We start from the raw sequence: 70,357 nt of genomic DNA on the forward strand, positions 1-70,357 counted from the left end.
AACAAAAATACCCAGGGCTCTGTTGCACAGTCCCTTTGGCAACCTTCCCATCTACCTCAGCCTGCTCCTGAGGAGACCACAGGTAGGAGGCAGGGAGTTGTTTGCCCTGGCTCTCCTGGGAGTGGTGCTTTCTGACCTTTTTCCATGTGCAAATACCTAAGGCAGAGGTTCCGAGCCCTGCCTGGGGAGGTGGGGCCCCGAGCCAGCAGGCTGTCTGCTCTTGGATACTTCTCACGAACTGAGTAGTTGATGGATCCCCAAGTTTCTCTCGGTCAGCAGCAGAAAACTGCTGTCTGGGAGGACAGAGGGCTTTTTGCAGCAGAGCAGTGTCACAAGCCTGCCTCACCCCTCAGCTACCTCTCACATCAGCCCGAGTGCATGGGTGGCCCATTCACCTGATCATATACCATCCCTCTCCCATCCCCCTCCCCCTCTGCTTGCCAGCTTTTTTCTCTTTCCAAATACCTCCATTACTGGTGGCTTTTGTATAATTCCTGACCCTACACCTCTTGTTTGCTGTTTTTCTCTTTGCTTCTGCATTTTTTTTCATCATCCCCTTCTCCATCCCTCTTGCTCACCCTCCTCCATTTTCCTTCAAGTCAGAGGGACGTGGGGGACCAGCTGGACCCGTCTGATGCCAGCAGGTCTCAGATGTAGGTTGCCATGGCAAAGAGCCAGCTCCCACGCTGATCAAGTGGGGAAAAAAAGCCAACGTGACGTACCAACCAACCGCTCCATCCCCCAGCCGTGTGACAAGGACACGAGCGGCCCCGCTGCCTGCCTCATGCCAGCTTTGCAGCTGGCTGGGAGCATGAGCTCCACTGCAGGGTCTGGGCAAGGGCAGTGAAAGAATATTAATCCCAGTGTCGAGTATCTCGCAGGCGGCAGAGGAAACCTGCCAAGCCGGGGGAGTGAGGAAGTGTGATCGCCCCCATTTCACAGACAAGGAGTTCACACATCGGGCTGAGCCAAACAAAAGATGCGGCTGTCTGTCGGAAGCAGTGAGATGCTCGCAGTTCAGCTGATTCCCACCGTCCTGTCAGCTCCCAGGCCTTTATTATTATCGTTACTGTCACGAGTATTATTACTTCCCGTGGGGAGGAAAGAAAAGGAAATAGCACCCATGTCCTTGTCACCACGTTAATGCCAGCCAATCTTTTCAGCGGGTACCAGGTTTCAGTCTTTCCTGCTGGGCCACATCCTACAGACTACTCCATAGCTGCTTCTCACAGCGTTACCTGATCCTACCGGGCCAGCAGCATTTCTGTGGCTAAGGCTCAGAACAGCGGGCTGGTTCCCAGCGTGGGGCAGCACCCTATGGCCCAGTGCAGTGGGGATGGTTGCGCTGGGACACCAGTGCTGATCGCAGCCTGCCTGCAGAATCGCCTTCCTGCTAGGTTTGGAGAGAGTCACCCACCCTGGCATTAGGAAAAGCTTTTTGCTCTTTAAACTGGCTCGGGCATTTAAGTCATTAAGGCAGTACGGGCTTATTCTAAGCAGTTAGAGGATTAGTGGGAGTTACAGGATACTCTCTGGTCTAATACTCTCCCTTTTTTGCTTTGGCTTTTCTGTAGCATGTGAAGCAAAAAGGATGCCACCCTCATGAGAAAGAAAGTCACTGCCACAGTGAGGGCTGCAGGCATGGCCATCGCCATGGCCACACACGGGATGATGAGAAGGGAGGAGGTCACTGCCACTCCCATGGCCTTACATACACTCATGAGAAAGGTGCAGGCCCTTCCAAGCACAAGTGGTGTCATGGCCAATGGCATGGGAGAGGTTGCAGAAAGAGCAGCCACCATCCACAAGCTCCCCATGGCACGAGGGGGTGTGCATGGCTACCACGCAGCTCCGTGCAACTCCATGGTGCCTAATGACAGCAGGATCCTGCAGGGAGGGGATCTGACCTCCTCCTGTTCTCTGTGCTTTCAACAAATGGTTTACTTACTTAGTGCTGCTGAAATCCAGAGGATAAACCCACACGCTTCAAAACGCTGCCATACACCTGCCACATACGTCCAGGGACGACTCTGGGAGCTTCCCCAGCTCCGGCCTGGTGAGCCGAGGGACCTGCCACCCGACGGGCTGTGAACCTGCAGCTCCCCTCTGCAGCCCCACCAGTCCATCCGGGGCCGGGCGAGGCAGTTCGGTCTATCCCCAGAGGCCCCTGCCTCCCGCCCGGCCGTGCCCCTAGGCTCCTGCCCCGCACCCCGCCGGCTCAATGCCGCCCCGGGCGGCCCCGAAGGCGGAGGCAGCAGCCGGGCGGCCCGGGCTCGGTGCCCACTCGCTCCCCTCGCAGCCCCCGCCCCGCGGCCATTGGCCGTCCGCGCCGGGCCCGCCTCCGCGGCCGCGCAGGCGCCGCTCGGAACCGCGCCGGGGCGCTGCCGCCGCCGCGCCGGGAGCGTTCAGCACCGCGGGCTGCGGACAGCGCCCCGCCGCCGGCCATGGAGGCCGCGCCGGGCTCGCCGCGCCGGGAGCAGCGGCCCGAGGGGACGCGCCGCGGCCGCGGCCCCGCCTCGCCCAGGTAGGAGCGCGGGACGCTGGGGGGTGCCGGGGGTAAGGTGGGGGGTGCGCTTGCCTCCCGTCGAGGGCGGGGCGGCCGGCAGCGCTGCCGTGCCCGGTGCGGAGGGGCAGTCGGCGCGGCCGGGCTGTGCCCGGTGCGGAGGGCCCGAGCCGGCGCTGCCGAGCCGGTGCCCCGGCGGGTGGGAGGTCCCGCCCTCCCGTCCTGCCTCCACCCCCGGCTCTGTCGGTGCGGAGGTGCCGGTGCCGCCGGGATTTTTTCCCGGGGCTGGAGGGTGCGGAGCTGGGCACAGCCCTCCCGAGGTGTGTCCCGTCCTCCTGTCCTCCCGTCGCTGCCTGCCGAACCGCCAGCCCCAGTTCTGGGGCTGGGAGATGGGTGCTGTCCGGCCGGTGCCCTGGGCTCTCCTGCTGTTGTTCCACATGCTATGTGGAGCCAACCGTGTCGGGGAGCAACTGCCTGGCCCGGCCGCCCTGTCGGTTTCTGTCCCGCAGCACGGTGAGCTCTCCCTTCCCCTTCTGCAGCAACGGGTGAGCTATTGTTGGTAAAGCTCAGCGTGTCTCAGACAGCGTCCCCATTGCGCTAGGCTTTGGGCAAGCAGGGTTTTCACTCCAGAGATCTCATCCATAAAACCCTGCAGCCCTCATCTTCTCCATCCCCCCCCTGCACCATATGCTCCTTTACCTGGTGTCTTAAACCAGGCTGGCAGCCACATTGTCGTTTTCCGGAAACGTCAACAAGCCCACGATCATGGGCAAGGAGCCATCCCCAAATTTGCAAGCACACTGCCATTTGTCAGACTGGAGGCAACCGCTCTTCTGATCTCTTCAGATTCTGCCTGGTCAGAGCACGCCTGAGGTCTAGAGGATGGAAATTCCCTCTGGAAGCCAGAGAGTTCCACTCCTGTTTGATAGCAGATGTGGGTGCAGAGACACCCCCAGCTGCCTGGGGGAGCAAGGGGGCAGTGCCTTCAGACAGCTCTGCAGATCTCAGCCAGAGGCCCGTGTGCTTTTGGGTCTGGGGCTCGCTTGGGTGCCTGTTACACAATCCAGCACTGCTTTAAATCCTCTGCTTTCCGTGGAGTCACAGCTATTGGGAAGCCCTGGTAGCTCTGCTTTCCTGAGTAACCCCTGCTCATGCAAACAGGGCTTTTGAAACAAATGCCAAGCCTCTCACAGTTAGGTTACAGAGACAAGTTAAGCCATTCGAAACAAGTGTATTTTGAATTTCACTCATGCTGCTCCCACGGGAACTCAAATTTATGGCAATAAAGCACAAGAAGATCGCACTCTCACTCCTGAGCGTGCACAGACATAAATGCTTCCTTGTGCTCTTCACACAGCCACTAAAGGGTTAGCTCTGTAGTCCCCAGCCTCCGCTCCTAGCCACCGCTCCTCATCACCAAGGCTCCATCCGTCATCAGAGAAAGAGAGGTGTTTGACATCCACCCCCCCTCCCTTCACTGCTCCATTTCTTAGCAAACATGATGTTACCAGTGCATCTTAGACTGACAGTGCAGGGAGAGTAAGATGCACCGGGGCTGCCCTGGCACTGATGGCTGGGTGGGGATGTGGAGCCCGCTGTGTCTGGCTGCATCCCATCACTCCCAGCTGCGCCCCCATCAGCAGTAGCTGCCCAGGGTTAAGGCTGCTCAGATCAGTCAATGGAAAGGATTATAGAACTAAACTTTTCCTGGCAGACTACGTGGGAAGAAGAGTTTTGCAGTCTCATTAATTTTTCATGATGATTTAACATACTCGTGAGCCTCATTAGCAACAAGCCGGGTAGGTCTTCTCAAGGATACGCACTATCCTGCTGCTGGAGTGAAAGAAGCAAAATGAGTAGCAGCTGCACACATTTGTCAGTGCACAAGAACCTGACCCAGCCTCAGGAGGTGTTGGTCGCTCCCTGTCAGCTGCACAGGGGAGCTAGAGAATGAGGTGAGAGCAAAATGCAAGGAACCCTTCCCTAATCTCTGGAACAAGGCACTCATATCTCCTGAGAAAACCCAAACGAAGAAGTTCTTTTTTTTCCCCAAGAGCTCTACCGCTGTTTTTTGCTGGTGGTATGTTCAAAGAGAAACCCTCTATTTAAATTCCATTATAAAACCCCCTTCTTAAAAGGTTATTTGCAGCTCAAAGGAAAACCCATTAATCTGGATGGACGCTGACCTTTACCACATGGTTTTAATTCAGAATTTATTTTTTTTTCCATGTGGGAAAACCCATACAGCTGATACACAAGCAAAGCTGTGCTAGAGAAAGTAAATAAAAACTAGCTTGCTTTTATTCCTCCTTGAGATTCTTCTGTCAACAGGAGAAGTTGTAGTTTGACTCAGGCACCAGACAGCTCCATTCACATGGTAGGTGTTTCCTACCTTTCATATGCAAAGTGCTGCTTTCCTGATCCTTTCCTTAGTATGCAAAGGGTGAGATAATCTTCCTATTAAAAAAGAGAGATGCTTACAGAAACGGTGGTGGGGACAAGGGTGGAATTGGGCAGATGTCCTGGGTTCGGCTAGGATAGAGTTAATTTTTCTTTCTTGTAGCTGATGTAGCTACATGATGTGGGAGTTAGGATGTTGATAACACACTGATAATAGAGAATAAAGAAGCCATTCCTTCAAAACACTCTGTATTTTTGGCCCATTTCTCCTCCCTCAGAGATGCACGTGGTCTCTGGCTTCATGGCTCAGAAGGAAGCAGGACCAGAGACATGCCAAAGAAATGGAGTGCCTGAGGAAAGGGAAAGAGACCACGTGCTGTCATTTCCGGGCCCCACAAACCTTCCTCCACTGGAGCTCAGCATCATGTGCTGGCAGAGCAAAGCCGTCCTGAGGGGGAGGGCATTGGGGGCAGGCAGCCAACACAGCATACTTCCAGCACACCATCTTGTCAGGGCTTTCTGCACAGGCTGGTAGGGAGGTGGGCAGCTAAACCACATCCTGCTGCGGGGCAGTGCCTGATCTCCATAGCAAGGTGCTGGGCTCTGGGGGCAGGGAGATAGCCCACTCATAGCATTCAGCCCTTGGCTCCTGCCACAGACTCTGCAGTGCCTCCAGCTGCTCCACATCCCAGCATAGCTGGAATGGCAGAAAGCTGTCTCCTTCGAAATCTTGACCTTATCTTGCCTGTTGCCTTGTGGGGAAAAGCTTCTGTCCTTCCACTGGTTATCCCACGTGAAGAAGGCTGCCTATACCCTGGTACCCCTCTCTGAAAAGCACTGCTGCACTCCAAATGACTTGGGCCGTTTCATAAATTGGATTATTATACTGTCTAGACATCTCAAGGGAAGCAACGGGGAAGCAAATAGAATAAGACACTCATTGCCTTGGGAGCAATGTTACCTCTAGGCTGTCCCTTGCCCACACCTCCTTGTCCTCTTTTCCCAGCATCTCTTTGGTTGCACCCAGCTGAGCTTGAAGAAGACAATGGAGGCTGTCAGGCTGCCTCAGTAGGCTTCTCCATGGCTGAGAGATCATTTCTGCCCACTCAATCCCAAAGATGTCAAATATCTGACATGGCCCAGATTGGAAATGAATGTTAAAGAAAGTTTCTCCTCCCCTGGTGTTAGTCCTCGTTCACGGCAGAGTGACAAGCAGAGGCCAGTGTGGTGCTCTGCCCATCTCTTCTCCTGCCTGGCAGTAAACAGACATCAGAAACTCCTCCACAGCCACTTTTGCAGCACAGTTCAGGGTCCTGGAGGCCCAGAAAGGTACCAGTGACATGGTTGGAGGCAAACAAGGACCAGTCTGCATCTCTGGTGCAGACGTCAGCAGATCAAACGTTGAGCCCGCCAGCGCGATGGCTAATTGGGAGTGTAGCAAGTGAAGGCTTGAATTCTGCAGAGCTGCCAGCAGTGATTATCCGAAGTGATCATTATTTGCGAGTCCCAGGTTTCCCTGGAGATTTTGGAGAACCAAGGTCACATTGTCATGGAGCTGGAGAGAGACGAGCATAAAGCAACGCGTATCCGGAGGGTGATTGACAGAACTGTAATTGTTTAGTCTGAAAAGGAGATAATGAAGAAGAGTCAGGAGTGAACTAGCCAGAGTTATTCTAAAATATGAAGTCACTGAGCAGGCGAGGGATTGGGTTAAGAGCAACATGCAGGGAAGAATGAAACTTGACAGTATTTTGAAGCAAAAATGGTAAACAAGGAGAATGGGTTTTCATGTGAAATATTAGAGTCAAATACATTAAGGTATGTGCATAAAAACTGGAGGCAATCTGTGCTGTGCAAGAGTCTGTCATCTGCTTTGCCCACCATGAGGTTTTGTAGCTGAGGGGGTTTTGGAGGAGGAATTTGTCATTACGTGCTTCCTCCATCTCCCTGACCATCTTCAAAGCGTATTTTGTGAAAGCCTTTTTGTTCTGCCCAGTGTTACACATTCACCATCAGATGGAACAGATCATCAGACTAACGTAGTTACAAAAAGCCTCTGGTCCAAATCTCCTATGCAGATCCAGCAGTTTAAATGAAAAAGAATGTTGGCTTTGCTTTCTAAAAAACAGGAACAGAAATACTGTACAGGTGTGGGAATACCAAGAGCATAAGTTGCTGGTGAATCATCGTGCACTGTAAGGAACTATCATCTATATAAAGTGTACAAAAATTAGGAAAAACGACAGGATCAAGGTAGAGGGGAAACAGCAACTTAGAGGCATCAAAAAGGGAGTGAGAAAAGGTCTAGACCGTGCCAAAGCATAACACGACCACAGCCCCAGCTGTCTGCTGAAAACTCCCTGACCCAGGACTACTAGTACAAAACAGCAAGCCTGCACTCCTGTCCCTGGACACCTGGGAAGAGTGGGACAAATTACACCTCAAGCTTGAGAGAGCAGACTGAGGGACTCTCCGGGTCAGCTCTCCCAAACAAACTCTGCCCCAGCAGCTCACCAGCGCCTCTGCGGATGTGGTGGTTGGCCTTTCCCAGTCAGGTTGGTTCTATAATTAGTATGGATAGGTAATAACTAATTAAATGTATCATTTCAGATCCTGACTACCACAGAGAGTACTCTTTCTTCTGCCTGTGTGCAGTGCCCCTGCCCTGTGCTGCACTAAAGCTGACCCTGAAGCCCTCCCGGTGCAGGGATGACCCTGACGAGGGTGTAACAAGTGCAGCCAAGACCTCAGATGACATCTCATGAACAGCTTTGCTGGCATTTGATTTATAATCTCATGCATTGCATTACTGCACACTAAGGACTGATTCATAGTCTTTTGTTGTTTACAAGTAGTTTACAAGCTGTAACACGAATCACTTACTTGAAACGCTGGGTAATCCCACCACTAATCCATCCTGGCAGGGCAGCAAGAACATCGTGCAATGTGGCAGATAGTATTTCTTCTGATAAATTCTGTGGGTGAATGGGATATCACTGTCACAATCTGCTCAGCAGCTCCTGCCTTGGCCAGCAGCGCTCCCCCTTGTTATGCTGAACTAGCTCGAGTCTTGCGAGTACTTTGGGTTGTAGAGCAGAGGCAACCAAGCTCTGGAACTGTTGGGAGCAACCTGTCACACTTGTCTCTGAGAGGTGTGCACGCATCTGTCTGCTAGTTTTCTGGCAGCTGCTTCAGTGCAAACTGACTTCACTCAGCCCTTCTGTATATAGATTGTCATGGGAAACATTAATGGTCTCGCAGATGCTGTCTGACATTGATCTCTGGGTGCACAGCCTCTTCCAAGGATACCAAGAAGCTCACTTACACAGACACTGGTATTTGCATACTATTTTAATATAATTTTGCCATTTCTTCTCTCCTCCCTTGGCCTCTACCAAAAGCTATCCAGCAAAGAAATTTGACAGCCCAAAGTAAAGCCTCACATGAAGCCCATCCCCCTGCCCCTGAGTGGCCTGACCTTCAGCAAACCTGCAGGGATTGCTTCTGAAGTCAGTGTCATTTTAATGAGGACCCATGAGCATGTCACCTGGGTCTGTAGCTGTGCCGCAGCTGTCTTCTGGCTTAAAAACTAAAACTAGCATTGGATGGCGCCTAATCCAGTGAGATTTCTTCCTTACCAGCCCCTGTGCATGTAAAGCTGAGTGCTGTGGGTCTCTGTGCCAGCACCAGTGTAACTGCTGCCACGAGCATTGCTCTGCTGTAATGGTTTCAGGAAATAAGCCCATTCTGTACAATCATGAAATAGTTTCTTCAGCACTGATAAACTCAATTGATGTTGGAAAGTACAAAGCACAAGCTGCCAAGGCCACTGTGTCCTTCTTTCTGGAAAAAGTACCAATTTTCAATCAATACTGAGATAATAGTGTTCTTCAAATCCTTTTTGTCGTTGATATCATTGTGACATTTAACTTTGGGTACAATACTGGGGACTTGGAATTGCTAGGATTCTGTCTTCCATGGCTGCCTGAAAAATAAATGAGAAGGACTCTGAAGTTTTTTAAAAATATCCCCTTCTCAAACATTTTGCTTTCATTTTTCCCCACATCCCATCAGGTACCTCAGGCTAAAGTTCACATCACTGTAGTCGTGCTCCAGCACTCATAATTCTTTGATGACTGAGACAGCTGATGATTCTAGCTGGCCTGAATCATTCATCCTGCCTAATCCTCGATGCCAGACACTAAGGCAAGGCATGTAGGTTGGCTGTAGACACCATGGCACATGCCCTGAACAAGGACCAGAGACTACTGGTGCTTCCATATTGTGCTTCCTTCTTGAGCTCCAGACCACAGGGTGCTGGGAGGTGGAACTCCCTGACACCTTGGCCAGCTGCCTCTTAAGACAGCAGTTCCTAAGGCATTTTGGGGATTAGCATGACCTCAGTCTGCTGTGTGTGAAAGGGGATTTGGTGTCAGACTAACCAGTCTGTCACGGTATTATTCAAACTTTCTGCAGGCTAGCAAAAGCTCTCAGGCTCTGTAAGTCAAGAACTATAGGAATTAAATTATTCTTTTTAATTCCATGCAGAGAAAAAAGCATATCCTGCAGAGACTTCATTACTTGGGGACTGGAGTCTGCAAATGTTTTGCTTCAGTAAATTGAGCAGTCAGAGAAAAGTCAAGCTCCAAAAGATCTTGAGAGATCCTAGTCCACCCCCTTCCTATATACCCAGACTGATAATACCTGTTACTGACATCCCTGGGAGATGTATGTGTAAAATGTTCCTGAAGAGCCCGGACTGCAGGACATGTGGGCCATTAGGGCATGTGCCAGGTGGGAGGCCGAAGCCCCTGCTACACCCTCACTTCCATCACGTTCACCGTTCAATTTTTCTGGTGCCAGGGATGATTCACTCTCCTACTCTCCCAACGTGGAACAGTGCCAGTCCTTCTGCAGAGGAATAAAACACATTCATCTTCCCAAGAAGCACAGATAATTGAGTGCCTTCCTCACATGCAGGCTCCTTTGGTTTCTGTTTCCCTAGATCTCTGCAGTCACTCTGGGGTTCTGAGTCAGGACCCCACTGTCACCAGCCAGTGTGATCTGCCCCCTCCACAGTGACATATCAGCAAACACAAAGACGTGATGGATTTTCCCTCAGCCAGTATCCCTGAATGAGTCATGGATGTCTTAAGAAAAAGCATAATCCAGCCCTGACCCTGGCTCTTGGTACAGCAAACAGCAGATGGGGTTCTCCATCCCATGTTATGTGGGAGGCCTATGAGCATCTCCAGTTTGCAGGATGCAATCCCCTGCATAGCCTTTCTCCTGCTCTGCTGTCTAACAGAGAAGGGGTTTACTATACCCTTATTTTCCCTCACAGATCAAAACAAAACACAGGACCTTGCCAGACCTGTCTTGCCATGCCAGAGACGGGGACCACCGAGCCCAGCTACAGTGGCACTTCCTGGGAAAGAATCTGCCCGGTCCATCACTGCCCCATCCCTGCATCCCCCAGGCTGAGCGAGGACCACCTGCCCTCCTCCAGCCACAGGCTTGGGCCAGTCTCCACCCAGTTCAACGGCCAGGTGCCATCCAGCTCCCAGGACTCGCAGCAGCATCACCTATATTACCCCTGCAACCAGCAGGAGCCCCAAGGCAGCTATGGCCTGCCAGCACTCCCAGGGCATGGCGAGAGGCACATGTTGTGTTCCCACCTTTCCAGCAGTGATCCGGCACCAGCTTCCCACCATGAGGCCTCAGAAACCCCCTGGAAACAGTGGTCCCCGGGGCAACGACGGCCGGTACAGCATCATGTAGTTACAGTCAGGTAAGAGGCACGTGGAGGGTGGCTCAGGGGCTTTCAAAAGCCACCCCTGACCGTTGTGATGGAAAGCGAGTGGGGATGCACAAAACAGGGTTTCGGTCTTCAGTTTGGGAGAGCAGCTGGCCCAAAACACACGGAGGGATCCAGTCTGTTCTCTCCACCACTGTGGTAAGTGTAGAGAGCTGCTGTTCCCACACCAGGGAGAGGCAGGGTTTGCTTCTCAAGGTGACTCACTGGATAAAGCGAAGGTCACCCAGTGACCTTCTAGATCGTAGATCCTTCTAGATCCTTCCTTCTAGATCACTCAGGTCTGTTTAAGCCCACCTTTCCTTTTGCACTGCAAGACATGCAGCTGGGTAATCATTTGTCTGGGCAGAGCTTCTCCGTGGTAAGAGCAGAGTTCATTTCTTTTTCTGCCTCCACCAAAGCTGCAGCCTGTGCTGGAGAGCACAGGCAGCAGAAGGAAAGCACTGGCTACAGGTGAGCAGTGAGAAATACAACAGCGGGAAGATTGTTTTGTTTTCCAAGTTGGGCAGCAAATAGGGTGTAAATTATGTTCATGAGGTTCAACAAGGCCAAGGTTCTGCACCTGGGTTGGGGAAATCCTCATCATCAATACAGATGATGACTGCCCTGCAGAGAAGGACTTGGGGGTTCTGGTGGCTGAGAAGCTCAACATGAGCTGGCAATGCGCACTCACAGCCCAGAAGGCCAATCTCTGGGCTGCATCAAAAGGAGCATGGCCAGCAGGTCGAGGGAGGGGATTCTCCCCCTCTACTCCGCTCTCATGAGACCCCACCTGGAGCATAGTGCCCAGTTCTGGAGTCCCCAACATGAGAAGGACATGGACCTGTTGGAGCACGTGCAAAGGAGGGCCACTAAAGACTGGACCACTTCTCCTATGAAGACAGGTGGAGAGAGTTGGGGTTGTGCAGCCTGGAGAAGAGAGGGCTCGGGGGAGATCTGCAGCCTTCCAGTCCCTGAAGGGGCCTACAAGAAAGCTGGGGAGGGACTATTTAGAATGGCCTGGAGTGATAGGATGAAGTGCAATGGGTTTAAATTGGGAGGGGCTAGATTTAGATTGGATATTAGGAAGACATTCTTCACTACAAGGGGGGTGAGGTCCTGGCACAGGCTACCCAGGGAGGTGGTGGCTGCCCCCTACCTGGAGGTGTTCAAGGCCGGGTTGGATGGGGCTTGCCCAGCCTGGTCCGATGAAAGGTGTCCCTGCCCATGGCAAGGGAGTGGAACGTGATGATCTTTAAGGCCCTTCCAGCCCAAACCAGTCTGTGACTCTATGGTTCTATGTACTGTCCATGACAAAATTGAGGAAATCACTCCCTCTTTTGGTGTGCAGAGCGCCCCAGTGACTTGTTCAGGTGGTGGGTGTTTTGTGCTATCAGGATGCATACAGGAAGGGCTTTCCCAACAGCCTGAGCTACAACCTCTGCTCCTTCCAGCCAGGATCATCCTTCCTCTCTGTCTGTGCCTTCTGGGGTCCACTGTTGGCACTAGGCCATGGTCCCTGGGCTACCACAGCAGTAGCCACCAGAGTCTGATAGAAGATGGCACAGGGTTCCTTCCTTGTCTTTGCACAGCAGTGCTGGGTTAGGCACAAAAGAGGATTTCATTTGCTTGTGTTTGCAGTGCAGAGCAATTGCAGTCAGAGAGGCTGAGCCTGGATCCTTTTTAGCTCGTGCACTATCAACAAAATTGTCAGCTGCGTCCTCTGTAACAGGTTGTTTAAGTAGGAAACGCAGCTGGATTGCAAATCCCTGGCAGAACGTGCAGCACGAGCAGACAGAAAAGTGGTAACATAATAATGCCAGAATGGGGCTTTTAATCCAAGCAAATCTGCTTGAGAAGCTATTGTGAGAGAATTAGCACAGGATGGGCAGTGTGCTGCCAGAAAGAGACCTCTCATTACTCATCTGCTGAGGATTTTTCTTTGCTTGATCTCTCCCAAATCTACAGAGCATTAGTGCCATGAGGAAAACACAGTGTCTTTTATTACACAACTCTTCCATGGGGAACTCTCCTCCATTTTCATGTCCTCCTTTCCTAACAACCTGCCAGGAAGGATGATCTGCCACAGGGTCACCGGTCAGCTGCCCGGAATGGAGCTGGGTCATCAGCCCCATCCAGCTATTGGACTGCAGCAGGACCTCCTCCCAGTTTAAGACCGTAAGGGTTAAGGGTGAAGGGAAGAGGAAGCACTCACTGAACTGAGGCTGGCATGGTTGCAAAGAGAGGAGGAAGCCACAGCTGGGAGCAGTTTGCTGGAGCCTGCATTGCAACCCGAGGCCATGCCAGGGTGGCGCATATGTGGCGGGGGCATTTCGGTGGAAATGGAGAACAGAACAAGGGGCCCTTCAGACACTGTGATGCACTGAAGTGCAGCTTTTCTGTTAAGATGTCAGTGGAAAGCTTGCCCTCAGGGACTCATTAACAAATGTAACCTTGGGTCCCCTGGGGATGGCAGCTTTATTTCAGTCCTCAGAGCCCTATAAGGAGTAATGACAAATGCTCCTCTGTGAAGAAACCCCGGTAACATGTTTTGAGAAACTCCACTGGCCTTCTGCTCCTCTAGACTAGACAAATGCTGCTGATGGAAGGGCCCAGGAAACAAGTGAGAGGCACCTTTTTGAAAACCCTCGCTACACTGAACAGGAAAGAAAAGCTGTCTCTAAGCACTGCTGGTCTGGCTGATTAATTCTAAGGAGGAGGTATGCTCTTGTTGAGAAGCGAGGTGAGAATTTGGTAGGAAAGCACTTAGATTTTCATGGAGAGAGTTGCAGTGTGATTTCATGGAATCACAGAATCACAGATGGGTCTGGGTTGGAAGGGACCCCAAGGATCACAGAGCTCCAAGCCCCCTGCCACAGGCAGGGCCACCAAGCTCCAGGCCTGGATCTACACAAGGTTGCCCAGAGACCCATCCAACATGGCCTTGAACACCCCCAGGGATGGGGCACCCACCCCCTCTCTGGGCAGTGATTCCTGCATTCCTAGTGTCCATTACTTTCTACAGAGTTTTCTCAGAGGGGCAAAACCAAGGACTGCCTCTGTTATTCCTGATCCCTTTGGTTAAAACACTGTGGGAGAAGGATGGACTCAGTTAGTTGTTAAGCTAGTCGGTGCAGTGCCAGTCTCCTGCAGCAATGGCTCAGCTGGGGGCTTTACAACCCTCAAAGGGTTATCTGGCTCATGACCAGTGCTGTGCTTTGAAAGAAAACAATAAATTAATGCTTTTTCTTTCTTTTTTTTTTTTTTTCTTCCTGTCTGTAGACATGACAAAGCTTTCAGGATGCCAAAAAGGTATGTTTCCTGTCCTTCTACCCCATTATCATTGCTCTCCTACCCTGCAATTAGGAAGTGCAGAGTGTTACTGCTGGTGGCAGGCTCAGCCTCAGAGGCGAGGTCAGCATGCCCTTCAGGGCTTTCCTGGGGATTTTTTACCTCAGATTGCTCGTGAGATCAATTTAACTTGCACTCATGAATAGCAACGCTGTCCTGGTAGCTGTTCTGGGGGCAGGTGCCTGTCTCTAATCCATACAGTAGCTTTATGTATGTACACAGTACTCCCCTTTGCTTGTATGTATGTATTGATGCCTTGGAAAGCCAGAATCAAAACTCACTCGCCTTGGTGACTGTTAAGCAGGTATCCTTTATTGCAGCGCTGGGCACCCAGGGGATCGCTCCTCCGAATGTGGGCCCAGATTAAAGCCAAATTTCTCATATTTATACCAATTAACTAGACATATTCATTATCATTTCTAAGAAAAGGCAGGGTTATACAAATTATTTCCAGGAAGTCATTTACAGTAACTCCTTGCATGCTCAGTGATACTCAGGGGTGAATGTCTTCCTCTCTCTCAGCACATGCTCTTTATGGTTTTCTCCAGGTTCCAAAACACATTCCTGCACAAACTATTTAGGAACCCCTTTTTGCTGAAATCAAGATACACTCTGTCTCTTAATTGGTCGTTGGTCTCATTATTTATGACTCCCCTATCTTCACTGTCTTGAGCTTCAAAGCTGTTATGACTACATTTTTTAGCCGCTTTCATGAAACAGCCCACACAGTTCAAGCCACATTCTACTAAAATCCAAACCAAAACTATTCTTAAAACACGCAAATACTTATATTAAAGTTATATTAATTGTCTCTTAAGCTACATCTATATCAATCTATTCAGCATTATTTCATTTCATTGAATCAATATAAATATATAGATAGGATTAATCCAGCTTGATGAGCCATCAGGAAGACAGTCCACCCTTGAAATAAATTCACCTTTTCAAATGACAGAGGATTTTTAATACATGTCTCAAAATTCAAATAATTTGATCGCTTTCAACCTTTTTTTAAAAGCTGATTTTTGTAAACTACCTTTTCTGGAAGGTCTGAGTGAATACCTCCCAGCACCCGACACTGCAGCTGATTTATTCCCCACACATACACACACACATTTTTTTTCCTATGTGGTAACTGGACATGGGATCACCCAAAACAGCCTCCAGAAATTGAGCACACTAATGTGTACAGGGCAAAATTTTGTTAATTTTCATAGCAAAGAACTCATCTGTGAAACAAGGTGACAGGCAATCTTAAATTGAAAAAAAATACAAAGCCTGGTATGTGAAGAGCTGTTTGAAGAGCTGGTGATGAGTTCTAATTATGGAGAACACTGCATTATTCTGGATATGAGCTATCAATGTGCATCTGCAGCCACATCCTGGGCTGCATCACCAGAAGTGTGTCCAGCAGTTTTTGAGAGGTGATTCTATCTCTCTACTCTGCTCTGGTGAGACCTCACTTGGAATACTGTGTCCAGCTCTGGAGCCCTCAGCAGAGGTAGGACAGGGACCTGTTAGAGTGGGTCCAGAGGAGGCCACAAAAATGATCAAAGGGCTGGAGCACCTCTCCTATGAAGTCAGGCTGAGAGAGGACTGGTTCAGCTTGGAGAAGAGAAGGCTCTGGCTGGACCTTATTACTGAGGGTGTGTAGCAATAGGGCAAGGGGTGATGGCTTTAAACTAGAAAAGGGGAGATTTAGGTTGGGTATTAGTTCTTCACTCTGAGGGTGGTGGATCACTGGCACAGCTTGCCCAGAGATGTGGTGGAGGCCCCATCCCTGGAGACATTCAAGGCCAGGCTTGATGGGGCTTTGAGCGACCTGATCTAGTGGAGATGTCCCTGCTCACTGTAGGGGGTCAGACTAGACAGCCTTTAAAGGTCCCTTCCAACCTATGATTCTATTTGATTCAGTGAAGTTGGAGGCAAGAGGAGCAAAAAAGCAGACAAGCAAGCTCATCACACCTCGAGGCTGATATGCACTGGCACAGCCTCTGTAAAGTTCATAAATATTCCACTTCCCCATAAGGCTCAAATACTTGTCAACTATTTTTGAACAAAGAATTTCTTTTATTTTGGAAATACATCAGAATCCAGAAGAACTACCTAGAATCTGCCAAACCAGAGCAGGAACCTATTCCGCTATCTTGTATTTCAACAGATATTTTTGAGGAAGACAGAAATACTGATGCAGTAAAACCTGCACTGGTAAAAATTCTGGGATAGGAACTTTAATAGATGATCCTATAGGATGCACAGCTTGTCCCACAAGAAAAACAGAACTTGGATGGAAAATTTTCAACCGGACTTAAACCACAGAAGTAGCTGGCAGAGGTACTTTTGACCAGAGTAAGGTGCTTTTCTGGAAGGGTTTTGTCTGTACAGAAGTGTCATTAAACATGCGTGTGCCACCATACCATGCATAGTATTCCAGGCCTAGCCATGGCCTGGGAGCTTTCAGGTGTTCTCCAAACTCTGGAGGAAAAACGGTCTGCCACCCTTGCAGATGCTGTGGTGTAGGCTCAGTGTTTGGTTTTGAGGCTGAGATTGAGGTGAGATTCACTCATGTGGCAGGTGCAGAAGCCATTTGTCTGCCCTGTGAACACTGCTGGCAGCCCTAGCATCAGCTATCTGCTGTCCCTCCTGTTTTGCTGTGCATGTGTCCATATAGTTCCCAACAGTAAGGCAGGCCCCTACATAGTGAGTGAGTTTAGATCAGTGACAACAGAGTTGTTCGTTATCTTTAGGGCACCCTTCAGAATAGCCCAAGGACTTCTCAGGGCCCACAGTGTGAAAATCTGCAGGCCAGACTGTCAGGCAGCTACTAGCTTAGATTGCACGATGGGAGGGGAAAGGAAGAAGCTCTTTTTAAATGCAATCTTTTAAGTTAAATATTTAAAGCTTCATTTTGCCCCAGGATGCAAGAGTCTGGCTTTTATCATTTCTGATTGAAAAAGCAGGAAAATTTAGGGAGGCAAAATGTAATTACCCGAGTTAATTAGGATTGCCTGCAAACATCCAGTTGGACGTTTAATATGTTCATTAAGAGCTGTACTAGAGCCTCCAAGGTTTTCAAGAAATAAATGCTCAAACCAGAAAGCCTTCATTCTTCTACTTCCTCTCACTAACACTACACTGGCTCGACAGCAGGGTTTGTGCTAATAGCAGAAGCTCCTCAACAGCTGCATTTTTTTCTTCTCCTGTTGATTCCAGTTATTCCCAAATGATCGCGGAGTGGCCCATAGCTGTCCTGGTGCTGTGCTCAGTGACGGCTGTGGTTTGCACTTTAGCTGGCCTGCTCGTTGGAAATTTGCCTGACTTTTCAGAACCCTTAATGGTAAGTCCCTGCAGATGATACATCAACATGAACAGAAGGAAAATCCACAGGCCAACCACTGATATATTCTTTCTGCCATATAAAATGAGCCGATGGTGCTTTCCTTCTCTGCAGGTAGGGGCAGCAAGACAGGACAATAAATCAAGGAAGGCATCAAAGCCAGTAGAAAAGTGACTGTGTTTATCAGCGATCCACTGTCCTTAACCCACATCTTCACAGTGTGCACCCAAAGCAAGACTCCCTCAGGATGAACACAAAGTGTCACAGTCATGCACAGTATTTACTGTTCCTCTGACACCTACGCCAGCGGCAGCCACTGGCCCAACTCTCAGCAACGCTGTGGGCTCACACCACTGCCCTCAGCGTGCTGTGGAGACACTGCCAGCACAAACCAGGATCTCTCCGTTTGCTTCCCTTCCACTGCTACAGAACTGGTGTTGTCCAAAAGGACTAGTCTGGGTGGGGACTCAATGGAGCATCTGGCTCTGGTTCCTACAGTCTGTCTGCGAGCGAGGCTCTTGAAATGGGAAGGCTGCCCTGTTCTGAGCATTGCTGCACAGGGTTCTGTTTTCCATGCAGGATCCCTTGTTTCTTAAAGGCATCCCTGTCTCTCATTAATGGAAGAATGCCGAGAAAATGAGAGTAGACTTTGTCCAGGAGGAGGGAAACTACCCCCATTTCTGTGACTATTTTACCTCAAGAGGAGAAGAGTCTTCTGAGGTCAGGGAGACAGAATTGTAGTCATTCTTGCCCTGAAAGGAAAGAGAGGAGACCTACCTTTTCCCCTCAGTTCTGGGATGCAGTATTTCCAGGAAAAATTACATTAGTATATCTCTCCAAGATGCAGTGATAATCTCATATAGTTTCTGTGTCTAGAAGGAGGTCTAAGGGGAGGTAAGATAACTTGAAATGCAAGCTGATGACAAACCCCTTTTGCTTGGCTGCAGGGTTTCGAGCCCCGAGACACTGACATTGGCAGAAAGCTCGTGGTGTGGAGGAATGTAGAGAGCCATACAGGCTACAAGAAGACCTTGTCCCTTTCTCCCTATGCCGAGAAGAAAAGGTATTTGAGTTTGGTTTGGGGGGGGGTGGAGGAACATGTTGGCTGTACAGTTATAGATTCAATGCTTCAAGACACCTGTGTGAATTCCAACATATATGCTACACTTAAAAGCAACAAAGGCACTGGAGAGTTTAGGCTGTTTGCCCAGAGTGGCCTTGGGCTCGCTATTCTGTAAACTAGGAATTAAGCCCTAAACTCTTCATGTGTTTCCTTCACTGGTTACCATTATGAGACTGCAGAGGCGACCCAGTGTGTCTGCACAAGGGGATGCAGCTCCTCACTCAGTCTCACAAAGATCCCTACAAAGGGGCACAGCCATCCCAATACCAAGAACACTCCCATCCAAGCAACTCTCTTTCAAGACCGTGACGGCTCTTATTGCTGCAGCAGTGCTATGTGTGGCACCAGAGCCTTGTCAGTGAATGTAACTCATAGCCAGACGATCTCTAGTTACGTAAATAATCTGATTTCTTGTTAGTTATGACAGCATTGGCACTAGCAGAGGTCAGAAGGCTGCTCAGGGAGAACAAGAAGCAAGGACACGGAGAATGGTGGAACAAATCTACGGAGCAGATGGTTTCTTTTGTGGTCCCCCAGGTAAGCGAGATCTTGATGGGACAGTAAGTTTTACACACACAGAACTCAACAGTGTACAGAATTGCCAAGATGGTTAGGACACAGGGAAATGATCTGAAAGTGCGCTAGGAAAGCTGTGGATACAGTATCACTCTGTGAAACCTAAGCCACCTTTTGGATAGTGATCTTCCAGCACTTTGTAACTGAGTGCTTAGAAAAGGCTTATTCTGAAATTCTGCAGAAGAGCTGTTTAACTTTTTTTGCCATACTTCTTTCTCCTATTTAGAAATATGTCTTAAAAGCACCCATAAAAGGACTCGAGTTTTCACCATTTGCCCATATCAAAAGTGAATACCCTGAAAAAATGGCCTATGCCCCACTCCCTCTCTGTGCCTTCTTTTCTTCTTGAAAAATGTGTCACTAAAAACTGGAGAGAAAAAAAGAAAACTCCAAGACACACAAAATGTGTCCCAAAGTGGACTAAGTAGAAGAGGAACAGCATGCATTTTTACTCCCTTCCCTGCCTCTACTCCACCTCTGAAATCAAACACCAAACCCACAGGTCCCTGGGAGTTCTGGGCTGAACTCGAGCCCCTCATGTGTAACAGGGGTGCAGAACCAGATGCCAACACTCACTAAAAGCCTGCTGACAGCACAGAGAGAGCATTCCAAAAATGCCCCAACACTGCTCTCCTGCTGCTGACAGATGGGCCAGGAGCAGGGGTCAGATCACACGAGGCAGATGCTACCACTCACCATGAGCTACTCTCTTTGTGAGCTGCTTCCCTTCAGGGAGTCCTCTGTAGCAGCCGTATGCAGTCACACAGGCGGCGAGATATGGTGGGGTGCTTTTTATTATGCACAGAGTCTACTCCCAACACTCTGGCTGATTCATCTTCATTTCCTAATCCTTTTTTAAATTAAATTTTTAATTTTATTTTTCTTCTTCTTTATTTCAGAAAAGAGCTATTCCCAGTTGGTATTTATGTCCACAACTGCTGGGAGCTTATGGAACCTGCAAGCTATTCAGTCCATGTGTCAAATTGAACAAGACAAGGTTAGTGATGTCAGGAAGAACATGTATACATGCTGTCTCTTTCCTGTCTGTTGTAGTCTTTAATCTTTAGCTGAAGGGCAGCCAGATAAAAATAACGTAAGGTACAGAACAGGTTTCAGCCTAGAGAACCCCAAAGCATTTTACCTACTTAGTAATACACAGATGATTCCACCTGTCACTGAAGTCCAGCTGCAAAGTAGCAGCTGCCACTAAACAAGAATAAATGGAAGGAATTTTTCACTCTGAGGGTGGTGAGGCACTGGAACTGGGTGCCCAGGGAAGCTGTGGAAACCCCATCCCTGGAAGTGTTTAAGGCCAGATTAGATGGGGCTTTGGGCAACCTGGTCTAGTGAAGATGTCTCTGCCCATGGCAGAGAGGTTGGAACTAGATGATCTTTGAGGTCCCTGCCAACCTAAAGCATTCTATGAAAATACAACACCGAATAAGAACTTGGTCCAGAAGCCAAAGGTGTCCATCAGAAGCTGCTGAGAATATCAGGCAGCAGAACCTAATAACTGAAATGGATGTGTCATCTTGGAGACTGTGACAGCAAGTTTTGCAAGTGAGAAGTTTAATTCGATTAGTTGTGTTTGCTATAGGATCCAAATTTTCAAATCAAAGGACATAAAATATAAATAAGGGTCAGAGTTTAATTTTTGCAAAAGGCTGCCATGTTCCAATAGCTTTAGTATCTGCAGTTTGTCATTGGGAGGGTGGCAAGCCATGGCTTGTATGCCTGGAGAGGAGGGTTCCTGCAAGGAGCAAGGAACACTACGGGGCTGCAAGATGAAGTGTGCAGAGAGGTTCTGACCGATGCTCCCTCGTCTGGGTTTTTTTTTCAGATCCGCTCACATGTTCATTTTAGAGACCTCTGCCAACGTACTGAAGCCAATGAATGCTGCCCAAGCTGGTCTCTGGGGAACTACATTGCTGTCCTGTACAACAGGTCTTCTTGTTTGGAGATAACCCAAGGAGACATCTCCCATACCCTGGCCCTCCTTCGTGCCTGTGCTCCGGACTACCACAAAGGTATCCTCACTCCATCCTGCATAGGTCCCGAGACTGTGAGGCAGAAACACTCTCAGTGCGCCAAAGTCCCAGAAAAGTGTACCCGCTTCAATGCCATCTACCAGCTTCTTCATTTCCTGGTTGACAGAGACTTCCTTAGTCCCCAGACGATGGAGTATCAAGTGCCATCTCTCAAGTACAGCCTCCTCTTTTTGCCTACAAGGAAAGGTGCATCTATGATGGGGATCTACTTAGACAATCTTGAATCCTGGGATCTGTTTGATAACTATACATCTATCACTGGAATGGACCTGGGCCTTAAACAGATACTATTCCAGCACTATCTTTTACTGGATACTAAGTATCCAGTCCTGGCAATATTAGCTATTTTTCTAAGCATTTCTTTTTATTTACGCTCAGTCTTTATTACCTTGATGGTCCTGCTCGCTGTTGTCAGTTCTTTAATGATCTCCTACTTCTTGTACAAGGTGGCCTTCAGATTCACCTACTTCCCTTTCGTAAACCTGACAGCAGTCATCATTCTCAGCAGCATTTTTGCCAACCACACCTTTGTCTTCTTTGATCTCTGGAACCTCAGCAAGAGCCAGAACCCTTCTGCTGGGCTCTCTCAGTGGGTGAGTCAAACCATGCACCACTTTGCGTATCTCATGCTGGCATCTTGCTTCACAACGGGTGCTGCCTTCTATGCCAGCTACATTAGCAATATAATAGCCATCCGCTGCTTCGCTATTTACATGGGCACCTCTGTGCTGGTGAGCCTGGTGTTCATGATGACTTGGCTGCCTTCTTCGGCTGTGCTGTACGAGCGCTACATAGCAACGACCTGCATTTACAAGCCAGAAGACTACTGGAACAACACTGGCCAGAAGAGAGTTGCTCTCTCCCTCCATTATGTTCTCAGGGGTGTCCAGAACATGCTGTCTGAAACCTCCAAGCTGCTATTTGAAAAGCTTCTGCCTTGCGGGGTCATCAAATTTCGGTACATCTGGATCTGCTGGTTTGCTGCCTTAGCAATAGGAGGTGCCTACATCTCCTGTTCCAACCCAAAACTCAAACTCCCGACTCTTGAGACGTCATCTGTCCAGGTGTTTAGACTGAGCCACCCCTTTGAGAGGTATGATTCTGAGTACTGCCACCAGTTCATGTTTGAGAGGCTGGAACATGGAGAAGGGCAGCGTATGCCTGTCACCATAGTCTGGGGCATTCTGCCCGTGGATAATGGGGACCACTTCAATCCAAAAAGCAACGGCACCCTAGTGACCGACATCACCTTCACAATCCAAAACCCCGATGCCCAGAAGTGGCTCCTTGAATTCTGCCAAAAAGTGAAGAACAAAAGTTTCTATTACCCTGATGCAGAGCAAAAATCTACCGTGTGCTTCATGGAGGAGTTCCTCAGGTGGATGGACAGCCGCCAGTGCTCTCAGCGAGACCACAGCTTCAATCTTTGCTGTAACCAGTTCTCTTTCCCTTATGGAAGTGAAGTCTTCCTACACTGCATCAAAATGATGCTCCTGGAACAGGGCAGGGAAGGGGCAGAAGCCTATGATCTGGGCCTCAGGTTTGATGCGGAGGGAAATGTTGCTGCCTTAGTGCTGCAGTTTCAAACTATTTATCACTATAGCTTCAACTACAGCAAAACAAAACAATTTTATGAGGAAATCAACCTCTGGGTAACAGAGGAAATGAAAACTGCCCCTGTGGGGCTTCAGAATGGATGGTTTACCAGTAAATTAGAGCTATACAACCTCCAGCACAGTCTGAGCACAGAAACAATGGTGGTCATGGGGCTCTCCATAGCCATATCCTTCGTGGTGCTGCTGCTCACTACGTGGAACGTTCTCCTTAGCATTTTCTCTGTTACTGCCATCGCGGGCACTGTCCTGGTAACCATTGGCCTTTTGGTCCTCTTGGAGTGGCAGCTCAATGCAGTGGAATCTCTTTTCATTTCAGCTGCAGTGGGTCTCTCCATTGACTTTACCGTCAACTACTGCATCTCCTATCATCTGTGCCCCCATTCTGACCGCCTGAGCCGAGTGGCCTTCTCCCTGAAGCAGATGAGCTGTGCCACAGCCATGGCAGCTTCTGCTCTCTTCTCTGCAGGGGTCATTATGTTGCCTGCAACAGTCCTGGCATACAGGAAGTTGGGTATATTCATTATGATGATCAAGTGTATCAGCTGTGGGTTTGCCAGCTTCTTCTTCCAGTCACTGTGCTGCTTCTTCGGCCCAGAGAAGAACTGTGGGCAGATCCTTTGGCCTTGTGCCCACACCATGAAAGACTTTTCTGATGACTCTGGGCTGAATGGAAACTTTGCCTGCGGGGGGAGTGAGAAGCAAAACCGGTTGCGGAAGGTCCAGGAGTCCAACACTGCAAATGAGCAATATGAGCTCCAGCCCTTATCCAGGAAACTCAGCGACAGCTTTGACAACAGCACTTCCACAAGCAAGCTGTCCAACCGGCCCTCAGTGCTCTCTGAAGACACCCAAGTTGAAGAAAACAGATGCCCCAGACTAGGAATGCACCCCTCCCTTGAAAGAGAGAGACAGACACTGCAGGACACCCTTGGAGACCAGCAGGTTGGCCTGTGCCAGTGTCCTGCCTTGCAAACTTCCTCTCCATACAAGCACGGCAGCTCAGGGGCAGAAATGCACAGGGAGAGACTCTGCCGAGATTGTCGATGTCGGAAGTATGGTCCTAAAGCTTGGGATGGGTCTGAGCTGGACCACATCCAGACGGCTGGTGTGGAAGAGGAAGGGCAGCTTGATAAATCACAGTACTCTAGTGACACTGCCCAGCAGCAGCCAGATTATACCTCAGACAACAGCCATCTCCCTGCTGCTGACATCTACAAAATTCACAGATGCCTTTGTTCTCTTGGCAGCTCTTTTGACATGCTCAACATCTCCAGTGAGACGTCGATTAGTGATTTTGAGCAAGGCCTAAAGCTTGCTGAATCAGCCAGTTCTTGCCCTGATGTCTTAGAGCTGTCTGATTCGTACAGTCAAACAGAGAGGGGTTACCTGAACGGCAAGAGAGATACCCTGCGGCTGGACCTGAGGGAGACTGTCTTTGATATCTCTCCAGCAGCATCGCAGCAGAACAGCTCTTCATGGAAAAATCGATTTGGATTAGGAAGCGAAGGTCCGGTGGTGTTACCGAACAGCCAACCAGACATGCCTGATGTTTGGATCAAACGATCTAGCGCACAAAGTTCTGGGTACAACAGTTGAAACCTTGTAGAAAACAAAACTGTACTGCTAAGGAAAGGGGAAGTCAAAATCTCCTTGGAACTGTAAATACCACTTTTTTTCCTCCCACCTCTCCTAGAGCTGAGACTGTTTCTTAGTATTTCAGCTGTGCGAACACCCATGTTTTCACAGAACCAGCAAATCTGATACTAGCGAGAGGATGTGAGATCAATCTTGATGGAGTAAAAGCCCTTTGACCTCCCAGTGTCTGGTGCCATATTCACAGCTGTACTGCAAAATTTATCCCGTAAACCTGTTCCGTCCTTTCCTACAAGGTGATTGATTTTGTTTTCTTGTCAAGCTCACACAGGAGAGAAATAAAGAGGTGAATCTCCTCAGGTATGTAACAACAGATAAAGAGAGCTCCATGTAAAAAAAAAAAATTAAAAAATAACCCCAACCCCACAACTATTGAAAATCTAGGTATCAAGTGAGACGTCTAGTGCTAGTAAGAAAGTCTTTCATTTTCTACTGAATCAGAAACTGCTGTGTGTGAAGTCCAGGATCACAGATGTCATCAAAATAGTTGAGATAATATTAAAAAATCTCATTGCGACTTTAGAGTTGAAACAGTCTCTTATTGTACCATTGAGGAGGCTGCAGAATCTGGCCCAAATCAGTTTTCTGTAACAATTTCAGTTTCTCAGAGCGAATTCTAGTACTGCCAAAGATTGTCAGTGTGAGATTCCCCCTTTGGGAGAAGTGTCCCCCATTCCCTCGGTGACTTGGGTGCTTTGTGCATTGTCTTCAAAGCTTGTTTCCACTCAAGGCATTCCCAACAAACACGTCACTTTTTAAAATGTGCGTATCTGGTCAATCTTGAATTTTACTTTTTTTTTTTCTCTACCAGAAAGAAAGAGGAAAAGAAATACTTTCTTGGCTTTATCTGTTGAAAAAGGGAAAAACGTTCTCTATACAATTTGACGTAAAATAAATGCTTATGACAAACTTTCCTAAACCCGAGTGATGTTTCATTTTCACCGAGAACACTGTGGCTTGTTATCTTTTCAGTGCCTGGTATCTTTTCCGATGTAACTAGTGAAAGGAAAACACAAATCTTTGGAATCAAAGATTTGCTCCCTCTGACATCCACAAGCAGCTCTTCCTGCTCCGTGGAAGCAGGGCCATTACACAGGCCACAACTGTGCAATGCTGATTTGGAACGTGCTTCTTTAAAGCTAATTAACAATGCTTCGAACACATCATGCTTTACTTCAGTTTTGCCTTCCCATGGTGGGTGTTCAGGTAACAAGCTGCCCGGGGCTTTGTAATCCCCTCACAGGCCGGACCTGCATTAACTCTCTGGAGAGATTTATTGCCCCGTGTGAAAATCTTGTCAGAAAACACTGCAAAACATCCCAAAATGTCGTGAAACATGTCACAGAGTTGCCTCCTTTCCCCTGACAGCACGGAAAAGCGACCCTAGCCGCCCCAAAGGCAGCACCGACGCGGCGGGGGCTGAGAAGGGAGGCCCCCCGTGAAGGCCGCCTCCGGGTCTATAGTGCCCAAGCCGCAAGGCGAGGCAGCAGGAGGCGGCGAAGACCTTCCCCGACGGTGGCCGCCTGCCCTGAGCGACGGGAAGCGCTGGCACAGCCCTCGGGGGCTCCGCCATGCCAGGCACCCCTCTGTGAAGGAAGGGACCCGTCACCGCAGTCCCCGCGACGGGGCGGGGCCGGGCCGGGGGCGCATGCGCAGCCGTTTGGCGGCCGGTTCGATTCAAACGGCGGCGGAGCGGGGCGTGCGGCGGTAATGGAGGAGGAGCAGCAGCAGCTTTCCCGCATTCCTGTCTACAGCGCGCTGCACCGCGCTGGGCCGCCCGCGGGTGCGTTCCCTCTCCGGGAAGGAGGGTGGGATGCTGGGGGGGGGGGGGGGGGGGAGGCAGGGGGCGGTGGGCGCCCCGGGTGGGGTGCGGTGCCTGTAGGGAGTTCCGGCGCTGCCCTGGGCTGCGGTCGCTGGCGCGAGGTGTAATAATGGGCTTTAGCTGGTTGATTCGTCGCTGTTCTCAGTCTTCGGTGAGTTCTTCTCCTTGCTAAGCGTGCACTGGGCGGCCTGGGGCTGCGTTTCGGCTCAGCCCTGCCCCTAAAGAGCGTGTGTGGCCTGCAGCGGCCCTCGGGGCGTGAGGGGCTCCCCACCTCAGGGGCTCCCCCTCCTCCCTCCGACCTCCCTCCCCTCGGGTCTTCCCCCGCCGCCTTGCTCCCCTGCCTCCCCTTGGGTCTGCCCTTCCCGTCCCCCCCGGCCTTGCTCCCCTGCCTCCCCTCGGGGGCCTCCCCCCCGCCTTGCTCCCCTCCCTCCCCTCGGGGGTTTCCCTTCCTCTCCTTGGGGGCTTGAACAGAGCTTTGTATACTCAAACGGTTGGAACAGGCCCAGAAAAGGGTCATGGAGATGATCAAAGGGTTGGAGCACCTCTCCTATGAAGACAGGCTGAGAGAGTTGAGGTTGTGCAGCCTGGAGAAGAGAGGGCTCCAGGGAGATCCTTCCAGTCCCTGAAGGGGCCTATGAGAAAGCTGTGGAGGGACTATTTAGAAGGGCAGGGAGTGATAGGATAAGGGGGAATGGGTTTAAATTGGAAGGGGGTAGATTTCAATTGGATATTAGGAAGAAATTCTTCACTATGAAGACGGTGAGGCCCTGGCACAGGGTGCTTAGGGAGGTGGTGGCTGATCTCCATCAATGCTATCTGTGGCTTGTTCTGGACCCTTAGTCCTGGGTAAAGCTTAAAGACCGCACTTAGTTGTTGCTACCTTAAATTCTCCATTCTAACCAGATATAATTGTGATTTACCTCAAATTGAAGGTATCTAGTAGTTTTGTGGCCATCTCTTATAGACACTAGTGTTTTCATTGTTGTCTTTTTCTTGCAGAAATGCAAATGGCTTTTCCTTCGAAGAAGCAATGCGTTGAGAAACCAGCAGATCTAGAGTTCAGCAAAGATCCCAATTTTAACTTCAGTTCAAACATTCTGTCAGATGGTGTCTTCAAAGCTACAAACCCAGGGTAAATTAAAGTAAAACACTGATAGGTTTATTACTTGGTGAGATGGCTTAGCATTTTGCAGGTTTCGTCAAGCGAACAGACTTGGCAATCTGAAAACATGCAGTGGTTTTCTGGTAACTGTATGTCACCCATCTTTTAAGGTTGCTGAAATCTGCCAAGAAAGTGGAACCGACTTCAAAGAAGACAGCTACAAGAGGGTATGTTTCCTCAAATTTCCTTTAGTTGCCCTCATGCAGTAAGGTTCCCTCTTGGAGGGTTATGATGAGCTCTCACCCATGTACAGCTTGCTGGCCAAGTTTGCTTTTTGTCCAAAACAAGATGATATGCTCCAGAGAGGGGTGTGTTTGTAGCAGTGGGAGAGAAGGGGTGTAATACTGATATTTTTGCCCCTAAGCCTTTGCTGTTTGATTCCACAGGCCTCTCAACAGGTACAAACTAGAAGCAGAGCTGAAGACCAAGGGTAAGCTGTTAGAAACAACTGTACAGCAGATGCACTCCAGACTAACAGGGGCACAGGTAAGGAAAGGGGTTGGAGGGGAACTGTTGAACAATTCTTGTATTAGATCCCTACGGGCTCAGATCAAAGGATTGCCTTGCTTGTTTCCCGTCTCTATCAGAAGTCAGTAGAGTTTGGGAGGGTTGGGTTCTCTCCTCTGATATCTGCTAGAACCTGGAACTAAGCAGCTGTGTCCAGGTGGATAATGCATCCAGATCACTGTTAAATAGTCATCAGAGCTCTAATTCTAGTTTAAACTCATTGTGGGAGAATATTTCAAGTTCACAACTATACACTCATGTGAAATTTTATTAAAGCAGTCTTGATATTGCCAGATGCTTTGTAGCTACATGAAGAGAAACTGTAAATAATCACTTGCCATTGATGGTTTGAGGTCTATTAATTAACTTTTCTTCTGTAGCTCTTAACATGTGGTAGATAAGTTGTTGAATTTCCTTGTTCCTTTTGCCCAGTCTCTTTTAGCTTTATTAACCCACCATGTAGCGTGGTGTGACAGTGCGTGCAGTATGAAGGTGTGGGTTCTGGGATGCACATGGTCTCACTTCGGTAACAAAGAACACCTAACTAACTTTACTAGTAACAAAGAGCACTTTCCACTAAGTTTGAGGGACAGTGACCTCATTCTCTTCCGAGTGTTTAACATAGAGCTTGATGCCTCTGAAAGCCGGAATCAAAACTCACTCGCCTTGGTGACTGTTAAGCAGGTATCCTTTATTGCAGCGCTGGGCACCCAGGGGATCGCTCCTCTGAATGTGGGCCCAGATTAAAGCCAAGTTTCTCATGTATACAGATTAACTAGACATATTCATTATAATTTCTAAGAAAAGGCAGGGTTATACAAATTATTTCCAGGAAGTCATTTACAGTAACTCCTCACAGATAGAGCATGCTCAGTGACACTCAGGGGGTCTTCTGGTGGTCTTCCAGGGTGAAGGCTGGATGTCTTCCTCTCAGTGCATGCTCTTTACGTTTCTTCTCCATGGTTACCTGAGCTCAAAAACACATTCCTGAACAAACTAGCTAGGAACCCCTTTTTGCTGAAATCAAGATATACTCTGTCTCTTAATTGGTCATTGGTCTCATTATTTATGACTCCCCTATCTTCACCGTCTTGAGCTTCAAGGCTGTTGCACTGTTATGGCTCAGTTTTGTAGCTGCTCTCACAAAGCAGCTCACGCAGTTACAGCCATATTCTATGAAAATACAAAATTATTCTATTCTTAAAAACATGGAAATTCTTATATTAAAGTTATATTAATTGTCTCTTAAGCTACACCTACATCAATTTATTCAGTGTCCTGGTTTTGGTCAGGATGGAGTTAACTTCATTTGTAGCAGCGGATGGAATGCTGTGTTTGAGAGTTAAAATGGGAGTAGTGCTGATAACACCCTGATGTTTTTAGTTGCTGTCAGACAGTCAAGGACTTTCTCAGCTCTTCATGAGAAAGGAGGGGTGAAGCCAGGACAGGTGACTCAAACTGGCCAAAGAGAGTATTCCACGCCAGTTACGTCCTGCCCAGGATATCGGGGGGCTGACGGGAGGAAGGCCGAGGGCGGCTCCGGGACGTGCGGTTCTTGGGGGACGGTCGGGTTCCGGGACGGCTCTGGGTGGCACAGCCTGAGTTGTGTGGTTTGGTGAGAAACTGCATTGTGTATCAACAGCTTCATGTATTTTTGCTCTAAGGTCCTGTTAGCATATTGTATCTTTCTGTTATCTTAGTAAACTATCCTTATCCCAACCCACGGGCCTCTTAGTTTCTTGGTTTTGGGGTTATTTTCCCTTGCCTTTCACCCCTCCCCCCCTTCCCTTTTCCCCTGCTCTTTTCCTTTAAGGAGCAGGCAGCTGTGTGGATCTCGGCTCTCAGCTAGGGTAAAACCATGACATTCAGCATGTTTGCATTTCATTGAATCAAGCTCAGTTTATATAAGCTTATGTTTCTTCAGGTGCTCTTGTGTGACATTGTTGCCTATCTTTTAGTATCCTTGTATTAATCTGTTTCCCCTCTGCTCCGCACTGGTGATGTCAAACCTGCAGTATCGTGTCCGGTTCTTCATTTCCTCCTTCTCAACCAGTTACTAATCTGGGAGATGATCATTCCTCTTATCTCACAGATTGATTTCTTTAAGAGCCTTTGAGGCCTCGGATGAAATGCTTGAAAAGCTGACACGATCAGCTGGATCACCCTAATCCACATGCTTATCAATTCTCTTGGAGAATTGCCTTCCACTTGTGAGGTTGATCAGCTTATCCGATTGCCTCATAATATCTGAGCTGTGTAGGGAATGATGCTGTGGCTTAAAGATTCTAAGGTTCAAGGTTTATATGCTCTGCAATGCATCAAACTTGAATTATTCGTATGGAAGGGAGCCCAAGAAAAGGTATGCTAGAATTGCCTACAAGTTTATCTCTAGGATCAAATTTTTCTAGTACTTGCTGTGATGTGTGGATGTGATAAATGTACTAATCCTGTCAAGGAGGAGGAGTAAGGGTCTGCAACAGGCTCATTTGCTGTGGTGATAGAGACATTAAGGACAAGATCTGATTCTTGGCACTGCTTGAGTGCCTGTTAAGCCATGAGTATCACACTCAATTTTACTGACAAATGAGAAGAGAAACTTCATTTACTTGCATCCTGTGTTAATGACAGGGCGTTATAAAGGAGTTAAGGGAGGAGAAAGAAGGCCTGGAACAAGAAGTTGAGAAGCTCAAGAAATTTCAGGAGACTTGCATGGTGATTTTGGAAAGCAGAAACATTGATCCTGGTAAGGACCACGCATCTTGTGTACCATTCCAGTACTCATTCTTCAAATGCTTTTTTTATTCGCTTGCTCCCCCTCCATGTGACTGTTCCTAAGACATTTGGACTCTGCTTCCTTGCTAAGGAAATTCTGCTGTAACTCCAGGGGATTTAAGTTTTTTGGTCCCTAGTTTAAGAGAGAAAGCTGCTTCCTGTGTTAGGCCCTGTCCTGGAAAGAATTTAGTCTTGCTGTAGAAATTTACTTTGTAAAGCTGTTAGTTCTTACAAGCAAAGTTGTCTGTGTGTTAGAGCTCTGCTAATGCATAAATCTCATAAATTAGTTACAGGCAGCAACATTTTGGAGGAGGAAGAAAAGACACAAGAGTGCCAGAAGCAGACAACGGTAAGAAAATTTTGAAGCAGCAATAGGAGTTGGGATGGGCTTTTGAGAGGTCTGTGCTACAGCCCTTTTGTACTGAGGTGCTGGAAACGGCCTCTCAGACTTCCACTTATTTGCTGTCATTATATGAGACTTTTCCTTTTGGCTCTTCAGCTGTTAACCAAGCAGCTCATAGAAGAACTGAGGCAATTTAATCAAACGGCTGCGAGAGAAAATGAGATGCTTCAGGTAAGACTGTGACTTGGTTTGACTCAGATGGGTAATGAGTGCCTGGTGCTGAGGGTTATTTTACTCCTCCTGTTCCTGCTCTGTTCTCCATATGAAGGCAGTGAAAGCCTGCAATATTCATTGTCCATTATAAACACATGTATGTTAAAGAAACTGGATGTGTTTGGAAGAGAAACTCCCCTTCTAAATAGGGGGCTTAAAGCAAATTTGGGGTGGAGCAATGTTAATTGTCATCTCGGTTGTTTTGAGTTGAGTTCTATATAATCAAACTTGAAACAAGGTGGAAGGTGAAGTTAATGGCTGATGGCTTTCTGGTTAGACTGAATCAGTTCTAAAGGAAGATTCTAATGGGCTGTTGGTGTTGTGGCTTTGCCCCAGCTGGCTGCTACTGACCACTCAGCTGCTTGCTCACACCCCTGCAAGGGAAAAGGGAGGAGAATGGGGGTGGGGGTGAGGTGGACACGATGTAGGGAAGAGGTTGAAATAAAGACAGTTTAATAGGATAGCAAAAGGAGAGAAGAAAGTAGTAAGTAGAACAGTGATGATAAAACAAATGATGCACAAATGCAGTTGCTAGCCATGTGCGGAAGGAAAAAAAACCACTCCTGATGTCCAGTCTGTTTCTGAGCAGTGCATCTGCCTCCCAGGCAGCTTCCCCTGCTACCTGGAGCACTGTGTGACATGGCAGAAATATCCCTTTGGCCAGCCAGCTGTCCTGGTTTGGCTCTCCCTGCTGCTTCTGTACTGCGTAGTGCACACGAGAAGCTGAAAAGTCCTTGACTTAGTATAGACACTACAAAAATACCCAGCAACAACTAAAACCATCCGTTTCTTATCCACAAGATTCCCATCCTAAATCCAAAACAGCACTGTACAGGCTGCTAGAAAGAGAATTAACTCTGTCATCCAAAACCAGACACTCTGCTTAGGCCAGCTCCTCTCCTGAGGGTTTTCCAGACTGTTGCAGGCAGTTATAAGCAGCACTGGCAGAACACTGATCCACCATTTGGCTGTTGCACTGGGATTCAGAACACTTGGTGGAACTTGGAGATCGGCAGACTGGTGATGTGTCTCTGGCAACTAGGAAATATGCAAGCACGAGCAGCTCTGGTAATATCATCTATATACTGATCAAAATAGTAATTAAAATGGCAGCTCTACAATTCTTTTTAAGAAGCTTCAGAGCTAATTAATGAAATAGCTCATTAGACTTCCTAAATGCTGGTCACAGATAAATTGCCGTCTTCCTCACGGAACAAAGGTAAAAGACCTCCTGGTCAAGGCAGGCAAGACCCTGCCGAAGAGTTCAAACACTTTAGGGCTTGGCTTTGCTATTCAGTTCTCTGGTGTCAGTAGAACATCATGTGTGCTGACTTCTCTACTCAGGCAGCGATGGAGAACTGGAAATCTGCAGAAGAGCAGCAACGCCAGTCCCTGGAGAAGCATCGCTCCTTTCAATCCGAAGTTGAGGAATGCTCAGCAGTGTTCAATGAGTTGGAACTGCTCCTGGCTATGTGAGGCACGAGGACAGACTGCACTCTCACCCTTTCTTGCCCCCTGGTTCAGTCGTCTCCTTGGCAAAACTAGTTCTGAAGCTTGGTGGTTTCCAGCACAGAGCAGTGTGCTGCTCTTGGGGGGGGGGGGGGGGGGAGCGGGGAGGGGGGGAGGAAGGATGGGGGGCAGCTGCTTTCGCTGCTCGTCCCGGGCCTCCCTCGCTGCTCACCCCGCTGCACTCGGCTGCTCTGTTGCAGCACCGCGTTGTACCTTGAACTGGCCTTTTAACCCATTAAACGTACTAGAAGGAGCGCGCAGGCGGAGTCCCGTAGCTTTCCTCCGGGCCCCACCGGAGAGGCGGGGGGCGGGCCGGGCCGCACCCCCGGGGCCGGGCCGCGCCTGCGCGCCGGTGCAGGCCGGGGGCAGCCATGGCGGCGGCGGCGATAGGGCGGTTGGCGGGCGGTGCGGGGCTACGCGGAGCCAGGCGGCACCAAACGCTGGGGCTGCTGCGGCGGGGCTGCGCGGGGCTGGCGGTGGACGACACGGTCAACGGTCTGAGCGAGGAGCAGCGACAGGTAGGGCCCGGCCCGGCTCTACGGGGACGGGACGGGAGCTGGGGGGGGGTGGTGAGACACGACCCCGGGGCCTGGCGGCGCGCCTCCCCGCTGGGGGTGTGGCGGGGCTGCCTGGCGGCGATTGGCCGCGGCCGTGGGGAGCCAGCCTATCGCTGGGCGCGCCGAGGGGGCGCGGCGCCCTTCCCTGCAGCGAGGGCGCGCCCCGCCCATGTGTCCGCTGTGCGCGGCGGGAGCCTGTCCCGGGAGCGGCCGGGCGGGCCCCTGCCCAAAGGCAGCCCCGCCGAACGGCAGCCCCCGCCGGCCCTGGCTTTCCCTCGGCGGGGCAAGGCGCCTTTTCCCCGTACAGCACCCGGCGGCGAAGCGTTGCGTGGAAATACGTTCTTCTGCATTGGCGTTGGGGATGTGTGATCAGGGGTGATCAGAAGTACGATCGCCAAAGGAGCGAGTTAACTGGGTTTTGTCAGATCTGAGAAGGAGCGTAGGAGCTGTTCCGGCTCATTCACTTGCCAATGGTGGGGGGAAAGCTAAAAATTTAGGGCTGTTCATCCAGGACAGCCTCTTGCTAGCTGCTGCCCTGGGGTCCAGGTGAGCTCCTGCTGCAGCTGCCTTGCTGCTCCTCAGGGCTGGAGCTGTTGCCTTGCTTTCCAGTTGATTATGACAGTGTCAGCATACGATGTGCAAAACAAACATACTTATTCTTGCTGCTTTTTCCTTACAGAATTATTCTTTGCTAGGTTTGTGTTTGTGGTTTATCAGCTTGAATTAATTTGATGTCTCCATGTGCTTCTATATTCAGCCATGTAAAAGGAAAATATTCTTGTAGACCTTGTCTGTCTGGCAGAAAAGCTACAAAAAAGATCAGAAATAGATCTTCAGTAGTGTTAGTTATGCTGTGAATTAAGAGCACGGTAACTTACAACCTGGCTTAGATTGTCAGGGATGCCCCAATCTGTTCCTCAGTCTCTACTTGATATTTTTTTTTTCAATCATGAGTTTATGCTTGCTTTTTTTTTTTTTTATGCTCAAGATCACTGCTGTCAAATTTGTCACAATGGAAACATGTATATAATTTGGTTTGGGTTTCTAAAAGTTTTGAATCCATCAGTGATGAGAGTGCTTGTTCAGTGATGCTGGAATCCAAGGTCTGAGTGGCCATGGAAACTAATGCTTTATTTTAATTGTGAAAAAAGGATGTTTTGATTGTGGGGGTGAGAAAGGCAGAGAACTACAGGCGTGTTTTGGTTTGGTGCTTCTGCCCCTTCTGCAGGTTGTGGTTAAACAGCAGAGGCTTTCAATGTTTAGGACTGTACCTTCACTAGTGTTAATTTGTAGGCATAAAGAGCCAAAAGGAAAAATGGGTTTATTAAGCTCTACCATAGCATCTAGACAATTTTTATACCTTCTTATTAAAACACTTAAAAAATATTGTATACTTTTTCTTAGCATTCATGTTGGCTTCAGCAGAATACCTGCGTGTAAGTATGCAGATTTTAAAGTTTAGAAAAAGATTTTGAGAATTTTAACACTTGGTTCATAGGTGTACCTGGCACATCAACCTTTTCCAGTGTAGGAAATGGTAGGATAGCTGACATAGCTCCAGTTTGATACACCAACATGTTTTAATGATTATGCATGCTTATTACAGGCATCTGCATATAATTAAATTAAATCATAAGCAGCTACTGGATGGGGATAATGCATCTGTTCATCAGCTTTCAGTGGTTCCCGATCAAGCCCATCCTGAAGCCCTTGTGCAGGCAGCGGTTCAGTAGTGTTCTCCCACATTGGGGAAAGGCTGTTGAGGCTCAGTGCTGAGAGAAACTTAAATACATCAGTATCTTCTCTCTAAAAGACCTTTCAGATGGTCTTCCAGCCAGTAACCAAACATCAGTTTCCTTATGGGTTTGGGATCCCGGAGCTGCCTGGCTGGGGAGCGTTGGCAGCATCCTGGGGAGGAAGGTGCCAATGTATCAATGAGACATAACGTATGTGTTTCTCCTCACCTCTTTTCCCAGCTTAGACAGACCATGACAAAGTTCTGTCAAGAGCATTTGGCTCCGAAGGCCCAACAGATTGACCAGGAAAATGAATTCAAAGGCATGCGGGCAAGTATTTCATGTGTGCATTTAAAATAGATGGCAGTGAAAGCCTGTCTGTACTTTGATCTGTACATTCATCCAGACAAAGAGTCCTCATCCACACCACAGGAACATATGCATTAGCTTTTTTAAACTTGAAAGCCAGAGAGAAAACAATTTTTCGATTTCCTGTTTTACCTTTTGTTAACAACTTTCATCTGAATCCAGCTGAAAAAAAAATTAAAAAAGGGTTGGTAATGGTCTTGTTTGGATTCTCATCATGGTGTTTCTGCTTGGCTCTGGTCAAACACCCTTCTCCAATATGTGCTTTGGATTCTCCCAGCAAGGGCCCTTTCTTGGACAATTTGAGTTTGTTGTGAAAATACTGCCTGCAAAGTTGCTTGACTGTCAAGCTGAAACTTGCCTTCCTAATAAACCCAACAAATTCTGTGCAAGGGATTGGCTTGATTGATGAAAATGAGAGATCCATCTATTGTTTTTCATAAGCTCCACAAGACTTAAAAAGCTCAGAACATCTGCTAGGATTTCCCAGAGCTCTGATGTTGACATTTTCAGGGATCTATGCACAGCTTTGAAGTTAAGGATATAAATTTAGCCTGGTGCACCAGATGTCATCCAGAGCTATTCAGTAATACTTCTTGAAGTCTCTGAAGACTGTTGGCTGATAACTCTCGTATCACTGGACGCTGAGGCCATGTGACAAGCGTTCACCTGTGTGTCTGTCATGTAGCAGAGCAGAGGTCGTGGTCTGAAGTGGAAGCAGAGAGATGACCCCTCTAACGTGTGTGTGGTCCTCATCAGTGACATCCTTTGCTATTACATTATGTCACAGCTTCCTTCCTGCTCTGCGGCGCTGTGTGCCAGGCGCAGCTGATATGTGTGTCTCTGCGCCTGGAATTGCGTGTTTGTCACTTGAGCAGGCCTGGGGTGATAAATCTGGCTGGTGGGCAAACGGAGGAGTTGGCAGTCGAGGGGGACAGCTTGTCCTCTAGCAGATGAACTTCACAGCACACATGTCCAATGAAGCAGATCTCCGTCAGACTCTCCAGTCCTGTGCCTCATGCCACAGCAAGCTTGAAAACCTACAAGTTATGTCCTGGAGCAGCCCTTGCGGATTCAGCCTCTTTAGCTTTGCAGTTCCAAAGTGCTGACATTCTCTGTCGTGGTCACCGCTTGTCACGTCTCCAGTGCTGTCTGCTCCAGCTGTGACTGTCCCTTTTCGTGATCTCTCCTGAGGAGGCCTCCCTGGCTTTCCTTCTCAGTCCCTGTTAAATTGCTGGCTAGTAGCAACTCTCCTATGTGTTTCCAGGGGTTCGGGGAAGAATAACTTAACACCACTCTTTGCAGCACCCACAGGCCTGTGCAGTGCTGCCAAAGCAGAGTGACAGGGGTGCATGGGGTAAAAAACAAGCAGATTTAAGCCATAGCATCCAAAGTTATCTTTGGCAAGAGCTAGCGTATGAAAGTCTAGAAGTGCAGTGTTTTTAATTAATGGAAGGTTTAAATACACCAAAATTCTCCTTAAGCTAGGCAATGTGTTATGCCTTAGAACCTGTCCTTCTGCAATTAACTTTAGGTTGTGAATTTTCACTGAATACAAAGGATACGCCTGCATGCAGCATAACTCACATCCTTAGGGCCACCTAAGCTGCTGCAGGACACATAGCTATCAATGCATTTATCTCTTAGATATCACACAAATAAGGTAAATTGATACGTGCGCTGAGCTACCTGAAGAAACTTCTCATGCTGATGGCACAAAGGCAAGTCTGGACTAAGTGCTTGTTCTGTATTTGTAGGAGTTTTGGAAGAAGCTTGGGGAACTAGGAGTTCTGGGGATCACAGCTCCTGGTAAGTCCGTTCCTACCTTTTACCTTCTGCTGTCAGAGTGGTTCCAAAGAATGTTTATCAATATGGTGATAGGCACTGTGATGTGCCTATTTTCCATCTTCATGGTTTTTAAAAACCCCTTTCACTACTTTTGTTATTCCTTGCTGACTCAGAGCTCTTTTTTCTTGTTAGACTCCTGGACAGTTACAGAATGCCTTTTACAGCTTATAAGTTCTGTTCAGAAATGATTTCTCCAGAGGTAACATATGCAGCTCCAACACGTTTGAGCTTCTCTAATACGAAGCGCTTGCTGCAAGGGTTGAAGAATGAGAGCTATAGATAAAAGTATCCTAGAACAAACATCCATCTCTAATAGGAGAAGTTAAAGGGTATAAAACAGCATTCTGAAAAGCTGTGATAACTAATGGAGGGCTGACCACATCCAACCAGTCAGGGGAAAAAAAAAATCAGGGTAAATCTTATTCAGCCTTGTCCAGGTTAGTTGAAAAGTGTTTTGATTAATGTTATAGATTACCAAGGCTGCTGCGGTCATGCTGAATGCGCTAACGCTGTGTAATGAGGAGAAGCCCTTAGTGGAGAAAAGCAGCCAATGGAGCCTTTATTTCCCCATCGTAAAGTCTGTGTTTCTAGATGCGCGCGTGCAAAGGCTTCTGCAGAAGCAAGCTGAATAGCAATGCGTTGAAATAATGCCTCTGCATTTCTTTCAGTGGCACTGAGTCTGCTTGAAAGAGTCTGTATTTCTGCTTTCTTTCTCTTTACTCTTCCCAATTTACTGCTGCTCCTGTTTTTTCTCACTCTTACCTTCTTTCTTCTTTGATGTTGTGCCTGAGGCTTACAGCAGTTTCCCACACTATAAATAAGCCATCCCCTCATGAGTCCTGTCCTTTTTGATTTCCTCAAAGATTTACCTCTAAAACCCTCCCATGCCCAGAATTTTTTGCCTGATTTTTTGATTGTACAGCTCTGTGCGGTTTCTTTATTGGCATTGGTTTTGTTGTAGGAGGTGGAGACTGGGATTTAGGATGCGAAGACAATGTGAAATCTTGCGAGGGCGTACGCTCAATTAAACGGCGTATTTGGGCACCAGTGGATCAAGTCTTTTAAGGGAGCATTTTAAACAACAGTGCTTTTTGTTTTCTTTCTTAGAACAAAGAAAGCTGTGTTGGTTTGATGTAGTTTTCTGTTTATTTTAGAAAGAGCTAAGTTAAGAAATGCAAGTACGTAGCTACTGTGGAATGATAACGTGCCCTGTAAAAAGTAATTCTGAAAGGGCAGCATCAGTCCAAACCACACCGTGCTATATGAGAAGTTGTCTGGCAGGGTTATTTACTCTTACCACTTGCAGTACAAAGTAGTCACGGGCTGTTACCTGTTGTAACCCTTCCGTGAGGCAACAGTGCTCGGCCCGTCCCTTCTGCGGGAATGAATAGGCAGCTCTCTTCTTTTGGCATCTGTGAGAACTTGTTAAACCCATCTTGTGGGATATTGACAGTAAACCCCCTAGACGCTGATTTGTGGTCGAGAGGATAAAGAGCCTCGTGGATAAAGGCAGGAGGCAGAATGAGTGACATGGGAGGAAAGGCTGCGTCTTTATGCCGGTGGCTGTCGGGTTATTTGAGGGGGGGAGGGGGACAGGACCCCTCCTTGAGCCCAGCTGTACACTTGGCACTCTGGTTGCTCTGAGCACCCAAACAGATTTGCTCTTGCCGCGGTTGCTGCTTGCTGACAGCACTCACGGTGATGATGAGCGGGCGCTCCCGATGCCTCTCTGCCTGCCTGGCAGTGTTTGTGCACTCTGGTTCTGCCCTTCCAGCAGCGCGGGCACTCGCCTCTTGCCAGTAGAACAAAGCTCTTGCCTTGGGATGTGACTGTTCGTGTATATGAGTGTGTGTCTAGGTCTAGATGTAGACATTTACATTGGCTGTCAGCTGCTCAGGACCATTGTGCATTTCTCAGCCTCCTCTTCCCTCTTCCTTCTCTTTCCCTCTTCCTGTTCTGCTGTGTGCCTTTAATCCTGATCCCCCTTTTAGTCAGCTCAGTGTGCCTTGCTAGATTCTCACTTATGGGGGGCGTGCTGCTCTTTCACTTCATCCTCTCTTCAAACCCACCTTTTTGCCACTGTTGAATTACAGCAGCTATGTTTGTGGATCGTTCTCATTCCGAACCAGCTGTTCGTCCAAATGCACGGTCGTGGGTACAGAGGAGTCCTTAATACCCCACTTTTGGAGCAGTCTGAGGATTCTTCACTTGTTTAGGGGTCCCTGTTGTGAAAAACATGCAGGGACTTTGCAAATTTTGACTGCGTATCTTTATCCCCTCACTTAATACAGGTGTCCACTTAGTGATTTAAATTTCACAACAATATTAAAGTCATGCTTCAGGGTGGTTGACAAGAAGGGCTCACTATTGTGCAGGTGACAGGAGCGTGTTTTAGATGTATCCTCATGCATATTATATGTATAAAATGATGCTCTCAAAGTAAAATCTTGACTATGCCTAAGCAGTAACATCCCCGTGCCTTTGAGATAAGAACACTGAAATTCAGAGAGGATGGGGAAAGCCAGAGGTGCTCAGCCAAACCCAGCAACCCTCTTGGAAGTGTCGTAGGTTTTCTTTAAGACTGAGCCTGACCCTGGGTTACACTCCATGGTGGTTAACGTGGGGCTTCTCTTCTCTCTTCAGTGGAATATGGTGGATCTGCTTTGGGGTACCTGGACCATGTGCTGGTCATGGAGGAAATTTCTCGTGCATCAGCAGCTGTTGGACTTAGTTACGGGGCTCACTCAAACCTGTGTATCAACCAGCTAGTGCGTAACGGTAACGAGGCGCAGAAAAACAAGTACTTGCCCAAGGTATGTGGCTGGAAGGGGTGGGAAGGGGGTGGAATGGAAAGCGTTTAGGTTTTGGCTGCATGCAAGGATGAGTTGTCTGTCTTGGTGTGCTAGCTGATTTCAGTCACCAACCTTTAGGAGATACTGTACTTGCCAAACTTGCCCCTCTCTATCTGAATTTTTTCTGGTTAATCCATACTGACCTCAGCCTGTGCCGAGGTTTGTGCCTGCAAGCAGCATAATCCAGCTTTCCAGAGCTGCGTTGCCGGACGAGGCTTTGAGGAGACACTGGATAATGTTCTTCCAAATTCCCAATTCCTTTTGAGGTTTTTGAAAGAAACTCATTGTTCTCCTGTTTTATGTTCTCCACTTCTTCCTGCCCAAACGCTTCACTTGCCCATGCTAATTAACTACACGTGAAACTTCATCATTTGGGACACTGGTGTTTGTGACTCAAGGGCATGTTACGCAGCTTGCCATATTTAAATGCATGGAAAAACTTAACTGGTAGATTGAATCCCAGCTACTGGAACTATCAGCACAAGAAACTGGATTTAAACCCCGCGGGAAGTGCAGTGTCTTCCTCAAAGTGTCATGCAGCCTGCTAACACATGACCCTGAGTTGTCCTCCTTACTGCTCAGGAGTATTTTAACGCCCTCATTCACTGCCTTTGGATGAGAAGTGTTATCATTTTAGGTCTTACTTGTCTTCGTTGGTGACTCAGTACTTAATGGTGCTTAACTAGTTTGAGCATATTGGGAAGACTTCTGTAGAAGTGTATGGATGGATTGAGTTGGTATTGAGTCTGTTCTTAAAAAAGTAAGAGATCAAAAGGAGGAGAAGACAAATAAAAGTACACAGGAAGATTAAAAAAAGGTGAGGAGAAAGAGCAGGGTGCATGGAACAGCTAAGAGGAGCAGCAGCTATGCCAGAGCCTGGTATGAGCAGGCACAGAAGGAGGGTGTCCATCTGCTATTGTAGCGTGAGTGTGGGGTGACTGGGCTGTGAGAACACTGCAAAGAACTTTGCAGACTCTTTTCATCCCCCTCGTTGGCCTTTTGTGTTCGACAGCTCTTGTTTCTGTAAAAGGGCAGTCCTGAAGCACAGGGCAAGGAGCTTGCCGAAGGCATATGGCTGCCTGCGTGGTTCTTCTGGCACCTTCCTGGAGAGGGTGGTTTATAAGCAGGGCTGTACTCATCAAGCTCAGACATGGGCTGAGTCATCCTTCTCGTCCCACTGTGATTTGGTTCTGTTCCCTTGGCACAGCAGCGCAAGGGAGCTCCCTGCCAGGACTCTGCCAGGGACCATGGCTCTCGCTTGCAGTCCTTGTGTAGAACAGCTACTGTGGAGACTCAGTGCAGGGAAGAGGTTGGGGGGGAAAGAAGGCAGGCTAAATTTGGAATAGAAAAATTGCTACTGTTCTCCCTCTCTTTCTTATGTTTGTCCTTTCTTCCAGCTAATCAGCGGGGAGCACATTGGAGCGTTAGCAATGAGTGAACCCAATTCTGGATCTGATGTTGTGTCCATGAGGCTGAAGGCTGACAAAAAAGGTAAAGCCTGTTGTGTGCTGCCTGGATAGACAGCAGGTGTAAATAGTGTACCCTGTAGATCCAGACTGACTTCTCCCACCACCACTGAGATACAGTGTTTAGTCATGTCCCAGCCCATGTTTGCAGGCTTGTGCTGCTGCCCAGGAGATTCCATGTGTGATGAAGCATGGGAGTGAGTGCATGGGGTGGATGGTTGGGGGTCTGAAAGCAGGTTCCTGATTAACGTGGTGGAGGCTGGTGATATGATGGAACCAGTGCTAGACGACTCAGTTTGTCAGGCATTCCTTAAACTGTCTTTGGCCTCCAGAAATGAAGGAAGTGAGCTTTTTTGAACATGGGAAGAATTTGTACGTGCTGTTTGGGGGCAAATGTTGCTCTGTTGTGAGCTCACAGATTGCAGCTCTTTCCTTCCAGGAGACTACTTTGTTTTGAATGGGAACAAGTTTTGGATCACCAATGGGCCAGATGCAGATGTTCTCATTGTTTATGCTAAAACTGACATGAATGCTGTTCCAGCCTCCCGAGGTATAACTGCGTTCATCGTGGAGAAGGTAGGTTTAATAATTCTCACGAGCTAATCGCAGCACGCTTAGCAAAGCTAACTCCTCCACCCTAATTACCTTGCTTGGAAGCCAGCTTGTGTTCTTTCTCTATCAGCCCTGTGCTCAAAGTCTAACTCCTCTCTTCCTGAGTCTTGTAAATCCATGAGACGAGTCCTCTGCAGGAGTGACCTGACTCACTGCACTGTCAGATGGGCATTCCTGAGGTTTGGTTATCCAGAAGCACATAGCCAGGCTTTTGGGCTAGAAATGCGGAGAAAATAGACAAGATTCCAATATAAAAGGGCTCAATTACTACCAAAAATTGCCAGAGATATTGGAGGCCTTGTGAATACACCTCACTCTCCAATTTTATACCTTTGTGGGATGGTTTGTTTTTAAGCTAAGGCATTCAAACATCTCTATTTCTTCCCCCTGTTTTCTTGCACTGCCCTTTCGGAATCCTGAAATCACCCAGATATGAATGCGAAGCAGAGCAGGCCAAAGGGAGCAGAAACAGGCTGTTCAACAGCAATCTGCTGGGCTTTTTTCTTCCCTTTTAATTATTTGAGGCTATGCTATCCGTATCTCTGTCACCACAAGGAAGATGGGAAGCTGTAACATAATAGATGGTATGGGAAACATGAAACCTTGGAGATCAGTAAACCTTCTGCTGGACTTAACCTGACTTAGCAATTAGAATAATTCAGTTCCTGGCAAAGCTTGCAGCCCCGACTCAAGCAGAATTGGTGTCAGCAGCTTTCTAATTTATTTATTTAATATTCCTGTGCATTGGAAAAGGGAGGCCCTTGGTTTGTATGTGCCTCCAACGTGCGCATGTTTCTCTGTACATTTGCTTCCTCAGCGCTTGCACTGTGCTTATACCTGTTCCTGATCACCATACAGATCACTTTGCCTCCCTCCTGGTACCCTACGCACATCTTCATGTGGTCAGGGATATTTCATGCATCCTGGTGACATTGTTTAGTCTGTCAGAAGTGAGGTTGGAAGTGTATTTTTACTGCCTTGACTTCGCAGGGAACACCTGGTTTCAGTGCAGCCCAGAAGCTGGATAAGCTGGGAATGAGAGGGTCCAACACCTGTGAACTGATCTTTGAAGACTGCAAGATCCCAGGTGAGCTGGATTCACATCAGGGCATGTGGTGGTTTCCTATCTTCTTGATCAGATAAATTGGATTGCTAATTAGGCACATGTTCAGGCTGTGACCTGGAGGCTTCACAGATGTTTATCTGCTGGCTGGCAATGGAGCTGGTGAAACTGGAAAAGTGCCATTGGCTGGGTGCTGGTGAATGAGCACACCCCTCCTTGGGTCACTCCTGTTTCACATCCCTTCTTGGGTCACTCCTGCTTTGCCCTCATGGCCCTAACTCTTTACTTTAGGCTTCCAAAGAAACTTGGTGCTGTTAGAGGTCCCCATCTTGTATATAAAAGAGCTTATTTGCCTTGAAGGTTGTGGGGGTTTTTGTCTCCAAAATCCAGGGAGACTTTCCAATAGGCTGTTGGTTTGCCAGTAATGTTTCTGAGTTCTTTTGGGGTCAGAGCCTGAAAATGGACGTCCTTTCCTCATTCCCTAGTGCAGCAGGGGCCGCTGTAATGGCCGTTTTTATTGCTCCAGTGGCTGGTTTTGTTGATAGCAAAATCACAGCCACTGTGCAGCGAGTGGAGCAGATACCTTGTCTGAACTCACAGAAATCCTCATGGCAGAGCAAGTAACTCCTGCTCCCCATATGCCACCCAAAGCCACTTGGCTGTGAGCAGGAGAGCCTCAGCTGAAATCTGCCATTTTTAAGTCTGTTGGGTTCCTCCAGCCTGAGACATGAAAGGCCAGTGCCCACGTCTTCAGATCGTCTCCCGGGCAGCCAGCTGTACGAGACAGCCTGTTCTCCTGCTAACAGGTCTCCCCTTTTCCGATAACTTGGGTGCACGTCAGTGCCATGTTGAAAGTAAAGACACTTTGTGCTCTGGCCATTAATGCCACTTCTGATCATCTGCCTTGGCAGCTGCACTGGTTTGATGTCCTTTCAGAGGTCGGCATGATCTTTCTCTCAGATCAAGGCATCCTCTAGCACTGCAAGTCCATCCACTCTAAAGAGAAAAAAACAAAACACCTTGGGTTTTACTGCCAGCCACACTCCATCGAGTGTTTTTCGTGTAGCAAGTGTTGTCCATGGATTCATTTTCTCATCCTGCATTGGTAAAAGTTGGTTCAGAGCCCCAACTTTTTTTTTTTTTCCCCATGATACTCAGCCAGCAAGTCTGCCCACCTCGTGCAGTCAGCTCGTGTGACCTTCAGCTCACCGTGTACCTGTCTGTCCCTTTTCCCTGGGAAATGTTCAGGCTATTCAAGCCTTCTTCAGCTGTGAGATGTCATTACTGGTGACCAGCTTTGTTACTTTATTATTACTGATGCTGACGTTCGTGTGTTGTTCCTCAAAGCAGTGTTTGCTATTGGTGTTTTTCTTCTCTGTCTCTGGGCCATTTGAGCATTTTCTCTGAAAGCTGAGCTTCCTTGTTCTTCTCCCTCTTTCTGGCTCCAGTACCATGGTGATGGCCCTACAGAGGCTGTGCTTCTCCACACCCTGTATCGACATGCTGCTCAATGGGCAGAAGAAAACACAGTCCATGAGCTTCTGCCACTGAAAACCAGTTTTTTAGTGGCATTTTTAGCCCGGTTTTTAGGCTCTAAGTTCTCCCCTGATTGTAGGAGTACAGCCTTGCTGAGATGAGCCCTTTGTTCCTGCTTCTCTTCTCATACTCACGAACATCAGCACACATCCCAAAGTGACAATCAAAGTGGTTTCTTGACATTTCTTCACACCCATTATCTAATCCAGCTATTTTCCCCTTCCATTTTCACAAAAATAATCCGCGCCTCCTTAAAGCATTTATTTATAATAACTGATAACGAGCACAGTGCTCTGCCCAGCCCCCTACACAGAAGGGGGGGACATGGACTTTGTATTCTGCCGCCTTGGAAGACTAACAAATACCACTCCGTGTGATAAGTGGTCAGTTTTGGCTGCTTGCCTCTGTGAGCTTTGGCTCCTGGTTTGGGAATGCCCTTAGAGGCAATCCCCATGGATCAGACCAGGATTTGCATTCATTTCACATGCAGGAGCAGTAGACTGAGATCAGACTGTGGTCCTCAGATGGGGATGCGGTCGGTTTGTGTTAGATACAAGCTGATGGGATGGCGATTGGGACTCCCAATTTGTCCGCCCAGCCTGTTCAGTCTCCAGTTGGTACAAATGCCAAGCCAGAAGATCTCTGAAGAGCACCTTTCTCCTCAGAACATGGGCAAATCCCCCCGCCCCGAGACATCAGTGCACTTTAGGACCCTTTAACGCCTCTTCCTATTTCACGACCAAAAAGACATGCCAGTGGTAAGGAGTGCCTGTGTCCAAGCTCGGCGCTGGCCTAGCTCATCCTGACTGTGTCCTGAGCCAAGAAGAAAGGGGAATGGGACTGGAAGTTTGAATCTCCTCCCCAGTGAACGCAGCTGCTCAGACAACTGCTTGCCTTGGGTTTGCACACCGGTAAATCACTTTTCTTTGTTGTTTGCAGCCGAAAACGTCTTGGGGACGCTGAGCAAAGGAGTCTATGTTCTGATGAGCGGGTTGGACCTGGAGAGGCTCGTGCTGTCTGGGGGGCCGCTGGGGTAAGGGTTTGTTGTCCTTCGTAGGCTGTGAGGCCAGAAGGATCCCTCACCATCGCCTAGCCCGGCGCGTCCTCAGCTGTGGTTGCAGCTCTGGGTAGAATGCTTCTTGGATGGGGAACCAAAATTCTGGGGCAGCTTCCAGGAGCAGAGGCAAGGCCAGGAGGAGGTGGCCAGGCACACGGTGGGCAGGAAGCAGGTGCAGGGAGATGCTGGAGCTGACAGGCACTCGAGCTGGGTCGTAGCTGCTCACTGCTCTAGCAGGCTCCTGCCAGGGGTGGTACTCTGCTGGGCCCCACCCCGAGGCAGCCACAGCTTGCTCTGCATGTTTTCCACCTTCTCCTGTAGCTCTCCCTGCTAGAGAATTTCCCCATCTCCACCTTCCAGCCCACAGCCCCTCCAGAGCGTACTTTTGGAAATACTCATCTTGATGCAAACATTTCCATAGGTGGCAAATCTGCCTCGGTCCCTGCTTGCTTGTGTATCCCTGGAGTGTGTATCACTCTGGGAATAAGCATCTCCTTTGTGTTACTGATTCCTGAAAATCTAAGCCACTACCCAGACTGTCACACAGGAGGACTGCTGGACTGGGAAGAGGGTTTCTTCTTCACTTACTCAGTCCTTAGGCTCCCCAGTAATTATTTTTACCCTGCAGTCTTTTCCTTCTCCCACGTGGTCTCTCTGCACTGCTCCTCATGTGGAAAGTCCATCTTCCCCAAAGCACAAGGAGGGTGTTTTTATGCTCCTTGCTGTTGCCTGCACTTTTTTATGGCATCAGCCGGAGCTGGTGGTCTCTGGGGATGCAAGGCAGCATGAACCATCCTGCCTAGAGCTGTAAGAAACCTCTTCAACTCTCAGTTATAGTTAAGAACGTAAGACCTCGCTGCAGGACACCCCAGATGAGCAACACGTAGAGCACTAGAGAGAAAAACAGGACCTTTGGGTTTTATCCTTAGCATGGGATGGGTGAAGCTCTAGGAAGGCAGCAGCGTCTTGTTTTAGGTATAAGAACCTTTTGACCTTATATCCAAGGTTTCATTATTATTCATCAGTAACTCTTTTGTTTTCCTGTGCTTTTCTTAGGATCATGCAGGCAGTCCTTGACCACGCAATTCCGTACCTACATGTAAGAGAAGCATTTGGACAGAAAATTGGCCTCTTCCAGGTGAGTTAGAAATTGTTGCTGTCTTGCTTTTCTCTTTAAAAATGGAAAGACCGCGAGCTCTGTCATGGGAGGGCTTTGTGTGGAGGAGGCTGCCTGGAGTTTGTGCTGGGGCCATGTGTTGTAATGATGTTGTGAGAAGGTCTGAGGCTCTCTTGAGGCTTCTGGTGGTGGGCGAGGGACTGCGGCTGACGTCTGTGAACTGATGCAACCTCCAGCTTCCTCGTGGGTGTCTGCTGAGTCCGTGTCTGCTCGTTTGTCTGGTTTCTCTGGGTCGGTTTGGTTGCTCCCAGTGCTCGAGCAGAAATCAGTTGTCCCATTCATGCTCTCACGTGAATGTCTCCTCTTCTCCTCCGCGACACGCAGCTCATGCAGGGCAAAATGGCTGATATGTACACACGGCTGATGGCGTGTCGGCAGTATGTCTACAACGTGGCCAAAGCCTGTGACCAGGGCCATTTCAACGCAAAGGTGAGCTCGATCCCATCTGCGCTGCGCCTGCCGCAGGATTTCCTCTCCCGTAGGTCCCAGGTCACGAGCAGGGTGGAGGTTGTGTGCTGGGGGTTGAAACTCCTCACTCTCAGCCCTACCTGCTTTGCTTTATTTCCAAAAAAACCCCAAAAGAAAGCCTTGTGTTCTGCAAGGCAACAGATTGAGCAGCGCTGGTAGGTGTTTATTGGAAGCCCGAACACAGTATCCACAATATGTGGTGTCATCACCACAGCCGGCGCTGTCACCAGCTCTACCCAAGGAGGGCACAGAGTCGGAGCTGGAGCCCTGTGTCCCCAGTCGACCCATGCCAGTGGATGTGACGTGCCTTTGTGGGACACGAGACCCCTGTGGCACTCCTCATACTGGAGTGTTTTTCCCTCTCCTCCTGTCATAGTGTGGCCTTTACTGACCTGGCACGCATGTGCCATAGGGATGGAAAAACTGCTGCAGCCTCTTGCTTGCTGGGGGATGAATCCTTGCCCCTTTGCCATCAAGTCGCTCAGGCTTGTTAGCTCCACTGTGGAGTAACGGAAAGGTGAGAGCGGCATGGAGGTGGGAGGTGGGTGACGCCATCCCTGACCGCTGTCCCTGTGACTCTCCGTCAGGACTGCGCCGCAGTGATCCTGTTTTCAGCAGAGTGTGCCACCCAGGTGGCTCTGGATGGGATTCAGTGCCTGGGTAAGTGCCAGCAGCCCGCCTTTCCTTGCCTGAGAGAGGGAAGGGTGGTGCAAGCGCAGTTCTCTCTCCCATCCCACCTTGAGACCAGAGAGAAGTGACTCCTGGCTGCTTTGTGATTGCAGGTGGGAATGGTTACATCAATGACTATCCGATGGGCCGTTTCCTGCGGGATGCCAAGCTCTACGAGATAGGGGCCGGCACCAGCGAAGTGCGTAGGCTTGTCATCGGCAGGGCCTTTAATGCCACTTTTAAGTAACATCCAGGGGCACCCTGGACCCCACCACGAGGCCTTTCACCACAGAGGCTGGAGCGCACAACTCTTCTTCTTCCTCTTCCTGCTTGTGATTCTGGGCTCGTCACTTGTGGGCTCTGCTCCGTGAACGGGTGCTGCTGGACCGGGCTCTGCCAAAACCAATCAGATGGCAGCATGAAAGGAAATGTGGGTTTTTCTCTTCTTGTGATCATCCTGATCCACCCTGCTGATGAGCTGTCCCGGTTCTCAGCATTACAGGACCGAGGTTTAGCTGGGGGATGCTTCACCACCGAAGGAGGCTGGCAAGCAGCATACCTGAAGCAAGGGCCAGCCACAGCTGAGTGCCAGAAGTCAACCTGCCCAAAAAGAAGACAATGAGGGAATGAGGGAAGAAATTGGTTCTTTTAACCCCCTCCTCAAGTGCCATCAAGTAGCTGGCTCCTGGCATATCACCACTGGAAGGTGAAATTTCCCGTTGTCACCTTCTGGCAGGATATATAACTTCCATTTTGGGAACTCAGCCCCAGCCACCTCGCAGGGGTGGCTCTATCAAGCACTTGAGCGTCACCGATGCGCGTGCAGTGCTTCAGGTGGTGACTCCCACTCCCTCATTGCCACATCTGTTTCTCTGCAGACTTCCCATTCCTGCTGCTTCCCAGCATACTTCAGTGCAGCCCTGAGTCCTCGCTGACCGCCTCCCACCGTGTTATTCACTCAGAGGTGTCACCATCCATCACTCTGGGAACAGTTAAACATCAGACCTGTATTGTGACCCCCATGAATGAAGCAGGCGGGAGGAGGTTGACTTTTTGGGGGGATTGGGGTTATTTGTTGATTTTGGGGGGGGGGGTTCCCTCTGAAACTTGTTCTTTTGGCAAAAGCATGTGCTCACACTCCACCTTCGGCCGGCTAGAGGAGTCAGAGCGAGTGCAACAGTACTTGTGGGTGTTTTCTGTGCACATTATGTCCAGCAAGTTGACATTTACCGAGCCTTGCTAGAGAAAATTGCACAGTCTACTACCAGCCTTAACGAGCGGATCACAACAAAGTGTTGGATACTGTAAATATGACAGAACAGTTAATTAAACAGTTGCTGTGCAGGCAACCCCCCAGCAGTTTTAACAAGATAGAACTTAAAGCTTTGTGTATTATTTTCTTTGATTGTAGCAGACACCTCGCCGTAGCAGGTGACAGAAAACTGACCCAGAATTTTAACATGCCACAGATGGAAGAAAAATTCCCCTTATCGACTCAGCATGTAGGTCTCCCAGGGGTTTATAAAGCTCCAGAGCTCAAAACGGCTTCTACAGCCGTGGTGGCAGTGCTCTCTTCCTGAAGGATGATACTTCTCGGGAAGTGTCCCGGGTTTGATTTCCAGCCTCCACCTCCGGGCGGAGGCAGAGGGGGCTAGCGAGAGTATGTGCTCGAGCTGCGGATGCTTTGGGACCGAGCCTGGGAGTGCAGGTGAAGCGCTCGCTGCAATACTGTCTGTCCATACGAGTTCGTTTCTCTGACTTAGATTGCTCCTGGGATGATGACAGCTGCCATCTCCTGTACCACGGGTCTTTGAATCACTGCCGAACCTCCCCCTGGCTGGATCCCTACCCCTGGCTAGCATCCCCTGACAGCCCAAGGGCAGGAGTTCCCAGATTTGGTAGGAGGCTCCTGCATCAAGAGTCAGGGCAGATCTCAGCCCTAAGCCCCTGACCCGGCAGGCGGTGGCCGGAATGCAGCAAACCCGTGGCAGAGCTCACCTGCTTGGTAGCTGGAGTTCCCGTGCTCCAGTAAAACAGCAAACCCAACTGGAGAGGCGGTGAGAGCCGGTGAGGGGGGTGGGCACAGCGTCCCTCATGCGTATCAGAACCTCATACTCTGCCAGCACGTTCTTGGGCTCTGCAATGCGGGAAGGAACTGCTGCAGTTCCCCCTGAAGACTCTTACAAGGATGTGGGAACTGTATCACTGTGCTGGGACCTGGCCCTGGCTGGAGGAGCTTCTCTAGCGAGTGTTAGAGCCACCGTCGGGATAGAGCAGGGTGCAGACTGTAAAAAAATAAGGTTTCCTAAGCTGCAAGGGACCCACAGATTTTTAAACCTGTCCTCCAAGATCAGAGGTTTGTTTTTTAAATCACGTAATAAATAATACCTTCCCTTTCTAGGCTGATCAGCAGCCCAGAGTTAAAGGCGAAATGAATCGGTGTCTAATGCATCACGGGACAGGGCGGAGGGAGAGGTTCCTGAATCTTGAGCAGGGTTATGTTAATCAAACCTCACTCCTGCAGTAGCGCTGCATGTGCTGCCTTGGGCAGGGGGCAGCTTGCCTTGGGCTGTGCTGTGAAGAGAGGGGCTTTCTCCTTCATGTGATACGAATAAAATCAGCTTTTTCGGGGCAGCTGGTGCCTCTGCAGGGTGTTTCCCAGCAGAAGGTGGGTGCAGACCTCGTCTGGTCCCCAGCGTAGCACACCCAGGCTGGCTGCAGCAGTGGGTTTAGCACTGTTTTCCCTTCTAGTCCCTCCCTTTCTCGGCAACCGCAGCTTTTCCGCCCCAGACCCCAATACAGCAATGCCTCTGGGCCGTGCCTCAGGCCTCCTCTGGAGAGCAGCAAAGCTAATGGGGACCGCAGGCATGGGCGCTGTGCCTCTGGACGTGATGCAAACCCTGGCTGCGTGTGCGTCCTGGCCCTGTAAGGCAGTGGCTGACGGCAGGGCTGGATGCTCTGCACCTTTCCTGGCTTCCATGGCGTGTATCCACCTCGCAGCCAGCTGGCTACTAAGCAGAGAAGGCACGGAGAGCCGAGGGGATTATTCCCCAAGGTGTTTATTTTAGCAGGGCATGGGAATTTTGAACAAGGTGTAAGGAAGTGTCTCATTGTTTGGCAGGAATCCATAAACACTGCAAGGCAGGACTGAGACCCTGGCCTGGACGGCTGAATGTGCCTGTAAAGCATCCATCCTGGACCAGCTGTGTAGGTCCCACAGGATGGCAATTTATTGATTTATTGAGGATAAACCACTGTGGGTTGTTCCCATGTGGAAGCCAGGGCTCCCAGGGCATCCAGCTCTGGTGATCCACGTCTGGCTGCCTGTGATCAGAGCTGTGCTGCAGCTTCTTCCCTGTGCTCCAGCACCCCTGACAGCAAAGCTCCAGCTCAGTTTGTTCTCCTGCAGCTGGAGGTGTTCTGCTGAGACTCAGCTACACTCAGACCTGAGGATAAATCCCAGCATCTCGGTCAGGCGCAGCAGCGTGGGTGTGCGAGGCAAAGGCTTCCTTAGCAGAGAGGGGGTTCTTGCACCACTTCCAGTCACACAGGGCAGGGATGGGGGGGGTCGTGCCCTCCTGCCTGATGGTCCTGTCACGGATAGGCAGCTCTGCTCTCTTCCAGCTCTTCAAGCTGTACACCCGAGCTGCCGCAAATGCTGATGGCGTTTGCCTGAGGAAAGTTGTTTCTGCATCCTAAATCAATGCCCCTTTGCTCCGTGGGTCCGTGTGGGAGCTGTTTGCAGGAGCAGCCAGCTTGCTGCGGAGAAGCTGGGCTCGCTCGTGCTGAGCTATAATGCTGCCAGAGCAGGTACTGAAACGTGTTGGAGACCACACACAGCAGGGAAGATAAGCCCTAACCTCTCCAGTATCCTGCCTTGTACTTCTCAGAGGAGAAGGGACTGTGACATCTCCACCCGTGTTCAAAACAGGAGTTCAAACAGAAAACCCATGCTCACGGGGATGCCCAGAGCATCGCGGTGCTGTTTGCTTTATAAACCCATCCACAAGATTGGTTTTAAACACATCTTGCAAGGCAGAAACTGCTGCCAAGGGGTTTTGCTGCCCGGAGACGAGCCGTACCTTGTGTCAGGGGCAACTTGTGAAGGGGCCTCATCGAGTCTGGCCAACCAAAACCACCCTGAGCTGTTCAGGGAAAGGGACCCAGGCAGTGTTGTCCCATTGGGGGGTTGGTCTCCCCCCAAAAAAACAGCTGCCGCGTGGGATGACCGCTCTGGTGTAGTGCTGTAGGACCATCTCCTCCCTCGTGGCAGCTCGCTGTGGAGCCTGGCTCCCCAGAGACCCCCTCGCGCCCCCCCTCTCCATCCCCTCTCAGGGGAGTGCAGGGACCACGCCATCACCCCGCAGAAGCGGCAGCGGGAGGGTATGTGGTGGTGGGGGGGGGGGGGGCAGTTGCCTGGCAGAGGATGCGGTTTCCTGCTGCGGGGCTGGTCCGGGAGGCAAAGGGAGGCGTTGGTATCCTGGGGGGAGGAGGATGCTCCCCCCTGCAGAAGGCTTTGCCGCTCGGTTTCAGTACGGGATGACGCATATCGAAAGTGTCATTGAGTCTTGTTCTCACTGTACGGAGATGTGCCGACGCCGAGCCCTGCGACGGTGCCTGAGCATCGTGCAAGCGCGTTGCTCCGTCCCTGCTCGCGAGCATCCCTCCCGCTCCTGCCGCCCCGTGCGCCGCGGTACGCTGCTGCTCTACTGTCCTGGGCGTCCCGGGGCTCCTGGCACCGCTCGCTGTGGTTAAACCTTGGTGACAGAGCAGAGACTTGCTGCTGTGTCACCTCCGTGTTTCCCACGCGTGGGCAAGCCGGTTTCTTCACCGGAGCCGGGGGGAGAGCCTGTGCGGCTGTGTGCTCTTGCTGCCATGGATGCAGGCACCAAGGGCACGATCCCCTGTGTCCTGCCCGCCCTGGGGGGCTGTTGCAGGCAGCTGCCAAGGAGGGAGGAGACCCCCTCACCCTCCCCATTTCCCCCCTGCACAGCTGTGCCTGGCCACGCTCCCCCTTGCAACGAGTCACCCGCAGCCCACAGGAAGATTAGAAAGACGTTTCTTTTCAATATATAAAAGAATTCGCAACTGTGAAGGGGAGACAAAAACATTCTTGGGCCGAGGGGATGATATTGTGCAAGGGGGGCCCGGGGGTTGGGGGGGGGAGGGTGGGGGGTGCAGCGGGGATTACTGTAGCGGAGCCCAGGGTCGCACCACTTGCACCTGCTGTTTGCTGAAAGGCCGATGCTGAGCAACAAGCAGCTGATGCTGAGGCCCAGTCATCAGCCTGAATGGGGGAAAAAAAGCCTCCGCGCCACGCACTCGCCAAAGGAAATGGCAGGCAGCCGGTCTGCTGGGGTGGTGGTGGGGGGGCATGGGTGGCAGGGGCAGAGCTCCCCTTCCACATGCCAAGATCTGGGCAGCCCCCGAAGTGTGGGTCTGGCTGCGGCTTCGTCACCTGAAGGGATCCAGGAGAAACGGGGTGATCCTGAACCCCTGAAGTGCATGGGCTCTTCCCAAGCCCCAGCCCCGAGCTGCCACACCGAGCAGCCTGGATGCAGTGTGTGCCCCACCCAAACCTAGTCTTTTGAGGCAGATCTGCGACAGGATTCCCTGCCCTTTGCCACCGCTGTCCCTCAGGCAGGAGCATCCCACTGTTCCCCGTCAGCCCTCTCAGGTAGGGACAGTCAGACAGATGAGCCCTGCGGAGTGACGACCAGGTAGCAGCATTTGCATTCCTCAGCGCTGTCATCCCTCAGTGTTGTCACCCCTCAGCATGAGTCCGCGGCTCTCTGGGCTGTAGGACAAGCACTGAGACATTCTGCTCTGTGCCTGCCCCCTTGAAGCATCACCTTTGTCCAGGAAAATCTCCCACGGAGCAGAGCAGAGAAGGAATACGGAGTTTCTGGGGGTGTTCCGGGGGCTGATGGGCTCTGCACAGGCACGGCCCCCTCCTCGGTGGGGATGTCTGGTGTCAGAGCTGAGACAGCCGGGCCAGGAATCTTTCCAGCCCTCCACAGAGCTGGCTGCAGCTGCCCCCTGTGAGAGAGGAGGGAGGGTGTCTCCCTGCAGCTGTTCAAGGGATGGAAATAGCTAGCACACCCCCGGGCTTTGTGGGGCAAAGAAGATTGTGTGGGGTTGATGCTCTCCCCGTGAACCAACCCTCCGCTGTGGTGGCTGTGCCGGGGCATGAGGCAGCGCAGAGCCCGCATCCTCTCCCCGCCTTCCAGAGCAGGAGTGAGAACGAGCCTGTCAGGGGTCTGGAGCAGCTGGAAAGCCCCTGGAAAGGAAAAAGCAGCAGCTGGCTGGTGAGTCCAACCTAGGGAAGAAAAGCAAAGAGTGTTTTCCCAGCCATTTAGTGCCCAGGTGCTCGTGCTGGCGCGGAGAGGTGGTGGCACAGAGGGGTTGTCTGGCCCTGGCCCTGTCACGGGACCCACTTGGGAAACCCACAGGGACAGTTTCTTCTACTGCATCCCTTCCTCACGCACGGCCAAAGCTTTCAGCCTTGCCCAGGGAGGCTAAACCCCAAAACCCACCTGGGGTAAACTGAACGGGGTTCTCGCTCCTCTCTGTGGCTGCAGTGTCTGGCTGCCAAGCCCCGGGGCAGCTGGTTTTAGCGAGGTCTGCGCGGGCAGTCTGGTGGTACTTCTCTTTGAAATGGCTGTTCGGGCAGCGTGGCAGCTCCTGTCAGTACCGCAGGAATGGCCTCCGCGCAGCTCCTCCGGGACCGGCTTCGCCAAGGTGCTGGCATCATGCTGCCGGCTGCGCGTGCTCGCCCAGGGCTGGTTTTCCCAAGAGATGTCATTTCCAATGTGGCTTCACCGAGAGCTGCCCGCTGGGACCGGCGAGGGCTCACAGAACCGCAGCTGCGCCTGCAAACCTGAGATCCATGGCCCGTGGGGTCGGGTCCTGCCCAGGCTCTAAAGGCCGGAGAGCTGAGCAGGGGGGAACCAGGTGAGGTCTGATAAAAGCAAGTGTAGAGTCTTGCCCCTGGGGGCAAAACCCTGAACTGCTTGTATCGCTTGCACAGGCTGGGGGTGAGCTGTTGGAGAGGAGCTCTGCGGAGAAGGACCTGGGGGTCCTGGTGGGCGACAGGCTGGCCATGAGCCAGCAGTGTGCCCTGGGGACCGAGAAGGCCAATGGGATACTGAGGTACATCAAAAGGACCGTGGACAGCAGGTCAAAGGAGGTGATACTCCCACTCTGCTCTGCCCTGGTCAGGCCCCATCTGGAGTATTGTGTGCGGTTCTGGGCTCCCCGGTATAGAAAAGACAGGGATCTCCTGGAGAGAGCCCAGCAGAGGGCTTTGCAAAGAAGTGGGGAGATGCCAAACCCAGCCCCCACGTGCCCCTCAACCAGCTGCCGCCCTGTTGGTCAGCCGCCCCGAGCCTTGGAGGGGATGATGCAGCCATCCCCATGCAACACTGCCTGGGTAAGAGAGGAAAGACACGGCCTTTTCCTCCACCAAACAGGTGCAGCTCCCTCAGGAGCCTGGGGCCAGTGCTGAGAGGGGGGCTAAGGAGGGGGCACAGCCCCAAGGCTGCAGTTATCGCCCCCCCAGTCCTACTGGCAGGGCCAAAATCCCCCAGGCTGGGCGGCAGAGTGGCCACAGAGCCCTGAAGAGGAGCCAAGCACATAGATAATGAGCCAGCATGCCAGCAGCGCTTTTCCTGTTTGATTTTGTGGGTCCTGCCCTTCTCACTGGGGTTCCTTTCCAGACCCACAAGATCAAGAGGGGAAAATAGAACCCAGCTCACAAAGCAGCAAGATGCTGAGTCAGGTCGTGCTGTGGGGGAAGCCAGCCCATCCAGGATCACCACCCCTCGGTACATCAGAAGAGGTGGGTCAGGCTCGGGCTGCCTCTGCCCCAAGCCCTGCTTTGATCTCTGCATTGGTGCAACATCAGGGCAATCCCAGCACCATTCATCCAGGTGTGATTTGGTCTGGGCCCACAAATTCACCTGGGGCTGCTCATGGACACCCAGATCCAGGTGGGGCTGCTCCAGGGTGTGACTGAGCTCAGCCCCCAAGCCAACGGCACTGCCTGGCTCTGCACCCACAAACCCCGAGTAAGTGCATCCCTTCGGCGCTGTGATTTCTTAATGCTGGGCAGAGACAGGGCTCATCCAGGCCCTTTCCAAATCTGTGCACAGGGCAATCCCACCGCGACACCCCGAGATACCACCTCTGCTTCAAGGAGTGACCGAGCCAATTAACATCAGGCTTTAGCAAAGCATTGCCCCGGATGTCCCTAATCCCTGTCCTTGCTCACATCCGCCACTGGGAACAGACAGACAGACCTTTGCCCTGGCCTCGGGCAGCTGCTCCTGTTCCCTCAACCTTCCCCACATCAGCACGTTTGGGGGTATAGATTTAAATTTTCATAAGGGGAGAGGGTTGAGAGGCAAACCCTGGCTCAAACCTGAGGCTGGGGCTCGTTTCCAGGGATAATAGGGTGTGAAGGGCTTTTTGATGTCCCAGATCTGTACAGAGACCACCTCCCATTCCTGTGCTGGTGCTTGCTCTCAGGGCAGCTCCTTGCCAAGGCACTCTGGGAGCAGTCAGTGTCCACCCGGGACTGTTTCCCCGCTCCCAGGAGGCAGCTTCTGTGGCAGTGCAGAGGCACCCACCTCCTTTGCGCTGACTCAGCACGAAACCAGCTCTCACCAGCAGCGCAGAAGTCTCCCTTGCAACTTTCTACCCAGCTGGTTCTGTTATTAGAAACCCCCTTTCATCTCCACACACCTGCTTGCCTCGTTGCACCACCGCCTGGGAGCCGTAGGCAGGATTGAGCCCTTTCTGCCCGGCGTTCTTTGCACATACATCAAAACCCCGGGGCCTGTGAATGCCCCGAAGCTGCTGCTGCCATCCCACCGGGTCCCCTCCTCCTCTGCCTCTGGTCCCAGCCCCAGGCGGAGGCTGGAGGTGAGGCGTCCTCAGAGGCCTGCACAGGCATCTGGGCCATCCCCGGGAGTGGGAATCCTTCATCTCCTGCTTTGCTTTACCACAGTTCGCTCCCTGAGACGGGGGTACGACAGAGGCGGTTTCGCCGCTGCGCTGTGGAGCACCGTGCCAGCACAGCCCCAGGCAGGCAGAGACAAGGCGCTGGTTAAAAAGCCGATGCTCCCTTCGGAGTTGGAAAACACAAAAGCGCCGGGAGCTCGCCTGGACCCAACCTCCGGGCTGCTCTGTGCAAGGCGGGGGTGGCATCGAGCCCCCAAAAGGGGGGCGCTGCTTGGAGGAGTATGGGGCAGGGCAAGCCCCAGCACGCAGGACCGCAGCAGCCACGGGGGAGAAAGGACTTGCGGAGCGGGAAGGCCGTGCTTTTGGGATCCAAGGGGATCATTAAGCCCATGGCAGCTGCTGTGGGTTTGCGGAGGTAATGTATTGGACCCTCCGGACAAATGCCTCGCCCAGCGCCAGGACTGAGTGGTGCCAGAGTGACTCGCCCAGGGCCACTGCAGCTGTCTGGGGCAGAGCAGAAGGATAAAATCCCTGAGCTTCCACAGCACCGTGGTTTCTTGCCTAAAAAAAGCAGCTGGGCACTACTGGGTCTGGATTCAATGCCCAGCCATTGACACCTTTCTCTGGAATTAAAAAGCTCGTTAATGCTTATTCTGTTCTCCTTTGCAGGCAACCAGCCCCCTCCCAGCACAGCGCTGGACAGCACAAACAGCCTCATCTCTGGAAAGCAGCTCATGACAGAGCTTTTCCATCAGTGCCAAATTGTTTCTGTGCCGTCTCCCTGCAGTCTTAGCCCCCACACACACCCCAACAACCCCTTTGAGCCTCAGGTCAGTCCCAGACCGCTCCTTGTGGACCAAGACGGAAATGGGCCTCATTTTCTCCTCCCCTGATGATAGAGGTGGGACAATGAGGCAGAAAACCCTCCAAGCTGCCAAAAAAAACCCCTCTGAGCCTGAGTGGGGACAGCGAGCGAGCAAGTCATTGCTGTCATTAGACCAGTATCTTTAATTGCTGTATGTCCTCTTCTGCCTGTGCCCAAAGAGCTAATCCCAGGTGATTTCAATGGACAGTGCCATTTAAATCAATTATATCTCCATTCAGAGCCACCCAGCCTCGCCTTCCCTCTCGGTGCATCCGGGAGCCCCATAATTTATTCATCCTCGGCTGCACTTAAACATCTGCTCCGCTGCCATTTGAGTTTGGCAGAGCATCAGCTTTAAAATTTTATGAAACGTAATGCAGGTGGCAAACCCAGACATCCAGGGTTATAATTGTGGCCGAGAAGGGCCGCGGAGCAGGATGCAGCCACACTCCTCTGGAGCTCCCTTCAGCTCAAGAGGAGAGCAGCGAGGAAAGCCCCTGGGGGTGTCATGCTCGTCAGGTGCACAAATCACATGTTTTTTTCCTCTTTGTCCCCGCTTCTAAATGACAGGGCGTGAGGGGGGTGGGGGTGGAATCTTTACCCCCTTGCTGCACCTGGGTGCGCAGCAGCCATGCGGATGCTTAAAGAAGCGTCTTGTGCTCGCTGGTCCTTGGGGTTTTGTTGCTTTGCCGTTGCTGCAGCAGAAGTCTCCCAGCAAGGGGATTATTTTATTTAGCATCTTCAGCAGGTGAGCTGACTGTGAAGAAGACACCGTTTACTTTTTCTGCACGGAAATGGGACTGGGAGGTTTCAGGTTAACTACTCCATCCCAGGGGGGAGGAAGGAAACCACGCCAGAGCTGTGTCACAGCCCTGATAGTAGGGATGTGGCTGCAGGAGTGACACTGGGTGCAAACCTCACTGTGGGTAGGGAAAGCCCCATCTTCTCCAGCACCACATCACCACCACCACATGCCCCACGAGACCTTCCACCCCATCAAGAGCCAACAGTAAAACTGGAAGCCTATGTAAGCATCTTCTCACCCAGCCCCCTTCACTGATGTCCCTCCCTTCCCTTGCCTGAAGGGTAAGGTCCTGAGCATCCTTCTCAGGATGTGCTGGATACCAGAGGTCTTATTCTTCTCCTTCCCCCATGTCCCAGATTTCCTCTCCTTGCCTTAAGCAAGCCTAATCTCATCAGCTCATCCGCAGCCTATCCTCATGGTCATTAATGGAAATGCGGACCAGGCACCAAACCTGTTTCTGAACCTCATGGACCTTTTTCAGGGTTTTCCCAGGCACCTCCAACTTTTGGGTGAGTTTTCTGGGGCAGGAAAGAACACTGATGGAACATGGGCAGCAATTCCCCCACCGCCGGGACAGACTTGCAGCCCAGCTGGCTGAGGAGATGCTGTGTGTTGGGACCGTCCAGCTGCCAGATGTCGTAGATCTGGGATGCTCCTGCTTGGCCAAATAGATGAGGAGGTCTGATGTGGTCCACAACTATTTTCTCTTAAAATAACTGACAAATTGGGAAGTCAGTGTCCCCCAATTCCCACTTTCACCCCAGAGCTGCAGCCCTCCTTAAAACGCATCCATGACAGGCAGCAGTTCCCTGTGTTTGTAGCTAATGAATGGAGCTTTGGAAAGAAAATATTTGCTTTAGCAATCCTTCCCTTATCCCTTAACCCCACTTTCCCTCACCAGCGCACAGCCCGGTTGGAGGGATGGGGAAGTGGGAGGGCAGAGCAGTATGTTGGGGGGGTCACACCAGGTTAAAGAGGATTTCAGGGTCTGCCCACAACATCTCTGGGGCTGGTGCCACTGATGCTGAAGGGTTTAAGGCTCCAGGGATTTCTGAGCCATCAGGCATCCTGAACCAGGAGAGGAGAAGGGCGGACGGACTCCTGCCTCTCTTCCCAAATGTGAAGCAGGAGACCAAGGGGGTTGCAAAGCTCTGGGCTGTGCTTTGATGCCCGGGAAGCTCCTGGAGCACAGGACTTGGCAATCTGTTTAAGCACCTGGAAGATAACAAGGGGATAAAAAGCAGCCAGCGTGGGTTTTCCAAGGAAAGATCACATCAGCCCTCTCTAATTTCCCACTTTGATGAGGAAACCGGCCAAGCGGAGGGGGAAGCAGCAGCAGACAGGAAAAATTCAGACTTTACAAAGGCTTTAGATGTGACATTTTGGGGGGACGTAAGTCATTCGGGCTGTACACTGTCCCCACCTTGCAGCACAGCTCATCAAAATCTCTCCCAAACAGAAGAGCATCACTGCACCGAGCCCTGACATCCCCACATGTCCAGGGCACCGGTTTTAGTGGGGTTTTCTAGAAGGCAAAAGCACCAATCCCTGCTGTGTCTTGAGGTGCTCCTGTGGCTCTGCAGCAAATCAGAAGGAACAGGAGGAAGTTTAGAGCATGGACAGGGAAGTGTGTTAATCAGATTTCTCTCCCTAGGTTTGGGCAAATCCATCGTCGGGGCTGGCTCCATCACCTGTTTTAGCTTTGGAAACTCAGCTGGCTCTGAATTCCCACCAGTAAAACTGAATGTTACGCCATCAGCAACACCTTTTAGCAACTTTCCCTCCATGAACTCAGATGCTTTTCCAGGACAGGGGCTGGCCAGGACCCGCACCAGCATCCTGAGCAGGTCGGTACCCCAATCCCCCCAATTTTCAGGGAGGAGGCAGGTCTGGCAGCAATTGCTGCCCATGGTAGTGAAATGAAGGAGGGTTTATTTATTGCTCCTCTCAGGTGGCGTTTGTGTGTCCTGCCTGGGGAGAGGTTACCCCAACAGCCACTTGCACCCAAATGCATCCTCAGCATCCCCAGGGGTTATTTTCAAGGGGGGAGAGAGGAGTACTGCAAAGGTCTCCACTAGCTCCCACTTAAGCACAGGCCTGGGCTCAGGTCTGTGGGGGCGACCCAGGAGTCAAGTCCCTGGGCAAGGAGCCCTCGTTGGGGTGTCAGCTGCGGGCAAGGAGCTGGGGATGTGGGATAAGACCTGGAGTGGGAAGGGCTGGGGGGGGGAGCTACACATGGGGCAGCTCAGCAGGAGAACTCCAGGCACCCAAGGACCCTGACAGACAAATCTTGGTGCCTTCAGCTACTTCCAGCCAAGCCAGGCTTGCTCAGCTCTTCATTTACCATTCAGAAACCAGGTCCCCCGCGAGTCTGGCGCCATGGCTTTGATGAAGTGATTTGTAACTTCCCTGGCTAATTGTCAGAGTGCAGTGTTCAATCCAGGGCAGCCTTCCCTCCGGAAAGCATCTTCTCCTACCTGCGCAGGCAGGAGAGCAGCGCTGCCGAACGGGGGGACGTTGCATCATTCCCATAGCAACAGCCTGGGAGGCTGCAAAAGCAGAATTATGACTTTGTTCCCCGTTCTGGCACGAGGAGAAGCCAGGCTTTACAGGATTAGGCAGATCCCAGCTCAAACATCCAGGGTAACACTGGAAGGAATAATGAATAGTAATAGCAGAATAAATGGCTTTTGATACAAGGCTCTGTCCAAACAGCACTAACAACCCACCTCGTTTAAGCTTGGTCGATGCTGACGAGGTTTCCATGCTAAGTACAAACCCTTTGGGGTTTCTTGAGCTTGCCAGAGTGGGAGTCCACGCAAAACAGCATTTGGCACTGCTTTCTGAAAGCGATTCCTGACAGCTCTGGGCAAGCCAATTGCGCTAACCTGCAGGACCCAACGTTCCGCTCAGCGTGGGCGCTCTGATGCCATTACCGCCTGGCCCAAAACGGAGGATGGGTCTTCTCCAAAGCAGTCACCCCATTGATGTGCAGCACAGGGTCTCCCCCAGTGCCCAGGGATGCCCTTCCCAACAGCCCAACCCAACCAGCCCACATGCTGTGAGTGGGTGGTCCCTGCTGACCCAGTGGTGAAAGCCAACAGCAGTGAGCCGATGATGGGGGAGATGACACAAAGCAGCTCAGGACCCAGAAACACAAGCGACCCCCTGATTGCTTGGGTCTGGATGCCAGGGCAGGAGCACGGTGAAGCCACAAACCTGCTGCAGAGATACTTGGCAGGAATAAGCAGGTCGTTACGTTTGAGGCCAAGAGTGATCATTCTCACCCAGTATCTCCCCAGCGAGACGGATGTTCTCCCGCCGCCTCTGGCCCTAAGTCCATGCCTAATGGCTGAACTCACCTCTTGGTACTCAGGCTTCTAACCCCGGGGAATGAGCCCCCACCCTTTAGATTAATTTTGTGGCTGAGTAATCACAGCTCAGTGTCTGAGACCAGCAGCTCCTCTCACCAGCCCAGAGTTCAACACGGATTTGCCTTCATGAATTAAAGCTCCCTCTGCTCCAGATTCATTTGCCAGCAAAGCAGAACTCTCCACACCGTGGGAATGCTTTCCAGGGTTGGAGCACATGTCCTAAGGTATCTAACAAGGACATTGGGGTTAATAACTACTTTTGCAAGGGCAGCAGCAGCCCGGATGCCAGTTTAAGCTCCTGCTGAGCCCAGGGCCATGCCCATCTGCAGCCAAGGGGCAGCACCAGCAGAAGGATCCCTATCTTCATCCCACACCCCATCCCACAAGGAGATGCTGCTGTCGGACATCTGGAAAGGACCTCAATGTCAATGGCTATACCAGCTCTGTGGGTTGCTCGGCTTTTGGATAAGCTGTTTTTCTTGTGTCAGCATCTCCTCGGGGTATTTGGGGGGGGTGAGTGCTTCCTGTGTTTTCTTCAAAGTCCAACACCTTCCCTGAGGAAGAGGAGGCTGGTGAAGGCGCAGGCTCCCCCAGCTCCACTCTGCTGCACACTAACCTGCCAAGTTACTTGGTGACATTCGCTGCTCAGCGCTGCTGTGCTGGGAGGAACATGGACTGAAAAAAGCTGTAAAAAAAGGTAAAAAGTGACCAGAGGGCAGAGTCACGGGATGAAACTCTTCATGACCAGCAGCCCGGGGCTGGCAGAGAGACAGGAGCTGGATTTCGGGCTCTCCTAAGCAGAGAAACCTTGGCTCTGCCTCCCATGACAGACACCTTTAAAGCTGCAATGGTTTCTCTTTTCCCACAGGATCAAAACTGATCCTAATGCTGACATGGTTTTCGAGCCTGGGAGGAAACGGTGGTTTGCCCCTTCCTTCCTTTTTTTCCTTCTTCTTGCCTGTGATACAACAAGAAGAAGGAAAGATGTGGGAAGGGAAATGAAAGAGAAGCCTGGTGCCTTTCCCAAAGACCCTGGTGACCACATCCCTGCTGGAAAACGTCGACATAGGACATGAGGCCACATGCCAAAAATTACAGTCCCTGGGTTTAAACCAAGAGAAAGGCCAGCAACAGGAATTGAACTGGAAATCCCATCACCTGCTGCATTGCTGTCTCCTGCTCTGACCCAGGATACCCAGCTCTGTGCATCACATCTGAGAGAACGCCTGGCACGCCGCGCTGAGAGACGCGTGCTTCCATCTTCCCCTTCTGCAGAGGCAGTCTTGCACCAATTATCCCTCAGGGGACCTCGGTGGGACCCCCATGCAATCTTTGCAAGCCCCAGAGGTTTGGCATTTCCCAGGCATTTCCATCCCCACAGTTTGTCCCACGTGGGTTTGCATCACCCATGTCCTCCGGTCTGGAGGTGAGGGGGCAGCCCCATCCCAGGGGAGCTGCTGCAGACTTTCTGAGTTATCTGTTGATTTAAGCCAGCCCCTTGGGGATCCAATTTCTGTGCAGAATACAGGGATTTAGCCATACGGCGATGTTAATACTAATAGGATTTGTAGAGCTAAACTCCAAGCCTCTCCATAAAACTTCCCGCCTCGCGTTCTCTCAGCTCCTCTGCTGCTCACCAGGTACCTGCTGCGTGGCCACCAAAGGATGGAGATGCAGATGCTCCCCTGCACCCCTAAGAACTTCAAAAGGTGGGTGCTGAACCCTAATTCACCCCTGAAACCCATGGGATTAAGCAGTGGTTAACAGATGATGCGCATATGTGATTCCCTGCCACTGAGAGGTCCTTGTGCAGCTTTTTCAGCTGCCTCCACCAAAAGCCCAAGGAAATGTTGCTCTGCTCCTTCCTTATGCTGCTCTGCCCTGAAGCTATCGAAAATGAGGAGTGAAAAACAACCCTCAGGGCTGAAACCCTCTCCAGGTGAGATGCAGGGTGGACCTTGTGGGGCCTACACCCTTGGGAGCTGGGGGACAAGAGGAGCTGAAAGCACCTATCAATGACTTTAAAGAACTTAATTACCAGGTGGCTGCAACTCTGATCCAAACCCATCAGATTTGGAGAGCCGATGGGTGCTGTGGGGTGTTCAACGAGTCTGTGGTTGGGTGCCCACCTTCGCTCCAAACCCCAGTGATCGTTTCGGATGCGTATGGGTCACAATCTGATGTCACCCTGATGAGCCATGCCTGGAAAACACGTGGGACCGTGGGAGAACAAACAACTGGGAAAACCCACCTGTGATGCCCACCAGAGATGAGCCCCTGAAGCTGATGGGTGCCGATGGGCACAGAGATAGAAAACCCAAAGGATTTGGCAGCCCCCCGCCCTCAATCCAAGCCTTCTGGGGGTAGGGGGGCGGGATTCTGCTTTTAAGTCTTGGCTCATTGTCCACAAGCCCGGCCCAAAGCTGTGCCCGGGAGAATTCCACTCCCAGCCACTGCGGAAGATTTGTGGAATTGAAACTTTCCTCGTCAGCTACGTTGGGGTAACAGAATCCCCCCAAACACACTCCCCGTCGCCCTCCCCGGGAGGGAGCGCAGCCCGGCTCCCCCGCAGCCGCTGCCAGCCCGCTCCCGGGCCGCGGATCGCCCCCGCCGGATCCGGTTCCGCCCCTTCCCCTCTTTGTCCCCGCTCTCCCCGTCTTGAGGCCCGACACCTCCCCCGGGCCCTGCCCGGCGGCTCCACCGGGATCGCGGGACCTGCCGGCCGGTAGCCCCGAGCATCCTTGTCCCCTGTCCCCGGGATCCCCCACCGAGCATTCTTATCCCCTTCCCCGGGGTGTACATAACGCCCCCCCCCCCCCCCCCCCCCAAAGCATCCTCATCCCCTGCCCCCTGGTTCTCCACCCTGTCCCCCCCGAGCATCCTTATGCCCTGCCTTCCCGCGTTCCTCATCCTCATCCCCTGCCCCCCGGAGTCTCCACCCCACACCTCTGAGCATCCTCACCCCAACCCCCGGGGAACCCCACTCCCCCCACCCTGAGCATCCTCACCCCCTGCTTCCAGGGTCTCCACCCCTGCCCGGTGCGGATGCCCCCCGGCCCTTGGGATGCCTGTTGCAGCGGGAGGGGATACCCTTCTGGCAGAAGGGAGCAGGCAGATTTGCTGAGCTCATCGGTTTCAATCCTAGGTCAGAATCGGGTTTATTTACCATCAGTATATACACACCCGACTGAGATTCCACAGGTATCACGCTATTGAAATTGTATATATCCACAGACCCCTGGTTTTAGCTTGCCAAACATGCCCACTCAGCCCGGAGACCCACGGTGACACCGCCAAACCTTCTGCCTTTACGATTTCATTCCAGTAATTCAGCAGACGAAGCCAGACCAGGACCCAGTGCCACCCAGGAGCCATGTTGGGACAAAGATAAGCAGCAACCAGTTTATCAGGGAACTGGTGCCCACCACTGAGTACGTACAGTGAGTAGATCTATCCCATTTTCAGAGGCAAATATCTCTTCGGGGTTGCACATTACTCCACATTTACACCGCACATGCTTCGTTCATGCTTTGTTTTCATTTTATAGAGGGCTTGGGTGTTTTCTTACAGAGCCCTGGAGATGGCCACACAAAGCTCTGGTGAGTGGGTTCTGTATTTGTTCTGTCTGGAAACATGTCAGAAGTACTTTTAGGTTTCACATTTCTCTGTGTAAAAGCAAAGGGAGGAAAGCAGGTCTCCTGGACTTCCCTACACATGTCTTGTGAATGCATTCCTCTGAGATGCTCTGCAAGAGTGACTCCTTTTCGCAGAACTGCGTGAGGAAGGAGGTCACCCAGAAACACCTGAAAAAGAGTTCTGCAACAAATGAGTACAGAAATTGCTCAGGCCTCCCTTTTTGGTGAGTGATGGCGTGTGCAAAGGAAGGTGAGGTGTCTTAGGGAAATCACAGAATTGTTGGGGTTGGAAGGGACCTTCAGATATCATCAAGTCCAACCCCCTGCCAAAGCAGGTTCCCTAGGACAGGTCGCACAGGTCGGCATCCAGACAGGTCTTGAATATTTCCAGAGAAGGAGACTCCACACCCTCCTGGGCAGCCTGTCCCAGGGCTCCATCACCCTCACCACGAAAAGTTCCTCTGCATATTGGCACGGAACTTCCTGTGCTGCAGCTTGAGGCCATTGCCCCTTGTCCTGTCCCCACAGCCCACTGAGAAGAGGCTGGCCATGTCCCCCTGTGTCCCACACTTCAGGTATTGATAACCATTGATGAGATCCCCTCTCAGGCTTCTTTTCTCCAGGCTGAACAGCCCCAGGTCACTCAGCCTTTCCTTGTAGGGGAGGTGCTCCAGACCCTTAATTGTCTCTGTGGCCCTCCACTGGACTCTTTTCAAACATCTGGCCAAGCCCCTTTCAAATTAAAATAAAAATCCACTTCTGACAGTCTTTATAGACTCTCACCTGATGGTCTTTATGGAGTGGGGAGCGGCAGGCAGAGCCCCAACCTCTGAGTGCTCAGTTCAAGGTTTGCCCAGGTACAGCTGGATTTGCCTAAGCTTGGCCTTCGGCAGCAGCACATTCTATATATTTTTTATATGTATAAAAAATACATATATAGGAAAACTCAGGGCAGAAGTCCCTCAGTAAAGCAGAACTGTGCCCAGAAATGTGCTCAGTACAGCCAGGCACGCCAAGCTGCCTGTGGGGCTGCTCCCGGACTTCTCCCACCAAAACCTGGGAGCTAGGTACCTCGATAGTGGGAAACCATGACAGTTTCTCTGGGAGTAGCTTCACCAGCCAGGCCAGCAAGAGATGCCAGACCTTGGGAGCTGATAAGAGTTTTGCAACAAAAAAAATAAAATCCTGCTGCAGTCTTCTGACGCCCTGTGGTGTCCATTCCTGCAAGAGGTTTCCCATCCCACTGCATGGCACCACTACCCCAGAATAAGGGGGTTTGCCCCAGCCCTGTGAGCAGCAGCATGTACCCTGAAGGCAATAAAAACCTGCCGTAAAACTAGAATCTGTCTCAGGGTGATGGTTTTCCAGCGATGATGTCACAGTTTCATCCCCCATCAGTACTTCAGATGTCAAGTTTTGCTCTCGGCAGCACCCGCTCTCACTTCAGAGACTGCCTCAGGGCTGCTGTTTCACACCCTGTTTTATTGCTGAGCAAAGACCTGCTGTCATCTTTTGCCTCACATACCCAGGGAGCGGTAGGGACCAAGGTCCAGAGGGAACGGACTCCCTCTGAGCACACACGGCTGCCTCAGCCTGCCCGGACACCTCGCAGGGCACAGCCTGGTACCGAAGAGCCAGGGAAGAAGGTTGGCCAAGTAACGGGAGCCATGGAGTTTCGGGGGGACTCATGGTAGGAACCTCAAAGCTCTGACACTAACTCTGGACCCTTAAAAGGGTGTTTGTTATCACTGATTTTGTTCCATCATGTTACCGAGTGGTACTGGTAGCTGCTTCTCCACAGCAGTCCTCACGCCCGGCATCAGGCGCCGCCTCCAAGGGTCGCTGGAAGTGACAGGAAGTTATTTTTCTCGTGCCAACGTACCCGCCCAGGTCCTTCCCAGCGCCCCTTTAACTAGCAAAGTTCCCCAAGGGCATCATTAAAGTGCTGAAGGCAGCTCCGCGGTGGAGGCACGGGGCAGGGTGGGTGTTGTGCTCCAAAAAGCCCGATATTGTGGTGTCCTGTGTTAATGAGGTCTCAGCAACCAAGTTGGCGCCCTTTCCAAGTGAGCTGCAGTAGGCCTGCCCAAATTAAACCAGCACGTCAATGCCAGTGAAGATCTGGGTTAGCTGTATTTTAAATCTTCTTCACACACAGAGCGAAGAAGAGCGGCAGAGGAGAATCTCTCGGGCAAGGAAAGGATGTGTTGAATTTCTTCGTAAAGGCTGAGTCACTTCATTGGAAAGCCTGGAGAATTAACCCATGAGTAAGAGCAACCTAGAGAGAAACACATTCCCTCTGCGCTCAGCCATCTAAAACTTCACAGAATAAGGATGCTGGGGAAATCTCATCCCCAGTTTTGATCAAGGAACCAGTATTGCTAAGGTCACAACATGTAAACCCCCTGAATGGTGGTTCTTCAAGCTGGAATTAACACCCTGGGTTCAGGCTTTTAATGTAGCTGCTTTTTTTGTTTGTGTTTGGTTTTAGGTGAGTGCACTCCGAAGGAGCCGTATGGCATCAGCTTGGGCTTAGAAATGGTGCTTGTATCAGACACAGTGTGGCCAGCAGGTCAAGGGAGGTGACTGTGCCCCTGTGTCCAGAGAAAGGCAACCAGGCTGGGGAAGGGGCTGGAGGGCAAATCCTATGAGGAGCGGCTGAGGGAGCTGGGGGTGTTCAGCCTGGAGAAGAAGAGGCTGAGGGGAGACCTTATCACCACCTACACTGACCTGACAGGAGGGTGCAGAGAGGTGGGCGATGGTCTCTTCAGCCAGGGGACAGGAGATGGGACGAGGGGAAATGGGCTCAAGCTGCACCAGGGCAGAGTCAGATCAGATGTTAGGGAAAAGGTATTCCCTGAGAGAATTGTGGGGATTTGGAACAGGCTGCCCAGGGAGGGCGTCGAGTCACCATCCCTGGATGTGTTTAACAGACAGGTAGATGAGGTGCTCAGGGATATGGTTTAGCATAGGACAGGAACAATTGGACTTGATGATCTTAAAGGTCTTTTCCAACCTGGTGATTCTGTGACTCTGGGGGCAAAATCAACTTTTATGCAGGCATCAGCCAAGGAATATCCCATGCCTGAGAGATTTTATTTCAGATGGCCGTCAGGCAACGTGCCAACAGATGCAAAGTGGACCAAAAACTGGAAACTGCTGCTAATAATCTGGGAAGCTCCTAACTCCTCTCCCTCCGACACTTAAAATGTGCAAAACCGGATCGGCTCTCCTCACCTTTCTGCAGAGGTTTAATAGAGTCGGGTCTCACGTGAATTGGATTTCATTATTTCCACAACACACGCTACAGACGCCACTAGGAAGTATTATCATAAATAATTCAAACACAAATGATAAAATAAATGAGCAAAGCCCATTTTAAGACACATTATCTTCCTTTTTGCCTGTGTTTTCTTTGCTTAGGCGCTAATTCACAGCTCCAGTCGTCAGCAGCTGGATTCAAATTAGCGAGGTTCCACACACCAGCATCACTAACCTGGGAGGCAGGATAGCAGAGGGTTTTTTTCTGCAGAGGTCACAAAATTCCCATCCATCTCTTAATATTTTAGATGATTTTTGGGTGTACAAGTCTCGATGATGCTCGTGCTGGGTTGGAGAACACAGCCCAGATGGATACTGGTGCAAGTCCGAGCGGAAAGACCAAGGAGGGACGATTTGCCTTCTCAGCTCAAACCACACAGTTATTAAGTATCCTGGCTGGGGGCTAAAGGCAAAGTGTTCCTCCATGCCCACAGAAGTGTCTGTGGGAAGAGCAGGGGTCCTTCTAACCACCACGCAGTCACACTAGCTTCCTCTGATTCCTGAACTCCTGAAGCCATGATTTTGTCTTTGCCAGGGACGCTGCAGCTGGTCAGAGCCACGCAGGGTTTTCATTCCCGGCTCTCTTCCTGCTCCTCCTTGGCCCCAACGCTCTCGAGCCTACTCCAAGGTCCTGCCCAGCCAAGGCAGCGGCCTTAGCACGGCACGGGGATATGCAGCCGCTTGTGCAACACCTCAGTAAGCAGAACAATATGATCTCCGTTTCAAGCTGGGGGAGCCAGAGCTGCGGCAGCCAGCGAGCAGAAGAGCCAGCTGCTGTGGTTTAAGGAGCTCCCACCCCTCGTCCTCACCCACTTTTACCCAGGGGACATCACCTCCCTGGTGGCCCAGCCAGCAAAACAGGTCGGCTTAATGCACCCGCCCCAGAGCACTGAGGAGCAGAGACGTATCCCCTCTGCTGAGCAGTGGCCTGTGCTGGCAGGAGCTCCCATCCACCCGAAAGACTCTAAGAGAAGGGAGCAGGAGGTTTTACCGGCGATACAGCTGTTTCCTAAGGAAATACAGATTGGCCCGAGCTGGTGCCTTCGGGATTTCTTCTTAGGTTTCCTGTATTAGTTCTGTTCAAGAATCAAGTCACCGTTCTGAGCTGTAAACATAGCGATGGGTTTGTTCCTGCTGACTTATCCGAGCTGACTGTAGCTAATGCCCTGCCCTGAGCCCAGCAGCCAGCCGTGGGGTGAA

The 70,357-nt window shown here is 50.8% G+C and overlaps 3 protein-coding genes across 3 annotated transcripts; all 3 read left to right on the forward strand.

Annotated features, from left to right (window-relative positions):
* Positions 1-2,444: 2,444 nt before the first annotated feature.
* DISP2 (dispatched RND transporter family member 2) lies at positions 2,445-24,344 on the forward strand (the record flags this gene model as incomplete). Its single annotated transcript, XM_084264092.1, has 8 exons — positions 2,445-2,524; positions 10,248-10,694; positions 13,980-14,009; positions 17,262-17,385; positions 18,333-18,448; positions 18,927-19,045; positions 19,984-20,081; positions 20,925-24,344. The coding sequence occupies 8 exons, from the start codon at positions 2,445-2,447 to the stop codon at positions 24,342-24,344; spliced, it is 4,434 nt and encodes a 1,477-aa protein (XP_084120218.1).
* Positions 24,345-26,111: 1,767 nt separating this feature from the next.
* KNSTRN (kinetochore localized astrin (SPAG5) binding protein) lies at positions 26,112-32,845 on the forward strand (the record flags this gene model as incomplete). The annotated part of the gene is made up of 8 exons (XM_084264217.1): positions 26,112-26,184; positions 27,223-27,355; positions 27,496-27,552; positions 27,772-27,871; positions 30,521-30,635; positions 30,952-31,013; positions 31,164-31,238; positions 32,625-32,845. The coding sequence occupies 8 exons, from the start codon at positions 26,112-26,114 to the stop codon at positions 32,754-32,756; spliced, it is 747 nt and encodes a 248-aa protein (XP_084120343.1). The 3' UTR covers positions 32,757-32,845.
* A 315-nt stretch (positions 32,846-33,160) lies between these two features.
* IVD (isovaleryl-CoA dehydrogenase) lies at positions 33,161-49,572 on the forward strand (the record flags this gene model as incomplete). Its single annotated transcript, XM_084262937.1, has 12 exons — positions 33,161-33,307; positions 35,323-35,412; positions 37,206-37,257; positions 39,940-40,109; positions 41,546-41,639; positions 42,054-42,190; positions 43,217-43,313; positions 45,765-45,858; positions 46,939-47,020; positions 47,384-47,488; positions 48,115-48,187; positions 48,310-49,572. The coding sequence occupies 12 exons, from the start codon at positions 33,161-33,163 to the stop codon at positions 48,441-48,443; spliced, it is 1,275 nt and encodes a 424-aa protein (XP_084119063.1). The 3' UTR covers positions 48,444-49,572.
* Between the last annotated feature and the right edge of the window lie 20,785 nt (positions 49,573-70,357).

Source organism: Gallinula chloropus (genome assembly GCF_964237585.1).
Source record: "Gallinula chloropus genome assembly, chromosome: 4".
Lineage (NCBI taxonomy): Eukaryota > Metazoa > Chordata > Aves > Gruiformes > Rallidae > Gallinula > Gallinula chloropus.